The sequence below is a fragment of the Lipophrys pholis genome (genome assembly GCF_963383615.2).
Source record: "Lipophrys pholis genome assembly, chromosome: 2".
Classification (NCBI taxonomy): domain Eukaryota; kingdom Metazoa; phylum Chordata; class Actinopteri; order Blenniiformes; family Blenniidae; genus Lipophrys; species Lipophrys pholis.
In genome coordinates, this window is record NC_137636.1 from 17,054,051 (window position 1) to 17,114,998 (window position 60,948).

Consider the following 60,948-nt stretch of genomic DNA (forward strand, 5'->3'; position numbering starts at 1 on the left):
CCTGAGAGGTTAAAACAAATATTGAGCCAGTTTGTAGGATATAAACGGTAGAAACTACTTTTTTTTTTTTTATTGTCATATAGAGAATAAAAGTGAAAAGTTGCCCTAAAAATCAGAATAGATGCTTGAACGATCTACCTAACCTCTGGTACCACCAATCATCAAAGAGGGGAAAAAAAGAGCTAGAATGACCTCCTGTACGTTTTACGGTATCATTTCTCTCTCCCGCTTCACTCTAATCTCCATTCAACACGGATCAATTGAGTAATGTAACACACTTGTCAATGGGACTAATTTATTTATGAAGCTGTCATTTGTAATCATTGATCAGGATTCAAAGGTAAGACATTCCCTAATTGTTGTGTTTGGTCTAATTGAGGCTGTGTTCTTCTACATGTGGGTTAATGGATCAGCTGGCAGCTGCCACATCTGCTAGTTAACCACAGTCACGGTAATTGATGGAAACATTTTGACAGAATGTCATTTTGCTAGAGACCCGTAGTTTCATTTTCGCACTTGATGTATGAAAAATCATTCTCTGTTATTCAGCAAAACGTTCAGTAGTTCCGATAGTGACAATTCCAGCCTCTGTCTGTGACATTTTGGTTTTGAAGATAAAGCACTTGTGTTGTCCTGTAGTCTGTAATAGTCTCATCATGGCCAGTTTGTTCTGTCGAAAAAATACCCTCAAAATTACCTCTTGAAATTTTCTTGGACAGTTCTACATTTACTATTTCATCAGTTGATATGTTTTCAAGCATATTTAATCACATTAAATCCACATAAATGATGACCTCGTGACCTATCCAAACAGGATGAAGTGGGATTGAAGATGGAAGGATGGATAGAATTTCCCAGTGACAATGTCTGAAATTTGTTCTCTCTTTGCGTTCGAATATCTCAATGAGCCAATGCTTGTTTGTGTTTGTTGCCTTTTGAAAACATGATAATTACATTGACTAGAAACTGTCGTTTAATTTCATGATCAATATCTTTCAGGGATCAACAACAAAAATTGAATCATGACTTCTTGGACTTCTTGTGAATTCAGATTTTTAATCAGATTGTAGATAATTTTTTTTAATTTTAGGTGCCATATGTAATATATCATATATTCTTCATCATCAAGGCATTCAACAATGTCAACAGAGTCCAAATCTAATGTGATGCTGTCAACAACAAACATATCATTAATACCATATACATTTAATATGATTAACTCTTTAAATCAGAACAAAATCCAAGTCAGTTTTCTGTCATTAAAAACTGAACTGAATGAAAAAAAAAATAATCGATTGAAAATTCACTGGGTGCAACTATAGTCGATGACCGGTAGTGGGCAGTCTTAGATCAACAGTTTTTTTGAATGCTATCGGCTCCATCAGGAATAATGTCACCATGTATCAATAAAATCCCGGTGCAATACAAAGTTACATTTAGTAAAGTAACATACTGCAGCAGTGATAAATACTGTGTCTGAGTCTGTCTGTCTCCCCCCCCAAAAAAGAAAAGAAAAACATCCAACACTTTGTGATTAAAGCACACTGAAACATTTTTTAGCTTGGACTCAATTTACCAACAAGCCTTGTGTAAGGTGCAGATAAGAAGTTGTAGTTACCGGTAAATTAATCGAGAAACATGTATTCTTAAGGTAATTGTTGTGGATCAATTAAACTGTACAGACAATTCCACTATACAACAAAAAACACAATCGCTGAATCTACCAAACTACTCATTTTAGGTACAAAATGGTCGGTAACATACATTGTTTTAAAAGCAAAAAAATAGAAGAAGCTTCGGAATCCAACTCGATACGGAATGCAGAGAGCAGCTTTCATACACAATGTCACTTACAATCACTGTTTTAAGATGATTATTGTTTCAGTAATACCTGATTAAAATAATAACAGCACCATCACAGCCTGCTAAATAAAGCTTGTTTGCAGTCCATCCAGCAGATCGTAGGGAGACATCTAAAGTTCTCCTTGATGAGGAGGGAGTGAAGAGGGTGGAGTCGTCATGTCCATTGACTTATTGTTGGGCATCATTACATTGAACTTGAATTGCCACCTGCTCCTTCCTCTCAGTTGGCCTCTCCAGACTGGGGCTCAGGCCTCGGTGTGTTGATGAGGGAAAGCGAGAAACTCCATTGGCTGTTAGCGCTGCGCTGTCTATTGGGCAGATATAGTCTGCTGATTCATCAGGTTTCCGCTTCCTGAGGTGACTGAATTGGGTGAAGCCGAGTTTCTTAGGCTGCAAACACACACGAAACACAGTAATAAATCATTTTGAGGCAATTCTCCAACGGAGCATTTTGAATGATTGAACCCTCCTGCGATTTGTTATAATTTGACAATCATACAATTCTCTCACAAGAAAATATATTAAAAAAAAAAAAAAACGGACTTGATTATCGTGAAGTTTATTGACTTTGGATATTTGTGACTTTTGCACAGCTGAATTTTTAAGACACACACACACACACACACACACACACACACACACACACACACACACACACACACACACACACACACACACACACACACACACACACACACACACACACACACACACACACACACACACACACGCTTGAATGTTCTTTTTGACAGGGGACACAAAGTGTGTTATTTTGTTCCACCATTTTGGAGGTGCAAAGGGTTTCAAAACAATATTTTACAGAAGTTAAATACTTTGTGCAAAAATATTTAATCAGACTATTTGTTTTGTCAACATAATTTATTCACCAATCTGTCATGATGCTTCTAACTCAGGTTCACAGAGCACTTGAGTAGATCTCAGCTGACTCTGGCCACTTACTGGGAATTTACACTCAACAATTATTGACAGTTGTGAACGGAAACTGTAGAAAACCTGTGCATCTCCATGAAGAACATGCAAACTTTAAAGCAAGGGGTGCAAACTCTGAATTCTCTCACTCCGAAGTGGTAGTTTTGAAATTGAAGTTAAAAACCGGTCTTAGTTGACATGAACAGAATAAAACTTCCTTTTACCTTTACTTTAGCAGTGGTGGTGAGGGGCACATGGCCTGTGGCATTGCCATACTCTCTTTTTTCCTGCGTGGCCTGAGAACCCACCAGGGCCGAGAAGGCGGTGGCCAAGTGACGACGGAGCAACGTCTTCTGTGGCGGGATGTTTAGGAGCAGGGCCAAAGTCTCCGAGCTGAAGCGAGGTTCCAAAATCTTCAAAAGTTAAAATAAAAGAAAGATATTTTGGTCACGAGCCACCTAATGATGAAAACCACATGATGATGTAGGAAGTTTCTGGTACATACAATCAAACCACCATGGACACCACTGCCCCGTAAATTGGGAGCATACTCGGCTAGATCCACTGCTCTCAGCCACTCCATCACCCGATGGTTAGACCACTGCACCACCTCCGAGGGAGAGGGCTGATTCTGGTGACAATCAATAAGAAACAATATCAGCCTGTAATCACTCAATTTCATCTCTCACTTGCTTCTATAAATGACATTTTTAAAAAAAATAAACCAGGAAGTAGCCTTGAATTATTTTGGAAGCAAAAGTATTGGTTTTGAACATGTTTCCTGTTTCTGACTCCACCTTGTGGTGAACTGATATAACAACATTTTTCAACATTCCAGAGGCTCTTGGTCAAACACTTTTCTTGAACAAGTTTCTCTTTTTCTGCAACACAGCTCTCAATGTACAACGTACACACAAAGCCTAATTTAACATCAAACACGTTCACACAGTTCATTCTCTCCTGTTTGACCCTTTTCTCTCACCTCCTCTCCTGGCCGACGTCGAAGACAATTTGGGTTGAACTTATTGGCATGAAGGACATGAATGGCACATTTAATACTGAGATGATGCAGCTGGCTGGTGACCTTAAGAGTCAACAGGTCGTTCTGAGTGAAGAGGAAAAGAAACACTTTAATGGGAAGGGATCGTGGCAAATAGCAAAATGCTTTCAAATATATAGTATTGTGCAAAGGTTTTGTCCAAATGTCACAACTGATGTGGAAATAGTTCATGTTCACCATGTGATACAAATGAATAGAAATTAGCAGCATGATATCTTCTGTTGATTTAAAACATGTTGGGGAATTATGCACACATCTTGCATTTCCAGGACCCCTTGTTCTTCATAAACACTGACTATATGTCTGGAATGGTTTTCCTCTGCTGTAGTATACATTTGTGTTCCTGTGCTTACATTACTGATATGTTGTATTGTATTAGATCACCCTTAATGTAAAACAAAATATATATAGGAAACACAACATTTTTAGAAAACAAAATGTACTTCTCCGGTAGTGAAGTCTTACCACTGTGAGATATTGTATCATCCGACCGTCCACTCGAGCTTCGTGAAACTGGTCTTTATACTGAGGCAAACCGATATCGTCCAGCCAGCCTGAATGCGTTAAAAACAAATCACACATTCAGTCACCAAACAAGCATCTTGTTACATACATCATCAGCAGTCGAGTGTCCAACTATGGTCAATGTAAGCTGTCATTTAGAGAATATGTCAAGGTTTTGGTAGCTTTGTATGTTAGGTTGGTCTCTTGGGTGGGTTCCTTTATTTGTACCTGTAGGTAAGTTTGGATTACAGTAAGTCAAACAACACAGGACAAAACCAATTGGGGCCAAGAGGAGAAGAATAGGACCCTCCCACCGTTATATTCTGATTTAAGAACCAGCAATGAAAACAAATAAATAAGACAAACATAAAAAAAATAAAAAAATAGAGATCAACAAAATGTTACTAAAAACAGGTGGGATGCAAGAAAAACAAGTTAAAAGAAGAAGAAGCAAAAGGGAAACTGCCCAACATGTGTATATTTGCATTTAGACATATATAGTCACATTTTTTACACATTCTTGTGTAAAAAAACAAAAAACAAAACTGTTGTTTCTTTATTTGTGCATCTGATGAGAAGAAAAAGCCGGAGGACCTCCAAACATTTCCACGTAGGAAGGACTTACGGGTGACCCAGATGTGATCTAACTCTGATGATTTCTCAAAAACTTTAGTGGTGAATGCCTTCAAAGCAAGCTGCAGCTTCTTCCTGTGCAGTGGATTCTTCATGCCCATCTCCTGAGGGCACAAAGAAAATACCTATTCAATTAGTGATTCACCCAAATTCAATGTCTTTCACCATCAGACATGTATTTATATAGTGTAACTGCAAACAGTTTTATGTTTGTTTAATTCAAATTGATGTCATTGTCGGACCTTCTCAAAGTCCTGAACTGTAGCAGCAAGAAGAGTCTGTCCATTTTCTATCCACTGTCTGGAGAGACTGACGTACTGACCAAGTCCATAATCGTCCAGCCAGCCGCAGACCTGCTCTTTACTCCACTGGCTGAATGGAATATTAAGATCACTGAGCAGGAGAAAGAGGGAAAAAAAACAAAGAATAAATAAATAATTTGTAAATGTAGAATTTTAGCAAGGTTCAATGTTATTCTTCCCCAAAAAGTATTGATGGAATTTATAGAGGGGTTAAAAAACATTTTTCTTCTTCTTTTTGGCTATTTTATTAAAGGGGAAGAGGTTGCAAGCAGATTAAATCAGATTAACTATCACGGAACAATTTCAAATATAAGTCAGAATGCTAAACTCGATCAGGGTTACCGTGGATTGTCATATGATTCAGGGGTCCGGGTTAGTCTGGGTCCTGCTGTTGCACGTAGACCTCCTCTTTTAAACGGACCACCGTCTAGATCTGCTGCCTGGAGGCCTCCGGACTGGGTTCTTCGAAGTCTGCATGAGAACGAATCATAATAATATAAAAAACCGTTGGTTTAATTCACTTAAACTCTTCAAAAGTATACGAAATAAACATGCACTTAAATATTCAAGTTGTACATCACTTACGATTTAATGCATGTTTTATATGTGTGATAAGTAGGTGTACATTTATCTATTAATTGTGTTGAACAAGTTGCTTTTTTTTTTTTTTACTTAGTTCCAAGTTACTATGTTGTTACTTTAATCGGCACTGAGACAAAAAAAAAAAAAGACTTTGCCAAAAAAAATAACTATTTGATTTGAAATTGTGTTTTGTTTTGTTTTGTTTTTTTTAATTAATGTGCTTTTTGGATTGTGGCAAATTAGCTGTATGGTCAATCTCATAACTGATTCTCTCTTAAGTTAAAGCCGATGTTAAATCAGTTGTTTGGAAGTCAAATGGTGTTGCAAGCAAATTATTTTGCTCTGTTCGAGTTAATCTCTTATCATGTCCTGCATTTGTACACGTTTTAGCTGCAAGCAGAATGTTTCAGAACAGCTGTTCTTGAAAGACACATATTAATGAATGAGTCACAATGAGAAGTAGCAGCCACAAAACAGAAGATATACAGTAACACCATGTAGAGAGCAGTATGCATCTCTTAGAAAGGTAAGCTGATGTGTGTTTAAGGGCTTGAAACAAATCACCATGGAGGCAGGCGGACGTCTATTAAAGCTCACAGGACAGAGAGAGACAGCAGCTCAGCAGCTGTTCTCATCGACAGCAAAAGGCAACAAACGTGTGTGTGTGTGTGTGTGTGTGTGTGTGTGTGTGTGTGTGTGTGTGTGTGTGTGTGTGTGTGTGTGTGTGTGTGTGTGTGTGTGTGTGTGTGTGTGTGTGTGTGTGTGTTATATAAATTAATTTAAGTAAACATACACTTGTGATGAAAGGCTGAAGCTTCTTAATTGTAAGGATATCCTGTTCCTTGGCCTACTTGGTGATGATTAATTTGAATACAGTGGTGTAATTTTCCACACTCACTTTCCCCAGAGTCTCTTGAAGCTCCTGTTGTTCTTCATGTATTCTGGTGAGCCAACAGCTCGCTGGCCTGGTTGTGTGCCAGCCCCCGAATGGACCGGGGAATTATCACTTGATGTGCTGTCATCAGCTTTCTCCAGTTTTCCTGTATGACAGTTACAAAAACCCTGGTCAATATAATATTACCGTGTACAAAATGATCCAAATTGTTTCCATGTCCCCAATGGGGCATTTATTACATGCATTGCATTTTAGATTCACTCACTTAGCTAAACCTCACAGTTCACTCAGGGATATTTAAGCAGACAAAGGACCACTGTTACCCTCCCAAAGCAAGTATGTTTGATGAATGGCATCTATGAAAAGATTTGGCCATTTCCTGTACTTTGGTATGTTTAAGACTCAATCTTCATGATCATGGCACATGGGGTGGTTTGCCTGTTCACAGTACTCTATTCAGTGGAGGCACACAGGTCACACATCATTAAGTTCAGCAAATAATTCAACAGCTAATGCCCCACCAAAGGATCTTAGCTACATATTATAAGGTGTGATCTTTATGATACAGACTGCAGTGAGCCTCAGCAGAGCACAGCAGGAAGAAATTAAAGTCAAGTTAAAGTTAAATTTGGTCAGTCAGGCTGAGGAAGGGTGGAGCAGACGAATTCAGAGGAATTGAAAGGGCGTGTCCGGTGAGAGATCCCAGGATCCATCTGCTCTGTCAGGAACCTCTGCAATTAGCTGTGATCAAACGTACCAAACGAGGCCATCTGGTCAAAGGGGAGCGGTTCAGTCCAAATATGAATACTGCCTTCTCTCATGGAAATTACAAGGCTATGGCCTAGTCCACAAAAAAACGGTGACTGGTCTTCCACCATATCAAGGCTTATTGAAGCAAAAACACTAATCACACATCACAAATAACCACACATCTGCAGAGTTGTAAATTAATAGATTTGGATTAACCTTGGCTGGAGTCTCCATCTTCACTTCCATTTGGAGACCTTTGATTGTCACTGTTGCTGTCTTCAGTCCCATTTTGTTCTATCAGGGAGGAACTCATAGGCAGCGTCTGACTTCTGGTGTCACCCAGACTCTGGATCAACAGTTACAAAAGAAAAGGTTATGATTCCATCAAATACATATTGGAGCACCATAATGTTTATCGCCAAAACTGTATTTATCAATTGTATTCATCGTTGAGGCTTTAGACAAGATGTGTCAAACATGTGCCTCCAGTCCAGCCTGACCTTCCAAAGCTGAGGAATAGAAAAGACATTAAATGTGATGTTTCTATTAAAATAATGGCCGTTTCTAATGCGTCTACTGTTTCAGTGACAGTAGACATCACAATGAGAGCCAGAACTAAACAGGAGGTGGCAGCATTGTAATGCTTCATGAAAACCTAGTTCACTTATTGATATGGAAATACTGTAGCATCAGCATCAGTGCTTTACTTTGTCAGGTAACCAAATGTGCATTTTCGCCTAGACACATTCACTTTTCTCATCCTGTCAGTCGCCATTCAGGTGTGTGGGTTTTTTTTTTTCATATTCATAAATTTATAAAAAAAAGTCCTTGTGTTGAGCTTTTATCTAAGATGTCTGGCACTTTGCACAGAGTACCTCGGTACTTTGTTGCGTGTGATGTAATCTCTAAAAGGCTGTGCAGGAGCTGCATTGCTTCTAATTTATCTTTATGAAACTGCTGTTTTATGGTTTAAACGTTATGTCGAAAAAAACTGGAGGATATATTTTTTAAATTGTGTGAAACAGAAGAGTTATTCAGAACTTGATTTCATTTCATCTTTTGTCAAGTAAGCTTTTAAAAGAGAGGTCATATTTTGTTGTTACCTTTTGACTTTATGGACAGAAGAAGCACTATTTCTGTCATTATTATTATCGTGAGACTTATACAGTTTTTTTTATGTACTGTTGGAGAGAAATAATTCTAATATGGAAGCATGTTGAGTAACCTTTGAATTAGTGGCCATAAAGAGGTGTGACTTTGTGACATAACTGATTTTTGGTATCTATGCAGAGGAGGCATACTTTCAGTTTATTCAAATTAAAAGGGAACTTTAAGTCCACTTAAGTAAAGTTTTAGTGCATCCATGTGTGGATCTGTTTTGGCATAAAAAGTATCACAATCCTCACACTATGAGTGGTGAATTTCTGAATATGTGTCTGCTGAGAGCTGCTGAAGTCACGTGTTCTCAGACACAACAACACTTTGCCTTCACTGGCGTGAAACCAAAAGTTGCGGCAGATAGGATTTTGTTTTTGTACTAGACTTGAAAAACGAGGAACATTTTTGAGTTGACTTTATTTATAGTTTACTTTGATAACGTTTGACTGATTCTGCTCTACTGCGATCCATCCCCTGAACTGAAATAAGTCTGACACTCCGGCTTCAAACTGTGGAAGGAATCAAGACGCACACACTTAAGATTGGTAAGATGCTTGCAAATAGTATGAATTAGGTAATTAATGATAATACCTTTTGTTGATGTTCATTAGTTATGTCATTCATACTACTCGACAAAGTCTGTGAATCCATTCTGGGACATAAAAGAGACAAATAAATCAGTAAAATGCTTTTGAGAAATATCAGTATCATCTGTAAATAAAAGCTGATTTACTACCTGGGGTCGCTGTCTTTCTGGACTGATAAAAGAGATGTTTGCTGGGAGGACGAACTGTTTGTTGAAACCTGTTCGGGGAAAAAAATGCAGTTTAAAACAAAATAGTTTGTATAACCTTTGAACAGACTAGCACGGTTCATCTTGTTTGCTCCCACCTCGGATTTCAGATCCTCGGATTTTGCGCTGGCTGAGTCAGCACTCTTCATCATGCCTTGCTCTTCTTCCTCACTGCTGCTGGACAGACTCCTACCGTTTGACAACAATCGAACAGCGGGTGGAGCTAAAGTGACGGGGAAAGACATGTAGTTTTCTGCTGGAGCGGGTGGTATACGTCAGAAAAAGAAGTGCGACGATAACGAATGAGCTGGTTACCTTGCCTTGTGATGTGAGTGACCTCTCTGAACTGCCTGCATTGATTCAGGAGCAGAGTGAGCTCCTCAATACGCCGGTCCTGCAGACAGCAGAGGAGTATGGGCTCCAGGTCAAACGAAAACAACTCAATTAAGATGTTTATCTAAGGTTCAGGAACAGACACACTGACTGCTCGTCTTTCTCTGTTACTGACCGATATGTCGCATAAACATTTCTCCCTCGCCATATGGCCTTTACATCAAAGTATTGGATAGGGAGGGGATTGACAGGCCTCGCTGCAATACTTAGTTGTGGTCACCAGCTGTGTGGAGTGTGTGTTTTTTGAAGTGGTGCCCATGCCTGGTTTCGCCATGGTTCTCTTAATGTAGCTCACTCCAAAATTAGGCTTGGCAGAATGAGGCCTACTTATGTGTGGCTTTGCCTGAAATGGTTCGCCTTGGGGGTGTGCACACACGTGTGTGTGTGTGTGTGTGTGTGTGTGTGTGTGTGTGTGTGTGTGTGTGTGTGTGTGTGTGTGTGTGTGTGTGTCTTCACTTGAGTGCCACATGTAGGCCTGTGTCTGTAAGTCTTTAAAGTTCAAGATAGACTGGATGAGAGAATACAAAAGCCCCTCTGTGCTATAAATGGTTGGAGGGTGGGGCCTCTGAGAAATGACAACTTAAAAAAAAAACATTACTTTCTAGGTCTTTTGGCAGTACGACAGCATGTCCACATACAGGCCAGTGAGTAACTTCGTATTCTACTAGAATTAGGACACCACTCGCTTTGATCTGAACTGCATAATCACAGATCGCTGTTATGACTGGGAAGAGGAGGGCTGGGCTTCCAGGTCACTCATAACATACCTTTTCATCATTAGCAGCTATTAGTGATTTCATTCCACTTTTCAGCTTCTGTAGTTCTTGATCTAAAAGAAGGAAATTCAAATAGAAATATTTACTTGGATGCATTCATTCTGAAAAAGGGGAGAGTGAAAAGTCAATCGAAGCTTGTTGTAATTTTATTCCCCACCAGAGTAATATATAAACCATGTATTTTTAGATTTAACCAAGCCGTTTTTATCCGCCAATCATATCTTTAGGTCATGTCAGCATTTCTATATTGGGGCTCATGGTCCGGAACACTAAGTGACAATTGCAGACATACAAGCGAGTGAGAATGATTACACAAAACAACTATCCCAGAAAAGTGGTTTATGATAAATACAATTATGAACAAAGAAGACATTATTCCTACAGTCATCCACAAATAAGCTCAAGAGCACAGAGATCAAGTAATTTCCGACATTAGTTGATGATTTTCAAAGCAATCCCTAAAACTAGAGATCAGGAAAATAAATCAAAGGCAATATATAGGAGATAAAAAATAGACATAGTCAGTTGATTTAAAGTGACTATTATTAAGCTTTCTTTAGGCTTACATTTGGTGTTTAGCCTCCTCCTGTACATCTCTGAGAGAAAGAGACACACACAGACAGTTTTTAAGGGGCCATGGCAGACTTTTCCCACACTTCTTAACTGAAAGTTATTTAATCCAATCGACAGTCATTAACAGTGCCACCTATCAGTTTGGGCATGTCAGAGATGGAGGTTGTTGTTGACAGGTTGACTAACGGCCGGGTGTTTGGTGCTTTTCTTACCTCTCTCTGTGCTCTCGGTGGGTAGAGAGGGTCTGGCCATCAGCTGAGTGTGCAAACTCTCAATTTCTGTGTTCTTAGTGAGCAGGAGCTGCTGAAGGCTGCTGATCTCTGCCTGTGGGTAACAAATACACTCAGGAATTTTGCAGGAAAGGAAAGGTATTTCTGCACTAGTGCACTGTATGTGCCAACACATGTCTTATTGAAGGTGGTCACGCCTAAAAAACTATTACACAGAATATAGTGAGTAGTTGTGTTTCAATTATAAGTCTCTACGCATGTCCTTACTTGAGAAGCAAATCATAAGACACTCTTTTCTCAGCAGTGTTCACAGATGAATCACCAGCAACAAAGCTGCAGTGAATTTTAAAGTAGCAAATGGCTGGTGTCCGGAGTTTATAGCTTGTTTTGAAGTAAGTTGCAGAAGGAACACACACAGATGGCAATAAAGTGGAGTTCAGGCTGATCTGTTTTCCAGCGTGTTCTTACTCTTTTGTGGAGAAAAAACTGTTTTTCTTCTCAAATATCAATGGTCTTTTGTACTTGCTAAAAACACTGCTTTCCACTAATTTGTTCAAAATGTACAAGAACAAAACCTTGCTGGCAAATTTTATTCTCATTATAGGCAGTTATTCCAAAGTGCATGAATGTTTTCTTAACTTGATTGATGGAGTCATCAACAAAGCCGGAAAAAACGTCTTGGTGGCAATACCCCATGAATGAAATACACCTAAAAAGTTTAAAGCCTGGAAGCCTCTGTGACTGGAGAAAGCGTCTTGGACATATTGTTAAAACTCACACTAAAGAGCAACAATGGAGGTTTATTTTGCAGATTATCTTGGAAGCAGAGATTGATACATATGTTTTGCTGATATGGAAGAATTGGGTGCCAGAGCTACTGTTGAGGACAGGGGTTAGAGTTAACATACTCTGGAATGGTTCCCTGCTGAGTGTAAAGTAGTAGGACTGCAGATCAGCTTAGCCAAGTCTGAGCTTATCATGGAAAAAGATGGCATAACTTCCTCAGGTGGGATGGGAAACTATATATTTGTGAATGGTAGCGAACTGAGTGATACGAGTTCAGTCCAAATGCCCATCTTCACGTCTGTCCATGAAATGTGGTCATGACAGTAAGAATGAGATCAGAACACAGCAGCTTCCTATGACGGTGGGTGTCTATCATTGTGACAGTGATTAGTTTGACAATCCAGGAGGGACTCAAAGTAAAGCCACCTCCCAATTAAGAAGAGCCAGTTCAGGTTAGGATGCCCCTTTGGTCACTTCCTTTTGGGTTTTACCAGGAACAACTAACTGGAAAAAACCTTTGGATTGACGCGGTCTCTTTTTATGACTTGGGTAAAGTTATCCTTCACTCTCCTTGTTAGCGTTATGACCACATTTAGGCGTATTGGGAAAGATATGCCCAGATGTAGAATGTGTTCATTTTGAAATTACAGATCACATCTGCAGAAACGTGATCAAATCCTACAGTTTTCTGAAAACTAAGATTATTTGATATTTATGGCAAATTACTTCGCGTATCTTGAAACCTCATCCTCATCAACATGGACACATGTTGACAAGCCAACAGTTTATCATTTAGTTTGAATGTTAAAAGTGACACAGCAAACATCAGCATATGTACAAGTGTATACGTATATGACGTCCGTGACTTTTGACTGGGCATTTTTCATTAGGCACCTTATACAGTACTTCAAGGCAGACACAGGCCACATTAATTGTTTCCAATTATGATAAAAAGTTCTAGATAGCTTGTTCATCTCTCCAAGACACGGCTTTAAAATCTAACTACTTGTAGTATAGTACTGTTGAGTAAATGATAATGGGGTAAGTAATAGAACAAGGAAAAGAAATTAAAGAGAAATAAAACATATCATAACTTATGTATGTTGTAATATTAATATAATAAAAGAGGGCTACTATGAAGGAAGTGTAACAATGAAGTAAGTCCAAGAAGTTCATGCTATGAGGTCACACCAAAGTACAAAAGTACTTCATTACCGAGCGATTTTTAAATCTGTTCATTACAAAATCACAAAATATAACAGTTCTTAGACTTCTGTAAAATGTGTGTGTGTGTGTGTGTGTGTGTGTGCGTGCGTGCGTGCGAATGTGTGAATACATGAACACGTGCAAAAGAGAATGAGTCAAAAAACTGTCTGGAGTATAGGATTGGACAACATTTTGGAAAGTGGAGTGGTGCTGATGGTGCACTGCAAAGTGTACACACCATGCAGAATCATTCTATTACCTTTGTTGCTTTGAGTTTCTTCTCATACTGTAACTTCTCATCTTCCAGGTGCTCCACTTTGTCCTTAAGAATACGGAGCTCCTTTAGTAAGCCCTAAAACACAATGTGTACAAAATTAGCTTGTCTCAGCATATCCAGCTGATATGAGCCAATGGCTCATGATCTTTTAAACTCCACAAAATGTCACACGGCACAAGATGCATTTTTGTTGTCACACACTGGCTTGTAACAAATAAAGTTTCCTTCTTTTTCAAGCAGAAGGACTAAATTTAACAGTGGCATGAAGCCCAGCTGAGCATCGAAACCATCTAAACACACCAAGGTGAAGCAACCCATGCTGTGCACAAGATTAGAAGTCATGCAGGCAGGCTGTGCCTACACTTTCTCCTCCATGGTGATCCTGAGGCTCTTCATCTGAGCTACTCTCTTCCAGGCTGTGTGTGTCCCCATCAGACCCGTCTGGAGCCTCTTCTAGTTTGTGCATCCCCCCTGAGGTCCTGTCACAGGACACCCCCGGGTTTGAGTCCCGGCTGTCTGCAGACTCCGTGGGGCAGGTCACTGGAGGCTTGCTGTCAACCGGGCTCTCCAAAGCCTTTTTCTCCTGGATCTTGCTATTAATCTCCTTTTGAAACTGACACATCTGCTCCTGCAGCTCACTAATAAAATTTACTACCGTCTGGCAAATGAGGGAGAGAGAATTGAGAGAAATGTTCAGAAAAAAAGAAAGAAAAACTGAAATGAATTTGCATATCTGTGCGAGTTTGAATAATAGTTTTCCCTTCCAAGCCATGGCGATATTCTATCATTTTCTATCCTAAAAAAGTTTTTGGTTGGTCGTGAGTCTGAACACATATGACCCCGTTTTACAAAATAAAAGTCTTTGGCTCATCTCATTCAGACTCACTTTTATTAGACAAAGTCAAACACACATTATTTAGTAGCAAAGATGTTGTTACACACCCGACCAACATTATGTTCCTGAGCAAAATTCTTGACTTCTCTGGTAGTTTGTGCTGATACCTTTCAGTTGCTGCAAGAGCAAGGATATGTTTTCTCTTGCCATCTTCTGGAGGTGAACCTTGCCCATGTTCCCTCAGAAAAAGTATAAACAGCAGCCGAGTTATGCTCGGACTGTGGACAGAGGAAGTCTCACTTGGGGTCCGTACAGCGGATATGACAGATGAGACGGAGTGCCTCTGCCTCTAAATTTAACTATGAGCTTACTGGCTCCACAGCAAAGAGGCATCCACACATTGTGTGTGTGTGTGTGTGTGTGTGTGTGTGTGTGTGTGTGTGTGTGTGTGTGTGTGTGTGTGTGTGTGTGTGTGTGTGTGTGTGTGTGTGTGTGTGTGTGTGTGTGTGTGTGTGTGTGTGTGTGTGTGTGTGTGTGAGCGCGCGCACACAAACAAGCTCGTGTGTGGACATGTTTGTGTAGTAGAAGCGGCACGTGGGACGCCAGGAAAGCATTTTAATGCTGTTTTTTTTTTTCTGCTTTTCTTAAGTCCATGCAGCTGTTTAAGGGAAAGTAATTATTTCACATTGCGAAAGCAGATTTGAGAATCTGAAAATATACCTGATGGCTTTTCTTTCTGCTCGTCTGGGCAGACAATCAGCATTGAATAAAAACATACACAAATGAATGTGTGTAGAAAAAATGCTTTTCTAAATATGTCTTGACTTAGGAAGTGGATCAGTTTTCCAGAATGACCTCCCCCTCCCCAACCTTTTTTCCCTCCGCGAAGAACTAAATTATCTGGGTTGAAGCCTACACACACTCATATTTTGCCCATCATCCATCATGCCAGCTCTGCTGTGCTTGAACTCTTTTAACCTGAGGACACAAAGAGTCTTTGACCAGCACTGTTTTGACAGTAACCTATACATTATAGTATCCTGTCCAGTGATCGTTCGGCTTTTCCTTTCTAAAATTTATACGGTCAACGGATGCCCAGGAAATCTGCTGGTAACTTAACACACAAGTCCTAAGCAAATACATGATTCAGTTTAGGCTGACAAAAACATTAAACCCAGGGAGATTTTTTTCCTCTTGAATTTGCAGGATCAACAGAGCCAAGCTCTGGGTGAATGTTCCCTTCCATCCACCCAGAAAGTGTTTATAGTCTTCCATTAAATCAGCAGCTCACTTTAAGGTTGGATCATTCAAAACACAATACAGGTTTTTGTGTGTTTTCTCATCATTCTTGCCAAAATTAAGTTCAAATTACCAAAGAATTGAGAAAACTAGAGGCTTCTAAATTTCTGAAGCTATGGTAGTTTCCTCTTTGCAAATAGTCGCCAGTGAAAAGTTATTTAGATACACAGTACACACGCATATAGTATAAACTGCACGTTTTTTAATTTTTTTTATTTATTATAGTACCTGTGTTTCCTCCTATCTTGTATCATTTTTTATGTTGTTTTTAACTCGTGTGAGATGACCTTGAGTGTTGTGAAAGTACCTGCAAATAAATAAAATGTATTATTATTATCTTTATTATCATTATCATTATCATTATCATTATCATTATTATAAGTATTTATGAATTGGCTAATTTAGAATCTGCCATGTCACTACAAATTTATAGTGAAAGATTAACAGATAAAGTAAGAAAGTAAGCAAACTGCAAGTGATTAAAAAGAGCAAATGAATTAAATCATGTTACCACTCAACAAGGCAACTTTTGTATTAACATTAAAAAAGACATATAAAAACCTGTAAAGACCTAAGGATGAATAACATTATCAGTTTGCTGGACTTTAAAAAACAAACGGTGTAAATCTTTAGGAACAGCTTCATAATGCCCTAGTAAGAGGTCTTACCTCCGCTTTGTGCTGCCTTTCAGCCCCATGGCCCTGTTTTCCCTCCATGTCTGCCAGCTTCAGTTTCAGGTAGGACACCTCCCCCATAAGACCCAGCTTCTGGCTCTCCAGTGACGTTCTATGCAGGAGCTCCTGTCATCAACAACACGCAGCAAGAGTGTGAAGCAGCACAAACAGACACGCGTGTGTACATTATCCCTTCAGTGTCACACGCGGCACAATACTTACTGAACAACAGCAGCATTAAGTGTGAGGAACAGCGAGCGAGCAGTTCTGTAATGACAGTCCCGTCACACAAACCACACTGGTTTGAGAAGCTGTTTGAGTGGCTAAATATACACAACCCATGACCACTATTTATAATGCCTATTTCACAGCTCACTCAAAGTACACAGCAGAGTAGGGGGGGAAAGCGAGAGGGAGAGAAAGAGCGAGAGAGAGCGAAGGAGCAAAAGCATGTAAAACATCCATAGAGAGAACATCAAAATAACTCTGACAGGTGCATTTTCCTGTCCGGTGAATGTGAATGGCTGCCAGTCAAACCTGGTGTTGGAGGGACGATGTGGCTAAACGGTGCTGTGACTGTTTGTCTTGAATGGCTGTCAGCCTTCAGAGAGAAGCCAAGCTATGCCGGCAGATGTAATACTAATTTAGTTGATGTCAGGTGCTAAATCACTTAAAGTCCAGAAATGAGCATCTGAGGCAAGAGAAACTGTGCATATGGATACATCCATTTAAAACTCTGGCTTTGGAAAAATAGCTGGCTTCTTGTATAGTCCACATGGAAAATATTAGAGCTTTGTCACCAGGAAGAGATTTACGGCTCATGTCCAAAGCCTCATAATGACCACGTCTCCGAGAAACCAGCCGTGGCTGCCCTTTGATACTCTAAATACATACAGCATTGCACAGGAGAGTACACGTTGTGGATTAAGTTCACAACTCGTCAGATAGATAGCACATACGTATTCCTGTCAGAACAGAGTGAAAGAGTCCAATTTAATTATTTTTACAGGAGGCGGGTTATAGGAATGAGATGTAATACCTGATTTATCTTCCAGTGTCTGCCTCCAGCATTTTGAAACTTAAATGTCTGTTCTTCATTGGATGCAGTAGTCTCAAAAGAGCTGTAGTTTCTGTAGTTAATTGTTTCATATATCCATTCCGTTCTGTTGTCTTTAAGTCGTTTAATAAAGTCGCTGGTGCAGACGTGAAGTGGAAAGCACACACACAACAGAAAGTTGACATACACTTCTAACTCTTCAGGGAGCACCACCCCTTTTCTTTTTTCCCTCCCATCTCTCCACCTTTTTAAATGATTCCTCCCTTCCTTCTTTCCTTACTTTCTTCCTCTTTCTGTTGCCCTCTCCTCCCTCTTTCTGTCTTTCTGCAGAGGCCTGAATATGAGCAGACGTTGTGTTTACTTGTTGGAGGTGGGGCTTATGGTTCAGCAATCACCTGCTCAGACAGACTTTTCAAGCCCTGCATAAACCACCAGACACACACTCTGAGACAGCGGCCAGGAATGAGCCTCAACCTCCTAAATATTTTGGTTGTCAAGGTGATGTGCGGCCAGATTCACTGGAATTTGAGAGAGGATTTCTTTTTTTTTGTTGCCAGGAAGCAGAACTCATCGCCAGTTAACATTGTGTTATGAGAAAAACTCGGACATGTGGAAGAGGCACATTTAAAAGATTAATGTCTGAGGCTGTGCCACATTTCATTAAGAGGAAGAACAGTACTGAGAGCACAATGCTGCCTGCCTGCTGGTGGAAAGCAGAGTTTTCTGACAATGTTACATTCACACTCCTGAGAGTCTTTGGTATGCAGGGGGTCGAGGGAAAGATGTTCTGGTGCAATGTATCATGAGTTGAGGTCAGTATGTGCGAGTACCTGCTGAAGCATCTCCTCTGTGGAGTTGAGTTTGTGCTGATGCTCCACCAAAGAAGTCTGTAAGTCACTGATCTTCACCCCCTGAGCTTCCACCTGGTCTGTCAGCACACTCACCTGCAAGCATTCGTGTAGATGGGAAGACATATAATAGATTTGAGGGTGTGTTTTTTTTTTTTGTTCATCCCAGAACTGGAAACGAAAACTGTTTATCTGACATTTAAATTCAAACTTTATCTCATGATGGCAGACTGCGCCGAGCTAGATTCTGAAAACTTCCCGCTTTCCACTTTTACTATTATTTCACAGTGAACTATTCATGGAAATTAGTCATTTTCACTGAGACGCTGATGCTCCTTTTGTTGAAATTTCTAAATCCGTGCCAAAAGAAACACTGCAGAAATGTCCTTTGAGACAACATGACTGATCCTTTATGCCTCAGTAGGTGGTTGCAACACTTCAGTGGCTGCAGCAGTGTCAGCAGAATGCAGGTTAAATGCAAATCTATTAAGGCCACATAATAGCTAATCACTTGCTAAGAGGCAGGTCCAACCAGCCGACTGGAACAGATTTTCTCCGGAACAGTGTTTTTTTTTAATTTTTTTTAAGAAAGACCTAAACAACTAAACAGGGCACCTCCTCTCTCGCTCGCACACACACACACACACACACACACACACACACACACACACACACACACACACACACACACACACACACACACACACACACACACACACACACACACACACACACACACACACACACACACACACACACACACACACACACACACAACCTGCTTCAACCTGTCTGAAGATTACACACACCTACACATGCACACACAGACAATCACATGACAAAGCGAGATGTTCTAGTGTTGTACTTCACTAAATCCACTTCATAAATGTTGCTGCACCTATGCAGCGGTACAAAAACACGCAGTTACGCAACAGCACAACACCCTGATCTACCTTTGTCCTTTCGCCGGCCTTTCCTCACCTCTCTCCTCTAACACTGATACGTGAACTAGGAAATGTGTGAAAGCAGTTCCCACTAACAAGGTGGTGTCACATGTCTCCTTTTGTTTGAGCAGGATCATGTGCAATGAAAGCGATTCATTTGCAAACAGATGCTCAGGTATGCCTGGGTAAGTGCATTGGTACTGCAGCAGCCTTTCCGATACTACCTTACACTAGACAGAGATAATGCTGATAATACTGTATTCAGTCAGATTCAATCAGATTATTACAACCAAGGAGTGGCTTGTCTCACCTGCAGAATTAAAGACTCTTTGTCTCCTTCCAGACGTGATAACCGGTCCTGGTACGACTCACTGTTAGTATTTGAATGGAGGTTTACCTGAAGAAAAGAGGTCAGCTAGATTAAGCTCATTAGGTAAACTGTTACTTTCAAAATGAATTACACAAACAAACCTGTAGTACTATATTTTTTGGACATTCCCATTGCAGTAATATAGTGTTTCTTGTCTGACACTGTAGCAGGAGCTTACCTGATTACCTATGGACAGTTCACAAAGGACATAACCTTACTGCCAATAAGTAGACTATTTATTAACCATTTTTATCAGCCACATTGTAAAAAAGCTATAGCATTTATAAAAAAAAATAAAAAGCACATAGACTCACCACAGTGGCTCTGTATCGCTTTCAAATACATCTGATTCAAATATGAATGTAATTCTTTGTATATTTAAATGCATTTTCTACTGATATTCTGATATTCAAATTAAAAATTTTAAAAATTCTTTCCCCCATATACCACAAGAGGGTGCTGACCATAACCCTAACCACCCAATTGTGAACATGAAACCACATATTTAGACGTAAAAACATATAAAACCAATGTTGGATCCTGCATTCTGGACCCCATATTTGTAGTGTGTCCCACAATGTTCAGGCACAATGGAGAGAAACACAGAGCAGCACATGCAGACTTGTGTCGTTATCTTTGTGGCACCTTCGTATTATGTGAATGAATTTTCTAGCCCCCGCTATAACCCGAACCTTCACAAATAAGTGTCTGAATCACTGTGCACCCCCACCCCTCAGGTTTTTGGCCTCACACAAAGAGAAATACAAGACCACACACAACTGCACAGATTCCAAATCTGTAAACACTCTTTTGTTTGAGTGGAGAGTCTGGAGGAGATTTGCAGGTCGTAATCCAGCATTAAAAGTTGTGTACAACATTTTATAGCAGAAGATTAGGGGGAATGAAGTATTGGCGGCAGCCCGAGTTTAGGGCTGTCTTCTGGGTTGAGTTATTAGAGAGCTGCCAGTGTGCGAAGGAAGTGAAATGCAACCAAGTGTGCTCCAGTTTCACCAAGACCCACTTTTTAACCACAGCTATTGAAATATTATGTAGTGCAGCAGCCCTAATTATGATCAACCCACTCAAGTGGTTTTCAATAATTGTAAAATACTACTAAGCTTTTTTAAATTCTCCTGGTAAGAAAGACTTCAGAACTTCAGGAGTTCACATTTCAGCTGTGTAATATATGTAATATAGTACAATGTGGCTTTACAGACATTTTGTGATCAATATCATCTGCTTTTTACATGTTTCCAAGTCCTCTTGTTTTTCATATCTCTATGTTTTGGCAGTGAAACTGTAAATATTGTTTCTGTCCTTGTAGTGTGCCAGATAATTTTTTTTTAGCAAATTTTCCAAAAACCTAGACCAGTCCAATCAGTTCTTCATCTTATTCACAAATGATTGAAATAAAACATCATGGGGAAAACAGTCAGTATCGTGGAAACATTAACTATTAGTAGACTCATAGCAATGCACTAATGCTCAGAGAAACTTTGGGTTTAATGTGCAGCACTGAATCTGAACAGTTACTCAGTGGCTCTAAAGGTGTGAACAATGCACAGTGTCACATCATAAAACAAACACTCTTTTCTAACGCTATTTCTATTTTTATTTTTATTTGAAACACTTGATCTGTATCTTATGGACTTTGAATGAATTATTTTACTTGTGGATGGCATTTTTAGTATCTGGATATTTAAGCAGGATTAAAGTATGTTTGAGTCTGTTTCAGTGCCTTTGAGAATAGTGATCTCACTACTATATTGACAATTTCCAAGCCAATTGTCTTCACCTTACAGACAAGTGAGTAATATTTAACAAGTGATCAGCAAGTGTATCTTTGAAAATATGTTCTATATTGATGTAACATACAGTAAGAACTGAGTCTTGATGAAGGAAGTGATAACTGAAGAGATCCTAAAAGAAGCAAGACGCTGTCTGATGGCTCTCGATAAGTTAAAGCTCTTTGAAGACGTATGAACTATTTAAGCATTGGGTAGTTTAACTTGGATATGCACGCTTGTATTGCTTTAAATAATTTTTCTACATAAACTTTCTCCACTCCGATGCAAAAGACGCTTTCTCTGCCGGACTGTTCTACAACATACAAACCAAACGTACCCCCCCCCCCCCCCCCCCAAAATGATCTGCAACGGCTACTGTAATCACATAGGAAAAGCCACAAAGTAAACAAAAATCACAGTGCACTTGTGAGGCAGTGTGACGGTATGAAGAGCAGACATGCAAATGAGGTATGACTTACCTTTCTGAGCCAAGCAAAATGTTTGTAGAAATCAATGTCATACTCCATTTTGCAAGCCCATTGTACTTTTAATGTTAATTACTAACAGAACTTAGCCTTTGCTTGAATGAGCTGAAGAGGACGGGCACAGACGATCCACAAAAGAAGCAAAACAACTATTTTGTAACTCCACTGCACTCTCTCTCTCTCCCCTTTTTTTTTTACAGACCGTCCATACTGTAGTTGTAGAGCGTGCAGAGAGGATTTTGGTCCTTGTGGTTTGTAGTCTGGGCTGCCTGAGACTTTAGAAGCAACGCTACACAAGTCAAACTATGCCGGCTGGCTGTGCTCTTTTCCTTTGCTTCCTTTTTGCTTTCTCCTGTTTCTCCGTCATACAAGCTCGAACTGCTCCAGTGTTGTTGTTATCCTTGCATTCTTGCTGACCCTCAAGCACGATCTACCAACTTTTCCTGTCCTCCCTTTCTTTCTCGTCCTGCATCTCGCTCTGTCTCTGCAGCTCCTTCTCTCACACTGTTTGGAGTGCCCCTCAGTCAGGATCATTTAGTGGGGCTTCCTAAAGGGGAGCAGGGTAGAGGAAAGTTTCTGTAGCAGCACATGCTTGTCAGATGTGGTGGAGAGCAAAAAGTCAGTAAAGGCATTGCAGAACAGGCAGGGGGTGGGGATGGGGGGTGGGGTAGTCAAGGAGACCAAAACGAAATATTGATGTAAAGTTGATTGTGTAAAATCAAAGGACACGTTGATGAACAGGGCAAACGCTTGTGGTGGCGAACCTGGACCAATCAAATAAACAAATACTACAGTAAAGAAAATACGTGTGGATATAACAGTGATTAGGTTGTGTAACTGCACATATTGAAAACAGGAGCTCTGGATCTCATTACTGGTGACGTTTGCAATATATCCTGCTTTCAGCTTTCTACTCCCTGGCAGACAGGAAAAGGCCCTCCAGATGCTGATGGCCAGGATCAAAGAGCACCATATCACGCAGCTAATAAAACCCGGGGCCTCTGTGGAAGTACGCTGTGGCAGGCCGCTTGTTTTTTAAATAGCTTGATTCCCTGAATCAAGATTTTGTCATTATGTAATGCAGTCTGCGATCCTTTCTCTGTATGACCAGGGCACAGGGAAACTGCTGACCTCATGTCTTTCCAGCAATTTCAGTATAACACCGGCTGTGTCAGTGGAGACTTGTTTTCTGAGACTGTCCTTTTCTTCCTCACTCCCCTGGATCTCTAACGCAGCTCTGAGAGCCGCTGTAAGCTGAAGGATCTTGAAGGTGGGGTCCACAGAGGGAGGAAATGTCAGCTGTTGAATGCACTCTGAGGACTGGTAATCCTGGCCACCTCACTGCATGGGAGCACTGAGGAGCCCTTCAGACATTTTGCCTTGGGAATAGTAAAAAGAATCAAGATTACTACAAAAGACTAGTAATTCAATGACAGAAAACTAAAAAGTTACTCATTTTATTTTTTGAAACCGCTAACTAACTTATTTTCAATTATTTGGGCATCTCAATAACAAAGACCTAGAACCAGATGGACTCATGGGGGCGCTGTCATATCAAAATGGGCCTTGCTGGACATAAATAGCGTCATATTTTGACCACTGCCTTTGAAATCCACAAATTACAGGTTCGGCATGTAGTAGCAGTTACTATAATCACCATGTCCAAGCTGCAGAAAGTTCTTTTCATTTTGTAAAGTTAAATCAGAGCCATAGAAATGTATTCTTGACACACTGTGAAGATGTACATTTGATCTAAATGTCACGTGTTTCCAGCGACAGTATGTGGTTACTAGTTTTTGTGTGTTGCATGGGTCTCCCTCTGAAGTATGTTAATAGCTAAGCTGACACTTCTAATAATAGATCTTTGTCTCCTGACCCTGGGCAATAACACCTCTGTGGTCCTGACAAAGGGCAGCTGCTAAAATGTGTCGCCTCTTCTACAAATAACTTTGGGGAAAGTTTTGGAAAGTGAGTTGGAGTGCACATATTTCCTGCACCGGTGGCAATTGTAAGCAAATTAAAGGCAATTGAGATTAGAAGGTAGGAAAAGGCAGCTGAACTAACAGTATGGAAGTTCTTCAAGTATTAATTGTCATACTTGTATCTTCTTTTTTTTTTTTAATACCGAATTGTGTTCCTCATATATAATAAAACAAATGTTTTCGCATGTTGAACATCCCAGAGTCCTGCCATGTGTGTGTAGTGTGGGTTTATGGAAAACTACAATTACAAACTGGGCAGTCTATTGAAACTCTGATGATGAAAGAGAAAACTCTTACCAGCTATAATGTTATCCATGCGCTCCACGGCTGCCTCCAACATGTGACTGGCATTCGACGCCATGCCATCAAACGATCGCCCACTGCAGCACTAGTCGATCTTCATTCACTCAGATGGAGAAAAGTGTTGTCCAGTGGAAAAGTGTTGTCCAGTGGAAACAGTGACAGGGAGGCATTTTTTGCAGAAGGAAAGATTGTTGCAGAATCTCGCTCCTCCGTCTCACACTTACATTCTTTTACACCAGAAGTTACAAACAGCTGCCCTGACATCTGAAGGACTACCAAAACCCTCAATGTGGCTTTTGGGTTTAAAGTCTCCTCTCATTCTGTGATCTGTTCTCAGCTCTGTTGTCCACATGAGACTATTGTTGCTTGAATGCATCTGTGTGAATGACTTTTAATTACTTTTTTTAAAAGAGCAGATTCCACCAGATTGGAAGTTTCACCCCAAAAAGTGTTGGTAGAGCCAGAGAGGATCACATCAGGATGTTTAACCACAGTGACCAGTTTCACTGACACTGATGATGGACAACACTGGAGGAAGGCAGCTGCTTTAGTGAGATTTCACATTCGATATTAGAGCAACTATTTTCATGATTCTCAGAATCATCAGTAAACCTCCATTGCATGTTTTTGGACAGTGGGGGGAAACTGGAGTTGTTAGAGAACTTGCTCTGCACAGAAAGGCAGCTGAGCCAAGCTGGACTCCAACCAGGGACATTCTTGCTATGAGGCTACATCTACTACACCACCGTGCAGCCACTGTTTGGACTTGTACAACATGAAGCAATTCTGACATGCAACAGTCTCTTAGGATAGGCTGACTGTTTACTACAAGTTTTATCGTCGCTGTAATCTACCAACAACGGCATGAAGAGGAAACTCAGAGACCTTGATGTGGGGAAAGAAAATCTCAGGGGAAAGATTTTCTTTCATATGGAGTGAACATTATTTTGTGCAGATAAAAGCTGAACAGTGATCTGTCATTATCTGTAGTTCATAAACAAACAAGTCTTTTTTTTTTTCTTTTTTTTTTGTTGCTCCCAAGGACATTATACCTGAAGTCACACAATGTACTGATATGAAATTACTGTTGCAGTAGTTGCAAGGTTAATTGAAACTATCTTTCTGAAGGGAACATACAAGAATGTGCAGGCACACACACACACACACACACACACACACACACACACACACACACACACACACACACACACACACACACACACACACACACACACACACACACACACACACACACACACACACACACACACACACACACACAATCATTAACAGATGTCTATACTGATCACAGCTGAAGCCATTAAGCAGATTGTGACTTCTTTCTTTTTTTTTTTGTTGCTGAAATGATATAATGTGAATCAGACAGTGTGACACTGTGTCATGTGATTTCCTAATGAGTAGGTATACTTTTATACTGAGCACCTTGTATGGCAGCTGCATTGCATTGGTGTGTGAATGTGACATTGTAAAGCGCTTTCGGAGCTGCTAAATCAGAGGGGGAAAAAAAACTCTATATATGTGAATTATATGTACCATTCACCATTTATATGATTTTGTGTTTCTGTGTGTAACAGGGTAGGGACCTTGAAAACTTTTTATTTATATTTTCCTTTAGTTCATTGACAGTGCTATGCTATACACAGAATGGCCAACAGGGTGCATCACTAGTCAAGGATAATAATATATCTTTGTACAGAGACCTCTCTTGAACGTATTCCTGGAAAACTATGCCACTGAAATTATAAAAAAAAATATAGATATAGTTACTAAATTTGTATTTTAACATAAAACAAAATAAAACAAAGTAAAAGAAAAAACTGTTTCAGTGATAACTGCTTTCTGCCAGCCTTAACCTCAATGTTACACAGTTTATTTCTGGTAAATTAAGAAAGTGAACATTCAGCTGCATTTTTCAATCAGTGGCGAGCTAAGCTAATTTGTACAAAACTATTAAGTTTCCCAGAGTTACATCATTTCACTGAAACCCTTTATTTTGATGACATTCAGCAGAAGAAGGGTCTCATCCTTCACAGGCTGCATCTTTCTGCAGCCAGGATCCATAATGCAGCGGGATAATGAGCCCAAACACACTTCAAAGCTTTGCAAAAGAACTACGAAGACCAAAGCAGTGCGAGGAGTGCTGACTCCTGTGGGCTTTCCTCCCTGGTCACCCGACCTCAACCCCATTGAACATTTATGGGGCCACTGAAGGACTGAGATAAGCATTCCTGGCTTTACAAGCAGCTCTTTTGAACAAAAGCTCACAAGGATAACATTTATCAGGTGTTGCACAAATCATCAAATTTCAGTCCATGCCAGTTTTAATACATGCAGCCATTTAAGGGGACTCCATACCAAATAGTGATTCCCCAACTAAAATCACTGAAAATAGATTTGGATTTAACTGGACAGATTTGATTTTACAGATGAAAAAGTGTATGGTCGCACACTGAAGTGCCACTTGAATTCCCAGAACAAACACAGATGCTGGATGGTTCAGGGCCAGAGTTTCACTTTGTAAACTTGAAATACACCTTGTCATGCTACCTGGTTAAAAGGGGTCGGTGGTGGCCCAGAAGTTAAAGAGGCGGACTTGGGATCAGAAGTTCGATCTCCACAGCGGACTACCACAGAATCTGCATGAGCACAAAAACTTGCAGTCATTCAGCCCAAACGTCCATCATGTTCTCTCTGTCCCATGGGATTTTTTTCAATGTGTCTTTCTGACGAACCTATTATGACCTGAAAGTTTGTAGTTTCATGTTTGTGATAGATTTTGCAACTTTGTCAAATACTGAAAAGCTTGGTTGGAAAGTCTGTCAGATTCTCCAAAAATACGACAAAACGAAAGTTTCTTATTCTTTGTGTTTGTTCTCTTCCCACATTGCCTGTGCAATTTTACCACATATTATTAATGATGGATGGATAGATGGAACGACTTTGGTAAAAAGATTTCTAAAAGGTTTTTAATCCAGTCACAGTCAGATTTTTGCAGTTATTGACACATTCCATTTTATGTATCTTGCCAATCAAAATATCAAAACATATGTTTACAGATGTGTTATTTCCAACCATTGAAAATGAAAATGATGCTTGATTGATTTGAAATATTAATTATATTGTAGCCTATGTGATGCCTCTCAGACCATTAGATGAAAGCATGTTTTTTATCTGATAACATGCATTTAGAAATAAGATTATCGTTGTTGTCATTATTGGACCAATTACATAAGGTAATACCATAACCATCCAGTGAAGACACTGTGGTGAAAGTGTGTTGTGAACTCACTTTACCATGCAGAGACACTGACCTTGGTTTGAGCAACATACTGAGAGCCATCATTTCTCCACGACTGGGGGAGATGCATAATAACAATGGGGTCATGTTTACCTGTCAGACTCACACATTACTGAAATCACAGGAAAACAGTATATATGGGAGATCATCAGCTTTAACTGAGGAAGAAACGACACATTCTCTTTGAGTTGCTGAATTATCTCACTCCAATCTTTTGTTTTCATCCTTTTGAGGTCCCCTTGGTTCTTCTCTATTCCACAAAGTTAATTACTCCGCCTCAGTGCAGCTGTGACTGCACAGTCAAAGATTGGGGTCACAAACTGTGATAAACCACTAATGCACTCTTAATTGTGGTTTTTAAATACTGATAACCTGGACTGAAAAATATGACTGTGCTGACTGTTTGTCATTGTGTGAGGACTCAGGCAAAGAAATATGGAAGTCAAAAGCTTAAGTCATCTCATTTCATTTAATGAGAATCATAAGTGATAATGATTTTTAGTTGGCAACACACAGAGATTCAGCAAAAAGTTGTTTCTAAAGTGGCCTCTATCTTTTTTTCCAACTAATAGGTTGATGGAATTGGTTACGGCACAGAATTAGATTTACTGCTTTTAACGACATTCACACTTTAAAAAAGTAATAGATAATAATAAATAATAATAAATGATAATAATAATAATAAATAATAATAAATAATAATAAATAATAATAATAAAAAATAATAAATAATAATAATAAATCATTTGTTTATCTTTTTAGTCAACCGTGACTACATACATGGAAGTAAAAATCAGACTAGACAAGATTAGTTATCAGCAACACATAAACATCTCAGCATGTCATTCTCGAACATTAAAATGTATATAATTGCAACCACGAAAAGGGGGGATATATACTAGAGGAGTGGTCTGCTATAGCTAAAGTATGCTAGGTGTCCTGGACCCTTAACCAAACTTTACATTTCTTTCTACGTAGCCTTTTCTTCAGCTGTTTCATTTCATTCAATTTCATTCAATAAGCACTGCAAACGAAAGAGTCCAAAGAATTTATTTATTCAGCCAAAGCAAGGATTTGGATAAATGAGCACGATATACACTCTGTTTCTCTTGGGAACGGTCCATTTGTTTCCTTTGATATCCCAGAGGATAATCCACAATACTGATAGAAACAGAGCACAAGGAGATTAGGTGAAGCCAATCCTTTAAATCAGGCATGTTTGGGTACTCTATGAATAAAGAAAAGAAATGTGGACTAGAAGATAGAGGTTTGATCCTACCTAAACCGCTCCACAAGGAAATGTGCCCTCACCTCCGTTGTTGATCTCTGAGGTTGTGTTTGATCGATAACGCACTATGTGACATGATGTTCCCTCATACTAGTTTTAGCTACATGTCTGCCTGATGTAATGTATACTTGCTGGTGTGTCTGCCTCTTTCAAACAACTTTACAAATAAATATTAAACGCGTGTTATAAAACCAAGACTTAACATTATGCGCGTGTGTTATTTAAAACCGTGGCCAAACTTGATACAGATGATTTATAGTTCACGTATTAAATTACAGATTGAATGAAGATCTCATTTCTATTATTTTAGCTGTAGAAATGTTTCAGACAGCCAGTCCTTCACATCAACTCAGTGAGAGCGCTTCAGGAAAGTTATGAGTCATTATCATTCAGTGAAAAACACGAGGTTAGGAAGTCACACAGGCTTACAGTAGTGAGAGTCTTTAGCCGTGTAAAGCAAATGTCAGATAGATAATTACTTCACCAGGTAAGATGCTCTATGAAAAGAGCACTCTCCCTTCCCTCGTTACCGTCAACCTGGCTGGATCACAGTTGTACAGCCTACCAGAAATGTGTCATACACAGCTCCCACTTACAAGACCTTAACAAGCAACCCACACACCTCTGTTTCTGCAATGACAACTCACACCTACCCTCTCCTTTTCTGTCTTTTACCTTATATTCTATCATGCTACACAGAAGATGAGTTCTAAGCAGGGGTCACTTACAGTAAGAGGACAACTGTCACAGTTATTACCTTGATGGAAGTGGCTGAAGGTTAGCTGTCATGGGGGGGGGGGGGGGGGGGGGGGGGGGGGTGAAACCTTTGACACTGTTGAGAAGCAGTCCTGTATTATTCATTTAGAGCACCAGGACATCTGTCTGTTCATCAATATCTCCATGGGAATCTGGGTGTCATACTGTATCAGTGTGAGACTAAATTGAATAGGATGGTGGCCAGTTAGACATTTAAACTCAAGGAAATGAATATTCAATACAACAGGACTATAACACCAGTGTGTCTGTCCATCTTCTGTCTCATATGCTTTATCTAGACCAGGGTCATTCAGGACTAGAGTCAATCTAATCCAGGACACACCCTCAGTGTGTCACCAGTATATCACGTAGTCCAGCAATAAATGTTTCTATTGTGCGATGTATAACATGCAAACTCCACTCAGAAAGTAGTCAGCTACCATTCTTTTTGAACTGAGGGACATTAACATACTTGCAGGGAGTTAGGAGTGGAAACCACTTTACCACTGTGCCACCAGTTTGTTTCCAGGCGAATATGAACAAACTAGTTTTTATGTGATTGGAGGTTTCAATCTGAAGAACAGTTTTGATTTGTGCCTTTGATAAGAATATAAACTACATAGCACTAAAATAGCAGCATTGATTATTATTTTTTTTGTCTTGACTTGCAAATTTGGAAGAGCAGCCTGGGAATGTTATATGCAATGAAGACACATATGCTTAATTCATATCTCATTCCACGAGGTGAACTACCGTGAACCATTCATCTAATTGCAGACTCTTTGAAGTGACTCAATTATTTCAAAGGTCCTAATTATATGTGGGTTAGATGTTATGGTGCATTCTGTTAATGCAAAGACACAGTAGATCAAACATCGTGAAGCATTTGGTAACCTTGGCTATTACTCCATAATAGCAAAACAACATTACACATGACTACTCATCAGCGTCAGTGCTTTCATTCCTCCTGGTTTCCAAATGAGACGACATGGACATTCTATGTATTTGCTATACAGCACCAAACTGAACATTGCTCACTTGACACTCCTTTTAATTTTTACTTTAAGGTTTTGCATTTTGTTTTTGACATGCAAAAATACTAACCAGGAACCTGGGAATGGTGCATACGCGCTTTCATTCATCAGTGTTTGAACTGGACTCGTATTTATTCTGGCGCTCTGGCGCTCTGGCACTCGCTCACTGTATGTCTGTGCTGCTTCGCTTTCAACAGATGCCAAGAGAAGAAACCACACCTGTTTCCACATCCACTTTCCGTTCTTGTTAGGCATAACTTTATAGTCTACCAATCTGTGCTGTGGCTTTATTTTGTATCATTTCTAATCTCTTTTAAGCTGCAATGCTTTTTTGAATCCAGGATAAATTGGAGGGATAAGGAGAAACGGTTCCCCTGGTGCCAGCTGCATAAAATCCCACTACCTACAAAATGAATGCCAACGGAGAGGCATGTTGGGCCCTGCTAATGACTTGAAGGAGGAATTGAAAAAAATAAAAAGTCGCGTGCAAAGAACAAAGGCTCTGGTTTGGAGACCTCTGAGATCCTGAGCCATAGTTTGGCTAAAGCAGACCCTAAGTAACCCGCAGATGTTGCTTAAGTAAAATTTTTATCTCATGAAGCCTCTCCTACATATATACATCAAAAGGCATTTTACCTTATGTAAATGTTCCCACACTTTCAGGAAAATACACAAAACCCTTGCTATTTTAGCTCTTTTTTTATTGATTACTTCTTAACAAAATTAATTTGTCCTTCATTGCAATTATTTTTATATTTTCAAATTAAAATGCATTATTATAGCAATCAATTGGCTTTAATCTGTTACACAAGCTGTCTACTTCAATTTAAAGGCATAAAAGTTATCAATTTATTTGGCTGTAATATGTCGAAAAGGCAATGGAAGTAGTAAAAGGTATACCGCATTTTAATGTTTCCTCCTTCTGGGTGTTTTGAAAATAAAATTGCTTTGAGGATTATGCTTAGCACAGCTCCTTCATTATGAAATGTCTTCCATTTTACAGTATGCAGCCTGGAGGATATGGTCTGTGCATGTAATAATAAATAAAAGACATTTCTGCAGTGGGAACATTTTTATTGCAACTTGCACCCACTGCCAGCCTTTTAACCAGCACACCAAGTAAATGAAACAGCCGAAGCCTAAATGTAACATCACAGGCACAGTAGAGAGAGACTTTGGCTGTGAGCCATTTAAGCAAATTAAATGAGAAAGGAGGAGCGGGCTGAAAAGTGGTAATTAAGTCCCAGTTCGGTTCCAAGTTTCTTCTTACTCAGTTGAGTCAAGACAACTTACTGGATGTGGCTGACTGCAGTTTGCTGCTTGCCAACAAGTTACCAAATTATGAGCAACACTGCCAAGCACTTCCAATCTGGTGCTTATTCTAAAATTAGATCAAATGCTCAACGCAAGAGGAACAATACCAAATATCTTAGGTGATGATGTATTTTCTTTTCACTGAACTGCTCCACAGTTGTTGGAAATGTTTAGTTTTTCATTTGAGTTGTGTTTGATATTAATTATCTGCTTACTCAACCTGTCGCTTCAGCCTGTTTCACAAATCCTAATAGACCAAATTATTCAGAAGATTTTGAAAATAATATGGCTGCACTCTTCAGCTCGCACTTCAAACACATTAATCTTAAAATCTAATTAGATGAGCATGCTGGAATTATTGATGCAGATAATGAAAAATTATGTAACTGTTGTTTGATAAAGTTTTTTTTTCAGTGTTAAAGACTTTCAAGCACCACATGTGTATAAAATATGTTTAGTATTTGTGTTTTCCATCTTTTATAGTTATTCATGCATGAGAAAACAAGAGTTTCATTATTATTATTATTATTTCATTTAGTGATCAGAATGCAAAAACAGGCAAATGAATTAGCTCCCAACACATGGTAAAAAATTAAAACACACATTCAAGGGTTTCTGTTTTTTTGTATTTTTTAATGTAATTATATTTATTTCTCACATTTAACATCTCTTACTTACACAGATTTCATCTTGAAATGAACTGTCACTGCACATCAACAGACCAACAGAACAACACGCTGTAATTCCCAAAATAGAAACAGAAACAAACAACTGAGGAGAAGTTTTCCCACCAAACCATGACCTCATGCACCAATTCACTACCAAATGAAGGAACAGTATGGCAGTTTGACTGGTTGTTAGTACATTGTGCAAATACAGACTCATCTCATTAAAACAAGTAACACGACTATGTAAAAAACTGATGACTTTAAAAACTCAGGAATAGCACAGACCTAAAATGTCTGCATATGCCTGTTGTTTTACTCGTGGAACTTTATAGAAAAGAAAACATCCATCTTTGCGGTCATTCAACATGCAACTGATCCAACTGAGCAGAGCTCCAGACAGTTTTTGTCTGTCTTCTTCCATCGTTGTTCATGGATGTCTGCATTTGTCTGTTGGCACCTTTATTCGAGCGACAAGTGGTAGCATCACTGTCCAAACGTACAGCGGAGGTTCAAGGTCGATTCAATTTGTTACGTGAATGGTTGCTCAAGGCTACGGAGAAGGAGGCGTCTTCAGAGAATTACAGGATCCTCCTTGGCTACTACCTGTGGTCCCCTGGTACTGCAAAAAGAGTGAAACAGAAAGCATGTCATAATAGAATGGAACCCTAAATATGCATAAAACAAACAACAAATGCCATAACAAGTCAGATGTATGGATGATATCAAGTAACATCAGGGCCAAACAGTGAGGAAGTACTTTGAGTTAAAAGTTAATACATGTAAATATGTATGTGTGTTTCAAATGTCGTCATGCGTCACTCCTATCATCGTCCTCATGTGTGTTTGGTAAAAACGAAAAAAACATCCAGTACAGGGCAGTGGATGTTATTGGTTACATGTGGAACAACATTTCTAATCCGAACATTGGTGAAACAGGTTCAAACTGCTAAAATAAGGATATGTGTCCATAGCAGTGGACCCAGACCAAAATTTGCCCTCGGCTCAGACCAAAGTCTTCAACTTTGCTAAAGAATACATTTCTAAACTGTTCACACAAGCCATCTGAAGCTTCTTTGACCCAATGTCCAAGCAATGTAATGTCATAGATATGTTTGTATCCACGCACACATTCACACAGGAACCATAATTCCTTTAGTGTTCCAAATTACATGGTGTTCTTTGTTCTTTTCCTTGGTCTGGGTTGGGTTTGGAGGCCTTTTTATTTTGGTTAAGTTTGCATGATCTCCCTGTGCGTGGGTAGGTTTTCTCTGGGCAACCCCTGCTTCCTCCCACAGTGAAGCATTCAATTGGACCATTGATGGCTTTAAATGTCCTATAGATGCCTGTGTGACTGCCTATCTCACTGTGTTTGCCTTGTGATGGACTGGTGATCTGTCCAGCTTGACAGCTCAAGACCTGTCAACCCTCTGTTGGATAAAGCGGTATAGAAGGTGGACGGATGGGAATCAAACCATAGCCATTGTCGATGCCTTCAAAGGAATGTACGAACCTCCTGCTGACTTTTTAATTGATCAGCTACAACTGATCAGTCACTTTATATTTGACTTATTAGGAGAGTTTATCCATGTAGGTTGTTTCCTCAGTTTTTTAGGAATACATTGCAAAACTGTGACTGCTTTGCCAAGTACAAAAGAGAGATGAAAGCTCTTGCAGATAAAAGGGCTTATTTGGCATTCAAAAGCAAAAATAGATCTGCAAACTGAAAGTTATTAGCTCGGGAGAGAAGGAGCTTGCTGGTTCGGGAGTTTACTGAAGTTGAAGTGCCTGGAAAGATGGAAAAAAAACCCTTCACTGAAATCACTTGAGAACAATTGCTGTTTTCTGAAGGCTATGGTGAACATTTCAAAGCACTGTGTACATACACTTTTAGCCTAAAAAGAAACATTGTGACTACAGTTTTCTTTTTCTCTGGCACTCGGTGTCTCTTTGAATACAGCAAGCGGAGACCTTTGATGCACACATAAATGCACAGTGAAGCCATTCCTCTTGCCTCAAAGCACAGGTCAGACAAACTGCCCTACGATGTTTTCTTCATTTCTCTACAGTCAGAAAGTAAGTCTTTGAAATTGTCAAGATCCAGCCACCCTATTACCAGAAATTCCATCAAATCCAAATTTTAGTTGAGTAATTTATATGATTGCATAAATTATATTGACACATAATAGCCATGTAACCCATCAGGCTATAATAAAATACAAGAATGTTCAATCTGTGTTACATACTGTAACTGAGACTCTTGTGCTTCAGGGACGGCAGAAGGAAACCATTCTCATAGCTGAATGATCAGTAATGCAGTAGGGAAAGCATTGTGATAGCATTAGCATCAATGGCATACCATCAGGATGGGTTTCTGAAAACATGCAATCCTATGTTTGTGAGAGGCAGCAAGATCACAGGGTATTAGAACTACTTCACCCTGCGAAGTGGCTTCATTTGCTGTTAAAAGGAGATAGATGTTATTCTCTGGGGTGAAAAGAAAAATCATCATCAAGAAGAGATGTATCAACCAAAGAGGGGTAGATTATCTCTGGAATTCACTTCCTGCTTCCTCCTCTGCTGGGCTGAGTGCGCACAGTTGACAAGTTGACTGTATACAAATGTATACTTGCATACTTGAAGTGTGGCTATTCCCCACGGCAAGTTTCACAAAACACACATGACAAACTGTGGATCACATCAGGAGTTCCATCCACCTTGATTTTAACTGGGAAGACCAAATCTACTGCTGCCATGAAAGTGATCAAGTGGTGCATGTATGATTGGGCCCTGGTAGGGGATGGGGATTGTATCAATGGCTCTGGAAAGCAGAATGATCTCCTCGAAATGGGATGGCGTTTCTGTTTTTTGTCGTTCAAATTGGCAGAGGATGATTTCATATAGTACCTTGAATAGGCACAAAAAGCACAAATCTTATAAAAAGTCAAACATATAGATGATATCAAATAAAATCAGGGGCACACAGTGTTGTAGAACTCTTGCCACATACTGTACCTCATAGATTGAGCATCTTGCATGGCAGCTGCCTAAACTGATGTGTGTTTGTGTATGTGAATAGGTGAATACTGTTGGCGAATACTGTAAAGCGCTTTGATTGCTGTTAGTCACTGGGGAAGTAATACAAGTCAACACAATTTACCATTTACTATCATGAAAATGGGGTTAAAGTCCAGGTTGGATTTGGAAACCTTGTGTGTTACGTTTGCTTTTTCTGTGTGTGTGGGTGGGTTTTCTCCAGGCTATCCTGTTTCCTCCCACAGCCTAGTTGGGCAATTGATGGTTCTAAATTGCTCATGGTAATTGTGGGGAAAAATGAAGGAATTTGTTGGCCAATGTTCTTCCAAAAAATGTTTTATGGATTTTACATCATTTTCAGATTTGTGAGAAATTGCAAAGTTACAATAAAAGTTATTAAAAAAAAAAACAACAACCTACTGTTGCTTTTGAAAAACAACAACAACAACAAGGTTACTGAATATCTTCACATGATCAGAAATACACATTGCTGAAATAGCCGTAGGTGCTCAAATGATTTTCTTTCATTCTATCTGACATTTAGAAAAAAAAAAGAAAAGTAAAACAGCAAAATAATTAGATTTGTATTAGGGCTGTCAAAATGAACATGCTCATGCGGATTAAACTACCATTATGACTAATCTGATTAGAATTTGTAATTGTTTGACAGCACCCGTTTGTACAAACCATGGTTACATGTTTTGTGTAAAACAAAGTGCAAAATCACTGAACAGTCAAACACGGCAGGACAATTTAGTTTTAGTTTTACTTCCACCCACATTCACTATTTGTCCCCATTCATATTTGTTATAATGATTAGAGTGGTTGAAGAGCATTGCATGTTGTCTGTCTCTCTGCCTGTCTGTTTTTTTGCTTTTGTCACAGTATCACTTTGTTAAAGATGCTTATAAACAACGACAAAAAAGTTTCAGATAATAAAACCACTGAACTGTAAGTTTTCAATAGGAGGTTTTTCAGTTTCATTCAAAAATCATTGACCATGGACAAATTTGTTAGTTTTCAGTATTTGTTGGGTATCGTGCTGTCCTTTCACTGACCTAAATGAGAGAAATGGGGCAGGATTTGCCTCCTGAACTAAAATAGGTTTGACACCATTCTTCCGTGTGGTTCTGAATCTTCTGTATCGGTGCTTTTTCGATGGTGTCACATTTGCTTTTTCCTACCAAAAATGGAAGAAGGTACACACTGATATTAAGTAAACTGGCACCTGAGCAAGGATAAGTGGTCTCTCCTGCAGGAATCCATCACAATAAATTATCCAGATAACTGCTGGCTCAAAACTTGCTGTCTTTTTCTCAAAGAGGCAGCAGATTTGCTCTAGTTCAGAACAGGTTATATATCAACCATATATCAGTTTCAGATATGTAGTTTCAGATAAAATAGCACCACCCTAAATGAGCTCTTGAAATGAAAAACAAACTTTCTTTTCTCTGAATATTATTAAATCAGATATCTACTATACTGTACTGTATATCAGATATGTTTCCGGCTTTTTTTCAGGTCAGGCAATAAAAATGTTTATTATCCAAGCGCAGATCTTTTTTCTTCTTTTTAGATCATACTTGCTTTGCTCGCTTGCCGACATATTCACATTACCTCTGACCAAAAATGTTTTCGCAGCCTTGTTGTAACGACACAATGCTGTATCAATGCATACTAATGAGCTCACTCTGCCTTAATAACTAGAAAATGAGAAGTCGAATCTCTTACTCACGTCTCGTTCTCACTACAGTTTTTCCTTGAGTCCAGCAGTCTGAACAAATCAGCAGTGCTTTTGTGTTTTAATCTTTTTTACTGCATAATATTATTTTCCATGAAAGTTTAATGACCAGGAATCGGCTTATTTTGCTTTAATTGGCTTTTCCTTTATTGGAAGATGTGTGGGCATATGATTAGGAACAAAAGATTCATTTTAAACTCCTTTAATTATTCTGTGCAAAATTATGGTTATCCCTCTTTAATTGTATGAGTAAAAAAAATAAAAGTATATATATATATATATATATATATATATATATATAAATAATATATATACATATAAACACTACACAGACGTTTTCCCCTGGCAACTGTGAGTCATTGCATCAAACATTGCGAGTTGCTACGGCTGTAATAGCAGCAGATTTCAGACGTCTACTGAATTTTTAGATGCAACCGATTTCTGCCTGGGGACTTGGAACCTGCGGGTGTTGGAGCGTGGTGGCAGTCTGAAGCTTTGACACCATCACTTGCAAATTTCAGTTTGGACGCACACACACAACAAACGTATTCATGTTAAAAACATGGTCAGTCGCCCATGCACGGAAGCACATCAATCACAGCCATCACAGTAAATTCAGCTCACCTCGACGAGAGGGTGCCAGTGGGCGACAGGTTTTCGTGGATATGTGAGCATTTCACTCCAGTGATCCCGACCGAGGCTGTCAGCATCGTTGCCAACCCGGCACACACCGATGACTTCATTATGGCCTACACTGTAAGTGTAGGATGGAGAGATAGAGAGAGGAAACGTGATCACAAAATAATCATGTGTTACATATCAAGAATGAAAAGAAGGTGACTATGTTACAGAAACGGTGTTTATGAAATCATTTGAATAACTTCTGATTATGTATCATCTCCTTCAGTCAGCAGCAGTTAATGAGTCGTACTGAGAAGGTGCAAAATATTACTTGACCTATATACTTTGTGTCTATATTCATATGAAGTTCCTAACCGGTCATAATCCATCACTGCAATCAAAAGGCTGATCTGCTCTATGTTTTCTGGAGGAACATCAAAGACAATGGCCTCATTATAGACTGGATTTAAAGTGTTCCTCTTTGTCGACGTCTTCCTCTTCTTCAGCCTGCGACCATCGCACATCAGTGAAACTTTCACGTAGGGATCTATTAAAAAAAGAGAGAGAAAGAATTAATATTTAGTTGCAGTCTACCAGTGGGACTCTGTAGTTATAGATAGTATCAGATTTTAATTACCAGATGCACCAGTGATATCCATAGCCTTGAGATTGCGAGCTTTTATCATGGTAATGGTCAATCTGCCCGCAGTCGGCAAGTAACAGAGCGAAAACATGAGATCCCCAAGGTCCACATTGTCCTAATGGACAAAACAAAGACATTTATTTCAACACGAACTTTAATTTAAATACATTTCATGTTCTTGTTTTCTTATTCCCCCCCAAAGCCGTCTCTCTGTTAATATTAATAAAAATCACTCTCTGTTGGGTGCTTGCATTCATTATTATCGTTTTTTTTTTTTTTTTTTTAAAAGGTTACACTCTTCTTTCACGTGGCTCTATTAAAAGCCTCCCATATTTCAGCTGACAGGGAGACTTCTGTTCAGCTGCAGCTCACTTATCACATGTGCCTAAAATAACTCCACTGAAGAAGTGAGAACCAGGAAAGCACACAAACGCGTGTGGTGAAGACAACAACCTCTCTTACAGCAGAATCTCTTGCTGATCTCTTGGCATGTCGAGGAAAAATCGTGTTGGTATTTGGAATAAAGCGTCGTCTGCTTTTAACTTCCCCTGTCATCATTCGTGGAGAGCAGCTCTGAGAGTGTAATCAATGTGCAAACATCTAACTTTGAGACGGATTGGTCCTATAACCATTTGCACAGCTGCTTTATCAACTGATTGAGAAAATATCAAATTTCAAGGCGGCCGAGAGTTAAACTTTAGAATGACCGTCCAAAAGTGATATAAACGAAGGCTGCCATTGACGTTTTTGACTACGTGGTAGAATTGATGTTTTCATATTTCTGGGTGTTTAGTTCACCAATTTGCTTTAGTAGGCTGAAGGCTCCTGCAGACTATATGAATTTAGGTTTCTCATAGGTTCATCACATGCAATGTGGATTACATAAGCTCGTGTTTAAAAGTAGTTGGACTGAACAATGTTGATATACTTCAGTACGCAAGGACAACAATGTTAATCTGTATCAAGGCACTTTTAATGAGAAGTCCATACAAGCACCTGTGGAAAGGAAAACCTCACAAGACAAGCTGTATAAAGAACTGCATCAAAACATTTGACCTCTTTTTTCATGCCAAACTCGTCGGCGCTATATAAATAAAGTTAAAATGAATTGACTTGTCATGTTCTGCAGTATTTTCATTGGTTTGGGCTGTATCAGCAGTCACACTGCGCAATGCTGTGAGGCAGTGGTTGTGAAATTTATGACGCAGTTACAAACAAAAAAAATTGCAGGCTGTCTGTAGTCACACGACTGTGACATCGACCATCTGCAAAATCATCTCCGCTTCTGAAATAGCAGCACAGATTTTAAGCCACGGTCGGCGATATCAACACAGTTAATCATCTTCGATCTGTATTATTTAATCATTTACATTTTTTTATTTTTGTAAAAAGGATGGATATGACTTCTTCATTTGCACTGTTGACATTAAAATCAAGTTCAATATTTCCCCTGGGCTTCTTTGTTCTCTCCAACATCTGCTTCTTCAGTGCAGTCACTAAGTCTTTCCCTAATGGCCTCAGGGTGGTCGACTTCTATGCTTTCTCTTCAAATTTGAGTTTTTCTATGTCCTTTTTGTATTACATCACTCTGAACCAATGACGACGAGGGGTGGTTCACGCTCGCACTGCTTGGTACATTGTAAGCAGACTAGCGTTCAGTTTCTTGATAATCCACTTTGTTTGTTCAGGTGGGAAAGCTCATCATCCACACTCTGGTACAGACCAAACAAGCAAACTGGCTTCACTTGCAAATTAACTTTTTGCATTGGAAGTGAACTTTTTTTCTTATTTTACATTGTGAAATACTTGTGGAGCAAATATAAGAAGTGAACCAAAGAGATGTAGAGGGTGTGGTGCATGCTAAAAGTGCTCGCTCGAGGAGACTGAGGGAAACAAAGAAAAAGTTAGGAAAACGTCTCGTGGGTTGGTCTGGGGTGATTGATTGATACATGTGCCGATGTCTATAAATTGCAGTTGGCCACCCACAAGAATAGTTATGTTTTTAAATTGCCTCATTCTTTATTGCATGTTTTTTGTGTTCGTTTTTTTTTCAGTCAGCTGAATTGCCTCTTTCATCGTGCTTCATTGCTCGTCAGTGTTTGTTTGCAGCAAGAGCGCAGAAGACGTGCAGCTGTTCTACCTGTCCCCTGACCTCGTCCCAGCGGTTTGGTCCACTTTCAACAGTGCAATGGGAAAGTGAACCCAATGAAGGTGTCAATGTTTTTTGCCATTCTAAGTTCAATTCAGACTATCCCGGCGTAAAAGCCTTCCCTAAGCATGTTAGAAGCATCGCTGAATTGATCCCCAAGTCTGTACGTTATTCAGGGAGACCACGGCAGCAAATATACCCTCATTCAACGGGACACGACTTTATCTTAATATCTGCTTGTAAAACAGATTAAAAAAAAGCTAATCCCATTACATTTTTGCAACTCTTAGATAATTGTCTCACACTCTCCAACCCTATTTTGTATTTTTCTTCCTTGGTAAAGATATATATACTCTGTGAAATCACACTTGTTTTTATTTGTGATCTGCAAGTCTGTGCTTGTGCTTGTGTGAGTGTGAAATAAAACAAGGCCAAGAAGAAAAAAATGGAAGAAATAAAACCCCCAACATTCAGAATGTTCCTCCTGAGACCTAAATTGTCTTATATTTCAATAGTGGGGGCTTTTGTTACAACAAAGATCAAGTATTCAAAAAGGCTCTGGTTAAAGGCGGTTTAATTTGCATGATGGATTAACTGACAACCACCTCTAGAAAATGCTTTTTTCATCCTAGAGGGATCCTGTGGTTTTTACTTGCTTCATGCTCTAATGTCTTTTTGTGCCCGCCTGTACCTCAGGTGGGCAGAAGAGAAAGATTAGAGCTGTGGGTCATGCACTACCGAATCCCTCTTAGACAACATATACTGCTGCATCTAATACCTCCAGGCTGCCCGTCACATCGAAAGGGTCTGATATTCAAACTGGAGCTCACGTTTCACAATGTCAACATATTAAATGCCAAAACCATTAAACTGATAAATGAGAAAATAAAAAAAAAACAGTATTTTTTGAGCAGTGCTTTTGTTTTTATTTATCAATGTGGATCTGATAATCTGGTAAAATATAACACTGTTGAAACAATCTGCTTGTATTGCAAAGCTTCAAGAAGCTGGATGTGGCGATGAAACTCCCAATATGGGCAATTCTACTGCCAATCAAGACTTGATGATAAGCGTGCCAGTTCTTATAAATTAAATCAGTGATTCTGTATTCTGGTTCTGACTAATAGGCTCTGCTATACTGGTTACAAAATGTCCTACCTCTGTGCGGCTGTCCAAATAATTAGCTTGTTTATGAGGGTTTATGTGTGCAGTATGTGTGCAAATGTCTGGGAACAAGCAAGTGTCCCAGTGTGAGTGTGTGTGTATGTGTGTGTGTCTGCGCCAGTGTAGATTTCTGTGTATATGTATGTGTTGGTGTGCGTCTGCAAGAACTGAGTAGTGTGAAACAGAAAGAAAAAAAAAATGGACAGTGTGAGAATGGAGCATCCCAGATTCTGTGAATCACTGGTTTCCATCAACCACCTGTCATAGCATTCTGTTCTAACCCTGTAATATTGATTACCAATCAATAAGGAAGAGTGCAAATCTCAGCAGTGACCCATCAAACAACCAAATGTGGAGAGGTTACACAAAGATATCAATACTTCTATCAATACCTCCCTATTGTCTCCATCTGGCTTGTTGACGGAACAAATATCTTCGCACCGTTTTTCCAGCATCTCCCTCTTGCTTTCTTTGTGTAATTCTTGTTATTTATTCAGTGCATTTTAAACTTGAAACAGCTGCCTTGTGTAAAACAGATCAAATGTTATTCCCCTAACAGTCATATTTAGAAATGCTCTTACTTCTGAATCAATCTTCTCCCACTGAAACCATTAGAGAGAAGAACAGATTTAGGAGCTGACTGTATTCAAGACTCCCGATTTGACCATATGGGTATTGACAAACTCTGACATTTTTATGTCTTTCCAGCTGCTCTCAGCAGACATAGCAGCGACAAGAACACCAACAAACACATGCCAACATGCATAAGTACCATATTAACACTCTTGCATATGGAAGAAAAAAGATCAATATTGAAAACTGTCATGACTTCACTGATGTACGTTACTACAAACATTATTTGTCATGAGGCTCTCACAGCCCTCTTACAATCACACACAGTACAGTAGTTGGTAAAGTGATATTTATAGTGTATTGTGCAAAAAGTGCAGACGTTTTACACAAAGTACTGTGTTCACAAAAAACAGAGGGGAAACAAAAGGACTGTTTGAACAAAGGATAAAAAACTGTATCGACACAGTTTTGACTGACTGCTTCTCTCACCGCATGTATGCGTCACCTCCATTCAAAAACGCAGAAATTCTATCAAAATGAAATGGAAAAAAATATTTTCACAGAAACAAAGTCGATGTTTTACATTACATGATGGAGCTGCATGCCATTGCAACGCACGCGCACATGACATGAACAAAATTTAATTAGTAAATTAGTATGTGAGTGTATGTGCTATCCATCCATCCATCCATCCATCCATCCATCCATCCATCCATCCATCCATCCATCCATCCATCCATCCATCCATCCATCCATCCATTACTTGAGCATGTAATATTCAAGTGCTTCACAGAAGACAGTGCAAATGAATGTTTGTAAGTTCATTTGGTTTCTCTCTTTGTCTGGATCCAATGAAGCTGTTGCTCCATCACAACATATTAATTATAGGCAATTTGAGGAATTTGATGCTTGATTAAACTGAAAGAGAGTTTTTAGCATTTTTAACTCAAAGATTTAACAGTGCTTTTCTTGGATCTTCACAAAGCAATCACTGAAGCATATTCATATTCCCATTGTGTTGCCACTATTTCTAGGTTATGAACACATTGACTCCCATCAACTCAGAATGGGTATTCACATACTACGGTATCGAGGCTGGATGTGGTTAATCATCTCACATGTAAAATGCTGTCAATGTTGAGACTTCCTGAGGGACTAAATTATTTTTCAGCTTGGGCTAAAGCAGGCATGTGGATGCATGTCAGGGAGAGACAGGTAGAATCCAGCTGTCAGTATTTTTAGGCCACGAGTAGGAAGCAGCAAGACTTTTTGCTCAACCTCTGGCTGGTTTGAGCTGCCTGCAAATTATAAGGATATTTATACAATGCTACAAATCTGAGTCACAGTAAGTGAAAAACTGCAACAAGGAAAAGTATGAAAGCATAAACTGTTTGAATACTAGTAAGAATTACACCTCTAAGGAAAGCCCGGTTTGAAGGGGAAATCATTACCATTATTTTACAATGGATTTTACAGGCAAAAACCAAGTATGGGTGAAACGCCTTCCATACTTGTTCCAAGATGCTAACAATTGGGATTTCTTACTTTAAACTGTATAACCACACACTGATCAAACTGACTGCTGATGATAACCGCGTCAAAGTCTGGGGTATTTTAAGCACTCAGTGATGCAGCAGAAATGGGCAAGTGTAAAGCGCTGAGTCACTTTAACGGGAGCAGTGTCACCAGTCGAAGCATCTTTGAAAATGCCAAAGCTTGTGAGGTGCTCATGGTCACAGACCAGCTGCGGGCTGGAGAGAGACAAACCACGAACTGGAGACAGCATGATGGAGACTGTTCAAGTCTGTTTTGAGATGCTACTTAAATTTACAGTAGAAAAAAATATATGAACTAATAATAATAATAATAATAATAATAATAATAAGAGATGCTGGGACAGATTTTTTAATTTTTTTTTATATAATAGGTCTCTTCATCCCTATCACACATGAGAAAAAGCTTTTTGAATCTTAATAATCAGATCTGTGAAGTAAGAACTGAATAACAGGCTTACAACAACCAGAACGTAAACACTCATGTGAATGAATCTCCTCTGAGAATCGTCATTTACGGCTGTACTAAATCTGATGCAACAGAAATATAGCACAACTAATTGTTTTAGAAGATTATTGTGTGAATGTGTATCACTTTTTAAAATAAAACGCACGATGTTAAATGAGGACTGCACCCAACTGAGGAGTGAATATGAGTATACTCCCAAAGCAACTTAAAAAAAAAAAAAGGATTTATTGTCAGTAATGTGGACATGTTTTGTTGGTTTTTATCACAAAACTCTGCCCAAAATTCACAATGTCATACTAAAATACAGCAACGCAACTGATCTATTATAACATTTCAAAGGTGTATCCTATAGATCCACATTGTATAGCACATCACACCAGACTGCTGTAGCCCTGGCATGCTTTCATCTTCTGAATCTTGCTCTTGTTTACCCTAACAATATTTGAATTTTTTCTACACCAAAATATTGCTTTTTGACAGCAGTATACTACCATCTCTTCTGGATTCAACAAGGTTGCCATGCAGTTGATAGAAAGGTCATGTGTAATGGCGGCAGCTTTTCTTGCTAAAAGAAAAATGTTAACAAATAACAAATACGCAAGGCCTGTACTAAGAAAGAATTTGATGTCAAAGTGAACCCTGGGGTATCAGGACTGCGATGGTGGTTAACTTTTTATCGAAATATGTTACCCTGGTAACTCATGCCAAACACGTTGCCTGCCATGTAGCAGTATATGTTCAGGATAAGACCTCAGCAGGTATGAAACACTGCTTTTACTGACCAGTCAGCTCTCGTCACAAGTGACCTGTCCTTTTTGGATCGAGTGGATCTAAATGCAGGAATGTGATTTTGTTTGTTTGTGAATATAATCATTGACTCTTCCATGGTGAAGTACGCAGCCCTTCCAGATTTCTCAATGTCTGCAAATGGCCACACAAACTGTTAAGCAGACCAGATAACAGAAGATGGCCAGAATATCTTCCCAGGTTGGCTAACTTACCATATTCAATGGCCTTCAGGCCACATTTTATAATGTTTTATTTGTTGGCACGTTATCTCAAAATGTATGCTTGTGGTTCACAAGTTCCACTAACTAACACGCAAAGCTCAGCACATGAAAGGCTGGGGCGATGGCATTTGCAAATGCTGTATGAAAGAGAGCTTCAGGACACAAGCCTGGACAACAAAGGCAGAAGATACAGCTTCACCTAATAGACACAGTCAGCACAATACAGGCGCCAGTCATATATTCCCATGTGACTCTCTGTGCCGCAAAACTGACTTGTATTTTCAATACTACTGAGTTCAGAAACAATCAAATGTCAGGATTTCAGAAAGAAGCAATGTTACCAAATTTAACAGTAAGAGAAGCTGGACCCAAATCCACATCTTAGTAAACCTCATTTGAAAGAGACATCCAACTGTGACTGTCCATTGTACACATTCATCACATGTTACGGCTTCTTTCTATTGATTTACTGTGTTTTATATTCACATGTCAACCAAATTCTGGGAACAGTTTCTATCGGCAAAATGTGACCATAGCAAAAATAACAACGGAAGGAAGCCATGAATATTTAACTCCTTTTAAGTCAATCTTCACTAAACAAAATACCAAATCCCTCTATTTTTGTCTCAGTCCTCAGGTTGAGTGTTTGCAGTTCAGAATGATCTATGAGAAGAGGTGAAAGCTAAAGTGCTCATTTATCTCTTGAAGTGGGAAGGTTTCCTTGTGTTCACTGAAAATCTGATTTTAGGAGTTGGATCTATGTGCAAGAAACAGCTTGGAAGTTGATTGTTTTACAGAGATGTGATGTGCCTGTAATGTGGAAACTGAAAATTGATTTTACATTGATTTGTTATACATCTTCAGCTAAACTTAAACGGTTTGAAGTACTACCAATTTCAATCTGTGAGAAAGAATGCATGTAGACTTCATGAGATTTACAAGGTTCATGTGCAAATTGTTTTTGAGCAATCAGTGACGAGACCTCTGACTGATGACAATTAAGCATGTCATGGGCAATCAATTGTATCTTACAGCTTGTTAAGCACACACAGTGAGATTCCTGTCAATAAAAAAAAAAGAAATCACTGCGAGCAAGTGCACACAAATATAAATACCAATGGTTGTTGAGTATTTCAAAATGTATTGGTCACACACTTTCAAATGTTTGGTCAAGAGAGAATAATAAAAAAAAATATATATATATATGTGTGTGTGTGTGTGTGTGTGTGTGTGTGTGTGTGTGTGTGTGTGTGTGTGTGTGTGTGTGTGTGTGTGTGTGCGTGTGTAAAGCTTTGACTTGTGAACAATGGTAGCAAGAAAAGTAAAAGTATAAGAAAGTAAAAAATAATAATACTGACAACCAACCAATCACAGTGACTTTATAAAAACAAGAATTTCTGAGCGTTTGTTCCCTCTTTCTTTATTCTCCCTCAACTCTCTCAATTCCACTCATTCTCATTCAGTTTTTTACCTCTGATTTCGCTTGTATTTCTGGCACAAAGTCAGATTCAACTTGCCAAGTACAACAGATGTGTTTCTGGTATTTGTAGAAACAGTTGATAACCTTGATGCTTTGCTTCAAGTCAGACAATATGGCTGTGCATGTCTGATGCGTCATTTAATAGGGTGTTCTAAACAAACAGATATCAAGCATAGTAGTGAAGTGACAAGTTTGAAATGTTTGAGCTCAATTTGTCTTTTGCCGCTTTGATAACTAATATTCTCATATCATACAGATCATATTTGTCATATCTGATCATATTTCAGAAATGCTAAAAGAAAAAGTAGTAGCAATAAAGCAAATGAATCGAAGTTATGATTTGAACAGTGTATTTATTCAAGATGTACTTTGTACTGACGAGTTGATGAAATATTGAAAGGCGACCAGAGTGTCTGTGTCGAGCTGTGTTTCTTTCTCAAAGTGAAACCTTTTGACCTTACCTACTAACTAATTTCTCACTGGTTTATTCAGAGCCGACAGCTCGGTGTGTTTGGAAGACAGCCTTTTTTCATTTTGCACTTTATACTGTCAATATGAGAGTCTTGGTACTGAAATGAAGGAACAAATGAATAACTACAATCCATTCCAAAAGACCTGTCAGACTTGAAATGTCTCGTGCGTTTATGCCAAAAAAATTCAAAGTAATAAAGTGAAGATAATAACACTTTCTTTGTGTGTGTGGCGACTTACCGAGGAGACATACTGGATCTGCCGACAGAGTTTAGTCTCCCTGGGGAAATCTGCCAGATCCAGAAAGTTGTCCACCACCACTTGACCGATAATGTCGTGGCGAGAAAAACGGTCAAAGTCGTAGACGCTGAAGTGCAGCTTACGTGTGGGAAGTTCAGAGTATGCCACAGGAAACAGGAAGACCTCGTCAAACACAGGGTTCAGCGTCTTGCGGTGCACCTTGGTCTGGTGCTTGGTCATACGATCAGGCAGCAGGTATATCTTAACGTAAGGGTCAGAGGTGCCAGAAAAATCCTTTGCAGGAAGGTCCTCTGCTTTGTGAATCTTAACTATTAACTGTTCCTGGTCGCAGTCAAATTTAAGGATGAAGTGGAGTCGCCCACAGCCTCCGCCTCTCCGACTACCTTCATCACCCTCTAGGGAGCGCTGTTTGTAGAGCTCAGGCTTCAGGCGGCCAAGGCCCAGGCCCATTCCTGTAAGGGAGTCCTGCCTTTGGAACTGGGCCACATTGAAGTCTGGGTTAGAAAGGTTCATATGTCTGCGTATGGTACCTTGTCTGTGGAAAGTGGAAAGCAGTATGGTATTAACACAAGGGAGAAAAAAAAATAGAGTAACTTAAGCTGTATGAACAATTCTTCACATCATAATATTATAAATATATGCCAGCATTACTTCAGAAAGAGTGTCTTTAGAGTAGTCAGGTAAAAAGGAGGTTTGTAGAGTTTGTGAAGGTGATCTATGTTCTTTCAGTCAGACACTGATTTTTAACTAAAATTAATTAATTGAATTAAAAGAAACTAAACACCTTTTAATTTTTGAGGCAGTGTTCATACTGTTGTTTTGCCATCAACACCAACAGCATCAACAATTAAAGAAAAGTGAAAAATCCACATTTGATTCCAGTCTACTTCACATTTGTTGCAACTAATAATGTAATAAACGCCAATAGTTATAGTTATTTTAAATGCAATTAAGCCAACAACCTGCCAATAGTATAAGAAAACCTTAGAGCAATTAACTTAATGACATTGTTAACAATAATAGAATAAGTTGTTACATTACTGGCTCATATTACATAATTGAAGTAGTGCACAGTATTATAATACTGGACTAATAAATGGAAATAAACCACATGTTGGACACCTGCTGTCGCACTTGATGCATCATAAAGCATTATAGATTACTATAGTGGGATTTTTACCGTCTCAGAACTTACCAGCAGCTTTTACAATATGTAAAGTAATCAATACAGGAGCAGGAATTCCTGCATTATGCCTATAAAGTACAATAAACTGCGAGGATATGGGTCTTATGAGTCTGTCACATCCAATATTGTCTGCTTACAGCTGTTGTTGCTGTATTCAGGCTTCAGTCAAACCTTATTGGAAGCGCAAACCAAAGTGTATTGAGAAACATATCTCAACCTGGTTTTCTAGAGAAGTTGGTTCACTTGTTCAGTGCACATCAGGGTTTATTTTAACCAGAACAATCATGACAAGTGTGAATAATACAGACTTCAAACCTAAACTCTTTTTCAAGAAGTTAAAATAATTTATATCTATGAAGGTCTTACTTCTGAACTGAGACCATTCAATAGTTTATCCGTCATTTCAATATTTTGTATTTTGTAACGTAGAAGCCATGCTGTGAACTACTGCGTGATCCTAATCCTTTACTGATTCACAACCATAGAGGTATACAGATTACTGGCTACACCTGTACAATAGTCTTTATAGTTTTTCAACCAATGTTCAGAGACCTCAGGGATTCAAGGATTATAGAATTGTTGTGTTTCTCCCACTTCTTGTACCTTGTGGGGTCTCAAATAAGTTTACGTAACAGTGATCAAGTGCCTTTAAAACAAAGGATATTTAAGTTCAGGCTAAACATTTAATTGTGATTGTTAAAGGACTAGAAGATGCATTTTATCACTGCTCTGTGCTTTGATATAAATGTAGCTATAGTAGTTGCTAACTCAATTCGATAATACATTTATAGCAGGTCATTTTTGACATTTAAGTTAGGGCTACATGTTCAGTCCTGTTTTCATTGTCTTTAGAGGACCCCCCCCCCCCCATGCCCCAACTGCCACTATTTAACCAATTTGTAACCCTAAACATAACCAATCTAACCCTTATTGTGAGCTCAATAATCTAAAGGCCATAATTACAATCTTTCAAATTGCTTAACTTGCTGCCACATGCAGGTTCCTTCAGTTATTAATTAAATGTTGCCTCGAAAGTTACCATTCTGGAGTATTGTTGAGAGACGAGGTGAAGTAAAAGCAGGTAGAACAACAAATACAAAAAAGAACAGCAGTGTTTTAAGTTTCCGATGCAACAATATTAGTCCCAAAATCAACAAATAACTTATACTTACCCAATTTCAGACATTGAATGACCAGAAGGAGGGGGTTCAGTGGTCTGTCTCTGTATACGAGGAGTAGTGTGAACGCCGTTTTCCCGACCTTTACCCTGGGCATCCAGCGGTATGTCTGGAGACGTGTGGCTGATCTTCATAGCTGCCTCTGGCGTGGCCATGACCACAGGTGGGGGTGACACAGGAGTCCCGGGAACCTCCACCGATACAACCGATGCGACAGGAGTCGGCTCCCTGGCCATGGACTCACGGCGGTTGTGCAGCGGGGGGTCCACGGCTGTGTAAACTGGCTGTCTGGCTGCCGCTTGTGATGGTAGGGGGCTCATGGTGGGGTTGAGGTGCCCATGAGCCTCCTTGGTGGTGGGGGATATCCCGCGTTCCCTCCATGGTATCCAGCAGAGCTTCCAGGAGACAAAGAGGGAGACTCCAAATAGAGCCAAGCCACAGGCGGTCACGACCAGTGACAACAGACTCACTGAGATATCTGAGAGGCGAATAATAGAGAAGGTGAATTAGGATACAACAGAGTAAACTTATTTCGGTTCACCACATTGGTGTAAAACTGTTTGTTTACCTCTTTCTCATCACTTTTAAAAGCAACATCCGCAAAGGTAGGAAATGTATAAGTGAGTGATCTATAAAGCAAATTATGTTCCAACTGAGGACTGACATGCTGGGTCTGTTGGACTTAGTCATCATTTCCTATTTAAAAAAACAACAACATTGTTTTGAAGAAGTTTCCATCAATACTAAATGGTGAATCATGTGTGCCGGCCAAGTTGACCACGCTCCATGCTGTCATATGACTTAGAAGCAACAGTCAGGCTGGACACGCTTAAATATTGAAACACTGTCACATTATTCATTCATTCATTCATTCATTCATTCATTCATTCATTCATTCATTCATTCATTCATCCATTCATCCATTCATCCATTCATCCGTCCATCCGTTCATTCATTCATTCATTCATTCATTCATTCATTCAGTCATTCATTCATTCATTCATTCATTCATTCATTCATTCATTCATTCATTCAGTCATTCATCCATCCGTTCATAAAACCAGGCTATTCTTCATGTTCAGTTTGAAGGAAACTTTTAATGTGTATAACATAAAATGACATGTCCAGTTGATAGTTTGGTACAAATAAAGTGTCAAACCTCAACATCCTAAGATAATTTCTTTTCTTCCTCTTTCACAATGTGGTGAGAGTAAAATGTTCAGATTTTTCTGTCAAATTGGTTGTTTCAGAGCTATCAGGAAATTCAAGATTTTTGTTTTAGAATAAGAGGTTGTTAGTGTGTCTAGAAAAGCAATGTCCTTAGATATGTACTTCAAAAATGCTCATGTACAGTACATGTGTGCAACACCAAAAGCAATGGCTGTGTGTGGGGAAAATACATTTTGCAGACATATTACAATACGTCTCAGTTTGTCAAATAAGAATTTATCGTTTCAAAGCAATGTCATCGGGTGTGCGAGTCACCATAGAAAAGGGAGGTGAGGTGTGAACCAACAGAGTCATCAAGGTCTTTGAATCATCTCTCCTCTCAGGAAGTGGCTGACTTTTCACACAAGCCTTTTTTTCTTTCTTTTTTTTTTTTTTTTTTAGAAAGATCATAGAAACTGCTACCACTGCTGCCGTCCCCCAATGACTATAGTGATTTGATGCAATGATGAAGCTGTTCTAATAGTTATCAGTTAAGGTGTTATGGAAATGTTGCCCATGTGTTTTGTTTAGATTGTCTTAGGTGCCACAAATCCCACTGTATAGGTAACGTACAGCAATAACTACTTTACTACTTTTTTCTTCTTCATGACGTTAATGCAACCAGAGGAAAATACACTGAGGTGATACCAGTTCCTGCACCTAAAATGGAAAAGAGGTGATAGGTTTACATTAATTACACTCCAATAGGTGTAATGCCTTGTCTACCCTCTTTGAATCAGCTGAAACACGTCTAGCAGAAATTTAAATAGACTTATTTCAGTTTTGGAGTGGGATGTGTTAATGGAACTGTCAACACCAATTGCTGATACAGAAGAAATGGAAAAGAACGTTGTTTAATTACGTACATAATGTCATGTTCTATGGTGGACATATTGAGAGCAGTTTGATATAACAAAATCTACCTAGAGCCAAGGATTCAAAGCACAAGACTGGTTTCAAATCAGTGTCAGTGAGTCTTTTATGTTGGTGTCTTCTGGTTTTCAATACAAGAAAACGCTATGTAGCAGTTTAGGGCTGTTTTATCATAAACTACACCAGGTGGAAGATGCCGTTAGTAGCTCCCCATTAGAACAAGAACAAGGTGATTTCTAATAAACAGTGTTTATAACTATTCGATTATTCCATCTATCCACCTTCTACACCAGCTCTCTCGCATTATGGGGTGCTGGAGCTGATTGGAGCTGACCAAGCGAGATGGGTTGGTTACACCCTGGACAGATGAACAGTCCATCACAGAGCAAACACTGAGACGCACACTCTTATTCACACTTGAATTTAGAGTCACCATTTTCTCAACACACATGTCCTTGGAGTGTGGGAGGAAACTGGAGTAAGCACACCCAGGCACTGGGGCAACTTGCACTTGAATTTACTTTGAGCAAAAAAAGAAAAAAATGTTTACATGTAACTGCTTGATGACTAAACATGACAACAGAAGAACATTATTGCGTTGAAGTTTATTGCTAAATGTGACATCTTCATAAACAAACTGCTCATAAGTCTTCGAATATTAATGAAACCAACACTGGAGTGCCAGTTATCACAATACTTGTTTGAAAGCTTTCAAAAAGAAAAAAGAAAACATTTGGATTCAGTGCAATCAAAAAGGAGATCGATTCGAAATTCTATGCAGCCACAATATAATACACACAATTAATTAAATTAAATTGTGCTATTACTGTAAATTGTCATATCAGATACATGCAAGTTGCTTGACTGTGGCCACTTTGATTCGCCTTCAGTCTTCTCTACCTGTATTCCCACTAAGCTGTGTTTTTTTTTTTTTCTTTACCCCATAGTATTTGATTTTTAATGGCCTGCCGACATCCAGCCACATCATTCGTCAGCCTCCTTTGCTGAAGCGCTGCACCACTGCAGTTGCTTATGGTTCTCCGCTGATGGCCACAATGCAACTGTTTGGTTTGCAGGATGTTCTCCAGCCAGCTGTCATTGTATGCAGTGCCGCTCTCCAGGCACCAGACATACACCTCAGTTTTCTGCACTGATCTCCAGCAATGTGTTTCCTCATCACCAAAACCACCTGCCCAGTCCCCACTGAGGACTCCTCTGTTTTCCAAGCCCCATTCATCTGCCCGGCCTTCACTAAAGATAACAGTTTTAGACTCTTCTGGCTGCTCCACTAATGCATCTAAACTCAAAGCATGTCTCCAAAGTCTCTAAGCTTCTCTTCAAAGCAGTCTTTCATACTCTGCCCCCCACCTGGCGGCCCTCCGCGGGTTCTGCCGATGTCACCTGCATCCAGGTTGAGCAGTTCTGCCAACGGGAGCTCCCTCCTGATCATCCCGATAGCCAACTCCATCTGCTTGGTCTTCTAGTCATACTGCTAAAATTGCATATTTATCGTCAGTTTCCCCTGTTGGCAGCTCCAGGCGGATGCTTTTTCCTCCCCATCTGCACATTTGAAGTCTTCTGCCCTGTCCGGTTGATCTACAGTGCTCAGGCCACCTGGATGGCCTCTTTGTCTCTGACCTGACACAGCCTCCTGCTTTCTCCCGTGTGCAGTCCTCACTCTGTCAGCCTGACTTGTCCTGCTCTGACACTCTCAAATATTCAGGCCACTGAGCTTCTTTTTTTTTTTTTTTTTTTTCCCTGCAATCCCCTGACTCTGGGCCACCCTTCTCGCCTGCTTCCCCTAAGCTTTGATCTCAGCCACCTCACTTACGACTGCACCTGCTAACTTGCTCCCCATCGTCTCTTTTCTGCACACCGGAAGCCTCTGCATACACTTCTTTGTCTATTGCCAAGCCGATAAACTTTCAATCCTGTTACTCTGACATTTACTTTCACTCATTGCATTATAACCATGTCCAAATGATGCCTACTTTCTGAAAAGTCCAGAATCTTGCACAGGGACTTTTTATTAGCTTCGGTCTGCTGTATCCACATGACCAATGCTATTTTTGGCTGTGCCTCGCTCTGTGCGAGGGCAGTGATGCAGAATTATTCTCAGTTTTTGTGCTGACTATGCAACAGGCTATTAGTCAACTACAGTAATAAAAATGTTCTGTGTGTGTGTGTGTGTGTGTGTGTGTGTGTGTGTGTGTGTGTGTGTGTGTGTGTGTGTGTGTGTGTGTGTGTGTGCGTGTGCGTGTGCGTGTGCGTGTGCCAGAGTGTGCAGGGTTTAATATCATACTAAAATTGGAAAAAGTCAGATGTACTTCACTCATTCACTCATAGCAAGGACTACAGTATAATTATACTATTTCAGTTTTTAGTGACAGTAATGATTGTTTTCAAAGTGAACACCCAGTCATTCACCTTGTGAAGCACAGTGTGTGACTTCCTTTAGCCAAAACACCTCCTGGATATCAAATGAAATCCATACTGACGCAGTCAACAGAAAGGTAATGATCATGATGAGCAGCCAGTCTTGTAGATGGTCCCTTCATGATTTCCACAACAGAAAACTTTTTTAGAACTTATAAATCACACATATCTTGCAAATATTTGCAAACTTGTCACTTCGGTTTTCAGTAATTAACCAAACTTGGACAGTGCAATCACTGACGTCTCATGAGTTGCAGCGTACTGAGTGTGTGTGAACTCAGTTGTTACTCTAGCAGACTACATTCTGGAAGTAGCTTGCTGGTAAAGTTCATAGCTCCTTGGTGAAACTACATTTCATAATATTTCAATATTACATTGCAGCTCCAAGGAAATGTCTTCCTCCTCTTCACCTGTGCTTGCTTATATGGGATTGTTGGGTTTTGCTCTTTAAAGGACCATTAGAAAGCATGGTTATGCCTTTTTTTTTTCTCCCTTATACATTTATCGACATCATTCTGCTTCGTCTTACAGAGCTTACTGCAACTCTTGTGGTGTTTCTGTTTAGATTTTTTTAAGTATTTAATCTGATTAATATCATGGTTAATCCACAAAGAAAATAATGTTTAAAAAGGTGTAATTTAACTCACAACATGTGTAACTTACCCAGAAATAATCTTGAAGTGGTATTTCTATGTATTGAATGTAATAAAGCTTTGAATTAAATCATTGGAAAATGTAGGATATTCTCTTTCACATGTTTCATACGTATTTCATTAAAACTAGGTGACTGTATGTTGACCCACTCAGTAACAGTTATGGAAGAATACAAGTCTGATCATTTTACTCTAAAATACTATTTCTTGTATTAAACTGTAGGTGAAGCCACAAATCCTCCAAAGTCTGCAGCACAGGCTGATACAGGACTGGATCTGTGTGTGGGCGCTGTCATTAGACCTTACACAGGAACTCAGACCAACTGTCCTTTCTGCGATGGGAGACTCTGTGAATACCAGAGTATGTGTGATCTGCTGTGATCTGGAAGAATAATGTGGAGAAATTGAGAAACTTGCCATCCGAGGACACTGAGCCCAAAGTCAGATTGGCAGGTTGCCCAAGCGCTGCTTGGTCGATAGCAATCTATAGACATCAGGAGGCATTCAGAGACAGTATCACAACAAAGAACTTTGGACTCATTTTAGAGCACAGGACCTCGAAAGGTGCAATAGTGTAGGAGGGAAGCAAGTGCTGAAAAAGCATTGCATGCCACCACATCTGAAATGTGCTTTTCTTTATGATAAATATACTCTGTATTTATACACCTTTTAAAATGTTAATGGCTCATTCCCTGACAGGACACACCACATGCTATGTTTGACATGCAAGTTGACGCGGCTCTTTATTCTCAGTCAGACAAAACTGACTCACTTGGTCTGACTCAGTCTAATTATTATTCTCCCAGGAAAATGGTGCAATTACTGTATATAGATGCAATTGATAACAAAAGCAGCCTGTGAACTCATGTGGACAACTCCAAATAAATATTGCTGGGCTTCATAAGGACCGTTTCTCAACTTCTTGTCCAGAACCCGCTAGTGTGATGTGAGAGTTGTCGGGGGTCCAAAGCTTTGCCTGCTATGTCGAATCTGCACACATCAAAGAAAACTATAACAATCCAGTGGAGACCCGGGAAACATTGCTTTTATCTAATAGACTCATGCTTTTGTATGTTGTGAGAGTGGCTGTATCCACTGGTTGTTGGCTTTGTTGTCATGTTTTAGTGAGTCAGATTGAAGGGAGGGTCCACAACCTTTCTTAGAGACAATTTGGGGGACTACAAGAGAAAAGGTTGGAAGCCATGGTTTTAAAGAGTAGCTATGCTTTTTGGATGCTTTGTTGTTGGAATAGACCTTACCTGGATATAATGATCAATCAGTTTCAGCCATCCACACACACAATATCTCACACACACACACACTGGCAGCAGGGCATTAGGATGTGAGTGCAGGATCTCAAGCTCCTCACCCACCATTGGGAGAAACTTTGGATTCAATCAATGTCTTGCTCAAGGGCACATCGACATGTGGAACGGCTGTAACACCCGAGCCATAGTTGCCTTGCCTAATGTGCTAGTTCACTTTCTTGCTGGAGTAAAGCTGAATGAGCTTAGCTACTTTTATGTGATGCCTCTGATCTAACACTCAGAAAAAAGACCAAAAATGAATGCGAGATCATTTAAAACATCTTACTGTTATTTTAACCTATTGAGATCTGCTTTCGTGTTTCCTTTTATAATTCAGGTTACCCCCCCCCCCCCCCCCCCAATTGTGATTTCACTGTCTGCTCTAAGTATTTTCAGTTCTCAAACATTAAACAGAATTGTAATTGTGTTTGTATTTCAAATGGCTTTGTTTTATTTTTCCCAGCTCATAGCGGGTTATGTTGCATTGATTTTGTGAATATATATGGATAAGGTCAATCTCTGCTCATTCATTTCTCAGTTATTAGATCTATGTGATTATCTTGCATGCTGACAGAAAAGACATAAACACATCAATATTTTTAAATAACCCATTTGGTAAGCTGCTTGTTCAACCTTATATTTGGCGTGCCTGTGAAACCTCATTACCATTGTGTGGTGGCATCTTTAGGAAAGGATGACCTGCCCTTTCTCCCTTATCGACTCTCTATTATGGGTTCTGCCATATGCTGGATGATACAAACCAGTTAGATCTGGCATGAAACGACCATGCATGTGCTGCCACACCAGTGCAACTTTTAAACTGCCTTTACAATTGAAAAGATGAGACAGAGGAGTGAGGGGAAGAAGGAGACGGTTGGAACATTTGGGAATATAGAAAATGGGAGGTGGGGGGGTGGGGGAAGTAAGGGATGCAGTGAGTAGCTAAAAGAGAGAGAATTCGCACAGAGCTTTCATGTGGTGAATATTCATTAACAGCTAATCATGCAAAATAATGAAAGATTGGAGCAGGTATGCGGAGGATTGCAGGGACTGCACTTTCTCACAGCCGCTAATTCGCTTTTCCCCCTCTTTTTCTTCGCTGTGAGCTCTGCACACAGCAGCACTCACACGCTCATTTGTGCGTGTCATTCCTGTTAGGCTGCCTAACCAAGGCGCTGCTAGTCATTAAACATGGCTCTATGGCAACATCATGTTTCTATATGTGATGCAATGTCGGTTTGGGTTTCCCCCCCAAAAAACCCACCAACGAATCATGTTGGATTCAGGATATAGGCTCAAGCGCAGAATTGAACAAAAATGAGATAAACTTTTAAAGAAGTATAGAATCCACTGTGTGTAGCATGATAGTAGCTGCTGGATTGAAGCTCAACTCAATCAGGGAAAAGACTGCATACTATTGTTATCTCATCACTGTATTTGTGCCAATATTACTTTTGAGTCTAGGAATTTCAGCCTAAAGTGACAAAAAAGCAAATCCCTGAAAAGATTACATAACTGAACTGGATAATTGTTGAGATAATTATAGAAAAGAATACTGGTCTAGGACTATTTCTGAAGCAGCACTGATCGTGCACCACTATCACAAAGGCCACCCATTGTGTTTCCAGCACTGGATTTTTATTTGATTTTTTTAACGAAATTAGTCACATGCACATGAGTTCAATCCAATGCAGTCGTTGAGTCTGGCGTGCGAATGATCACTCACCTGAATCTGTGTAGCGTGGCCTGGCAAGATCTCGGAAATAGTAGATAAAATCCAGGCAGTTCTCGTTCTGCACTTCCCCTTTGGAACAAAGATCTGACAGGAGTTCAAGTGCCTTTTGACAAATCTCGTCATCTCTGTCTCCAGGCATTTCCCACCAGCATCCTTCTTAACGGAGCGTCTCTTAGTGCACCACCGCACCACTCACGGCCGCCTGACAGTCACCTCTTCCCCGCTGCTCGGCGCCGGAGTCAGCCGCTCACCCAGTGGCACGCCTTCTCACGCGATGGAGACGCTTTGTGTCAGGGAAAGAAAGAAAAAGAAAAAAGAAAACACAAGTCCAAGTGATCCAGAGAGCGAGAGGAAGAGAAATCCCACACGTGAAGCAGGACTAGTGTTTTCTGACGGTTCCTCTCACTCTGCCTCTCTGGTCGAGGTGGAAAAGCCACCGGTTGAATTCACGCACCGCCTCTGCGGCGCCGCGCGCTGTCCAATGTGCTGAAATGTGCGCACAGACTCCGGCTGTAATGTATGTCTCCCGCACCGCAGGGAGCTCCGATATCCGATCTACAATCTCTGCGCTTTTAAGCCTTGAAAATCTCTGGGAAAGTTGAGCAGCACTTTACTATGAGGGTAGAATATCCGCATTTGCGAGCTGTTTCACCACAACCTGTTGTAGCAATACTCTATTACTCTCTGCTCCGACGATCCTGGTGTGGTTTTACGTGCCTACACACGACCAATCAGAAAATCTCCTCCTTTTTTCTCTCTTTTTTGGAAATATCTTTATTCTTCCAGGTATAACAAGCAAACTACTACTCACAAGTGTATTTTATATCCATATACGTCCTCTTCATTGTATGCTTAATTGTGTTTAGCACAGACACCCTCTCTTATTGCAATCAATATAAACGTTTCTATGATTGCATTGCTGTGCTTCCACCCCTGGAATGCATTTACACAGCCGATTTTATATATTCTTTAAGATGCTAAGCAGCCAATTTCACCATCATTGAGTTCATATCTGTGATTGACAAACCCAGTAATTATGACAGAGATCCCGTGTGGTTAAAGGGCGCATGGCATTGCACATGACAATGAATAGCCCCAGTGTGTCTGCCACACCGTGAAACAAGCAAACATACACTGCAGGCAAAGCTGCATTTGAAGAAAGTTTTGTTGTGGGTTTTTTGTTTCGTTTTTGTCAACACTGTCAGATCAATGAATGCAGGTAATATGTGTCAAATGTATACCCCCCCAAAAATGGGAACCTTATTCCCTCCAGTGTTTTCACATACTGGCACTTTGATTTGTGAATTGACACATGAAAAAGGGAAACTATAAAGAGGATGTTGTGGGGTTTTGGTGACAAACATGCTTTTCAAACCCAATAGTATTCTCTTATCAAATATAAATACAACTTCCAATGAGCTGTCCATTTGTCTCATTGCATTGCTGTCAAAAATCCTTTGTGGTCCATTTTTTGTGTCTTGAATTTGTGGGATATTTTTTTTTTCCTTATCTGAACTGTGGGTGAAAAGGGAAAAGGGTATTTTGTATGTTGTTCACATTGTGGACCCCCGTGAGGCAGATTTGTGTTATTATCTTTATAAATGCAACTGACCTGTCCTCACTTGGCTTTCTGGCCTTGTATTAATGAGAACCCAGTAAAGCTCATAAAGACCTTATCTTTGCACATAGGAACACCCAAATGTTGCAAACGTTCCATAAAAGGCCAATTTTCTCTGACAAGTGAAGGGGGTGGGAGTATTCTAAGTGGAAAGATGAGTAGGTGATGGCGCTTATGATGATAATAATGTGTGGTTATTGGTTTGTGTGTTTTCCATTCAAAAAAGCTGTTCACACAGCAGCAAGTCCGCTTTCTTGGTGTCCATGGCAACTGTAAAAGACAGAAGGCACTATTCACTTCTTCTTCACTTCAACTCTCATTCTCCCTCTTTCTGCAAGCTTCTCTCCTCCACATCATCCATTAACGCTGTTTCTCTGCACCCTTTCCCTTCATTTTTTTTGTTTGTTTTTTGGGTGACATTTATTGCAAAAATATTAAATAAAAACTTGAGCTTGTTTTTCAGGTTTCTTCTGTTCTTCCTACTGAATGTTTTTACAATGGATATATATTTTCTTTTTTTTTTTCTTGTTTACATGTACCGGCTAGTATTAAAGCAGCAGTGATAGATCAATGCACAGACATGGACAAATGACCTTTAACAAGAATCCTGACACTTTTACCATCCTGATTGTGCTGTATCATGATGGGTGGCACAACTCTAGTCACCCTGTGGTTCACAAGGATGATGATCCAAAATGGGTTGAGAAAAATGAAGGTTTTATTCATAACACTCACTTGATTAAAAAGTGTTTATTCTGGATCCCTCTGATGAAGGAGTGTGTTCAATCAACTCCTTGTGCATTTAACTAACCAATAATTGCATATAATTTATTATGGAAAACAAGGCTGCATGTTTCTATATGATTGATAAGAGCAGCTCTTCACTGGAGTGAGAGGTTTGGTTCCATGCG

The 60,948-nt window shown here is 39.6% G+C and overlaps 2 protein-coding genes across 6 annotated transcripts; both read right to left on the reverse strand.

The window, feature by feature from the left end:
- Positions 1–754: 754 nt before the first annotated feature.
- On the reverse strand, positions 755–22,613 carry ppfibp2a (PPFIA binding protein 2a). 5 transcript variants are annotated; one of them, XM_080458797.1, is made up of 23 exons: positions 22,005–22,613; positions 19,679–19,765; positions 18,407–18,520; positions 16,514–16,645; positions 14,073–14,369; positions 13,694–13,786; positions 11,425–11,536; positions 11,206–11,235; positions 10,631–10,692; positions 9,786–9,864; positions 9,569–9,693; positions 9,414–9,481; positions 9,269–9,329; positions 7,736–7,865; positions 6,773–6,914; positions 5,635–5,763; positions 5,233–5,383; positions 4,983–5,094; positions 4,319–4,407; positions 3,776–3,898; positions 3,299–3,424; positions 3,018–3,206; positions 755–2,253 (listed from the first exon to the last, which is right to left on the reverse strand). In XM_080458797.1, the coding sequence occupies exons 1-23, from the start codon at positions 22,050–22,052 to the stop codon at positions 2,032–2,034; spliced, it is 2,721 nt and encodes a 906-aa protein (XP_080314923.1). In that variant the 5' UTR covers positions 22,053–22,613; the 3' UTR covers positions 755–2,031. The 5 variants fall into 5 exon arrangements, with proteins under 5 accessions (XP_080314923.1, XP_080314925.1, XP_080314924.1 ...); XM_080458799.1 differs by lacking the exon at positions 14,073–14,369; XM_080458798.1 differs by lacking the exon at positions 11,206–11,235.
- Positions 22,614–32,643: 10,030 nt separating this feature from the next.
- Positions 32,644–58,558, reverse strand: syt9a (synaptotagmin IXa; the record flags this gene model as incomplete). The annotated part of the gene is made up of 7 exons (XM_080458871.1): positions 32,644–33,293; positions 38,073–38,202; positions 38,445–38,616; positions 38,707–38,827; positions 47,822–48,377; positions 50,201–50,684; positions 58,411–58,558. 7 exons carry the CDS (start codon positions 58,556–58,558, stop codon positions 33,225–33,227), a joined length of 1,680 nt encoding a protein of 559 aa, XP_080314997.1. The 3' UTR covers positions 32,644–33,224.
- Between the last annotated feature and the right edge of the window lie 2,390 nt (positions 58,559–60,948).

Coding starts and splice junctions, on each gene's coding strand:
- ppfibp2a (XM_080458797.1), bottom strand. CDS start 22,052: ATGGAGTATGACATTGATTTCTACAAACATTTTGCTTGGCTCAGAAAG. Junction 18,521..19,678: donor AAGAGTCTTTAATTCTGCAG/GTGAGACAAGCC, acceptor GAATGCTTGCAG/GTGAGTGTGCTGACAGACCA. Junction 9,694..9,785: donor CACTCACATCACAAGGCAAG/GTAACCAGCTCA, acceptor CCGTCACTTTAG/CTCCACCCGCTGTTCGATTG.